Source organism: Brachionichthys hirsutus, chromosome 2, assembly GCF_040956055.1.
Source record: "Brachionichthys hirsutus isolate HB-005 chromosome 2, CSIRO-AGI_Bhir_v1, whole genome shotgun sequence".
NCBI lineage: Eukaryota > Metazoa > Chordata > Actinopteri > Lophiiformes > Brachionichthyidae > Brachionichthys > Brachionichthys hirsutus.
In genome coordinates, this window is record NC_090898.1 from 3,579,080 (window position 1) to 3,640,027 (window position 60,948).

At 43.7% G+C, this 60,948-nt stretch overlaps 6 protein-coding genes across 8 annotated transcripts in view; 2 read left to right on the forward strand and 4 right to left on the reverse strand.

Moving 5' to 3' along the window:
* Positions 1-5,034, reverse strand: part of csde1 (cold shock domain containing E1, RNA-binding) — a 13,776-nt gene extending 8,742 nt beyond the window's left edge. For all 3 annotated transcript variants that reach the window (XM_068746882.1, XM_068746874.1, XM_068746866.1), the window contains exons 1-2: positions 4,977-5,034; positions 1,737-2,380 (exon numbers count right to left, since the gene is read on the reverse strand). The gene's annotated coding sequence lies outside the window, so the exon portion shown is untranslated. The remainder of the gene's footprint in view (positions 1-1,736; positions 2,381-4,976) is intronic.
* Positions 5,035-7,281: 2,247 nt separating this feature from the next.
* Positions 7,282-10,123, forward strand: dffb (DNA fragmentation factor, beta polypeptide (caspase-activated DNase)). Its single transcript, XM_068750634.1, has 7 exons — positions 7,282-7,404; positions 7,747-7,876; positions 7,987-8,172; positions 9,071-9,150; positions 9,231-9,404; positions 9,489-9,589; positions 9,901-10,123. The coding sequence occupies exons 1-7, from the start codon at positions 7,282-7,284 to the stop codon at positions 10,121-10,123; spliced, it is 1,017 nt and encodes a 338-aa protein (XP_068606735.1).
* Positions 10,124-12,351: 2,228 nt separating this feature from the next.
* On the forward strand, positions 12,352-16,985 carry htr6 (5-hydroxytryptamine (serotonin) receptor 6). The gene is made up of 3 exons (XM_068749691.1): positions 12,352-13,290; positions 14,938-15,072; positions 16,632-16,985. Exons 1-3 carry the CDS (start codon positions 12,352-12,354, stop codon positions 16,983-16,985), a joined length of 1,428 nt encoding a protein of 475 aa, XP_068605792.1.
* Positions 16,986-17,361: 376 nt separating this feature from the next.
* Positions 17,362-24,537, reverse strand: tmco4 (transmembrane and coiled-coil domains 4). Its single transcript, XM_068746320.1, has 14 exons — positions 24,483-24,537; positions 23,808-23,958; positions 23,112-23,286; positions 22,850-22,877; positions 22,627-22,756; positions 22,446-22,543; positions 22,147-22,290; positions 21,898-22,017; positions 21,588-21,752; positions 21,366-21,502; positions 20,952-21,036; positions 20,669-20,786; positions 20,418-20,535; positions 17,362-18,042 (listed from the first exon to the last, which is right to left on the reverse strand). Exons 1-14 carry the CDS (start codon positions 24,523-24,525, stop codon positions 17,518-17,520), a joined length of 2,037 nt encoding a protein of 678 aa, XP_068602421.1. The 5' UTR covers positions 24,526-24,537; the 3' UTR covers positions 17,362-17,517.
* A 4,348-nt stretch (positions 24,538-28,885) lies between these two features.
* Positions 28,886-52,783, reverse strand: mgll (monoglyceride lipase). Its single transcript, XM_068749713.1, has 7 exons — positions 52,545-52,783; positions 42,150-42,256; positions 38,389-38,525; positions 32,564-32,674; positions 32,137-32,226; positions 30,319-30,534; positions 28,886-29,017 (listed from the first exon to the last, which is right to left on the reverse strand). Exons 1-7 carry the CDS (start codon positions 52,781-52,783, stop codon positions 28,886-28,888), a joined length of 1,032 nt encoding a protein of 343 aa, XP_068605814.1.
* A 1,642-nt stretch (positions 52,784-54,425) lies between these two features.
* On the reverse strand, positions 54,426-60,269 carry slc26a6 (solute carrier family 26 member 6; the record flags this gene model as incomplete). The annotated part of the gene is made up of 5 exons (XM_068750667.1): positions 54,426-54,606; positions 58,468-58,558; positions 59,462-59,516; positions 59,850-59,993; positions 60,156-60,269. Coding segments are annotated over 5 exons (585 nt in total), but the record flags the coding sequence as incomplete, so codon positions are not given.
* Positions 60,270-60,948: the final 679 nt, after the last annotated feature.

Consider the following 60,948-nt stretch of genomic DNA (forward strand, 5'->3'; position numbering starts at 1 on the left):
TGCTAATTTGGACATATTTCACATCCAGCAACACAAACAGCAATCTCCTTCATCTTCTGCATTTAATGATCCACCCCCCAACGCCCCCTTTTAAATCCGTCACAGCCACCAGCAATACTCAAACATGAGAAAATCCCGACGGTGCATAAACACCGAAGCTCCTCAGCACCAACGGCTCAGGTACGGTGACATCACATCAAAGCATCAAGATCATCATTACCACGTGGTTCAGAATAGGTATGGATGCACAGAGAAGTCAAACTAAAAATGGAGAAGACTAACCAACTTATTGGTGCAGCCTATTGAGGGATGTGGCTCAGGTGCAGAGTCGCAGAATGTTACTCGAGGTTGAGCGAAACAAAACTACAGAAGATGCAACCAGAAAATGCAAATGATGGGTCAAACAGCAATCCATTTACAGTGGAATGATGGGTTATGGGTTGTGAGGGAGTCCCAGAGAAGCCTCTTTTGTTCGACCTTATCCCAATCAACAACTCCGCATTGATACGCGATCACAATTCAAGCGTTTACCCTGTAGTTGCATTGCCTTGATTTTGATGCCATCAATTACTGGAATTAATGTGAACCAATATATTAAGTTATGGACACCTCTTCAAGACTTGTGCTGATGCCAAATGTCTATTTTAATGCGCAGAACGTCCCTCATCCATCAACGATAAACTGAGTAGAGGCTAGTCTCAGGAGCCCGGGAAAGAATGAAAGAGGGTAGGTAGGCCATTCACAGCAAGAGATGCAGGGCAAAGTGGGTGATCGATGGGGTGGGGCACGTAGAAGAGGAGGTGGGAAGGTGGAACTTACGGATCGGCCATATGGAGACAGGCTGAGTCCGACAGGGGAGGTGCTGCTCAGGTCAGCGCTAACAAACGCAGTGGGTGGCGACGCAGGCAAGGTAAACTCAACAAAGCCTTTCCAGGGACTGCCCATATTTTCCCATAAACTGCGACCGAATTTGCTTGAGTACTTTTTTTACTTGTCAGAATTTTGTGCTTGAATGTTAAGTACTAGTTGTATGTAACCAGCCAAAAGACACACCGCCGGATGTCTGCAAGGGTGAAGAGAGGAACAGACATAATGGGTAAAGGCAGAGAGGTCAGCCAGTGTCACATAACGAGGGAAACGGCCGTGGGCTACGATTCCCCAGAGAAAAGGTCAAAAATCAGGCAGGGTGCAATTTTAACAACGCTAGAACCAGAGAAAAAGGGTGTAGGCCGAGTGTGGACAGGCATCTGAGTTATCACCAAACAGAAAACTACAAGTGTGACCATTACTGGCTAAAGAAGAGTCACCTTTATCAGACGATACACGCAGAGGTCACTGACATGACATCACTTGAAATGCTAGTTCTCCTTTCAGAGGTGTTTTTTTTACAGTTCAAGGCATCAGTGAAATGGTCCACAGCAAACCAGCACTAAGATACAACCATTTATACGATGCTGAACCGATGAGGCCACAAACCCAGATCAAATATCAATTAGAGCCATTTCAAGAGCAGTGTTTGTACATCTTTGTGTTCTTATATGGAACAGAGAATTTACAATTCAAGTTCTGAATTCATGCCTGTGTAGGTTTCTCTCCCATCACAAAGAGTGATTTACCATCAGTGTCTGAATTCAGACTTAACTTTCATCCTTTTTGGGAAGTACATTTATTCAGACACGACACAAGGACTTAAGCCAATACGAAGACTCTCGGGCAGTGCAGCGACTGAGACCCACCTTTTCTCTTATCTTGAATCTTTTGAGTTCTCAGGATGTCGGTGACAGGGCAGGTCCTGCAGATCTTTTCATTCACACAAGTTGAACACGCTTGTTACAAATTTCTGGCACAAGTTCTAGACGGTTGCATGAAGCATAAAAACGGGGACAGATCTAGGCTTAAGAAAAGGCAAACGCAGGTGCAAATCCACTGCTTAGGAAAAAAATAGATACAATGAGAACAGCATGAAGAGGAGAGACAGGAACTATGGGAGAAAAAAAAAGCAGACAGCAGCCTCCTCCAGACCCCGGTGAGGTGAGGTGAGGATGAGGAGGGCTAGGAGCAGCGTTGGGACACGTGCTTTGTCAAAGCTGTTGAGTAGGCACAAACTTCTGGCTTCAGATCAATTATCGTCTTCACAGAATACGCTCCGCGTTGGATTGCTTCTGTTCTGCAATTTCAGGGAGGTGTGTGATCTTTGGTCGTTTCAGGATTTGGTTACTTCTTTTCCGTTTTAAAACCTTGAATTGATCCTTTTTTCGCCTTGCATCTTCAAAATTGCAACGTTGCTTGTTTTGGAAGTGTAATCTTCAGTTTCTTTGCAATGATCTGAACTTGAAGCAGTTGCGGTTGGTACAAAAATTCTGTTCCGTTTCACTTCATACTGTTGGGGGAGGGAAAGAGATCTGGTTAGCCGAGGAGAACTTCTGACTCAGACTTCCCTTTGTTAACAAACCCCCTGAACATGCCAATGATTTGGTGAACACAAAAATCAAAACAGTCAAAGGCCTGCAAGCAGCAGAGAAAGTTACATTACAGCATATGTGTCAAACTCAAGGCCCGGGGGCCAGTGTGGCCCACCACGTCATTTTTTGTGGCCCGCAAGAGTTTTGTGCAGAAGTAAAAGTGAATCAGAGTTGATGTGTATTTGTAACCGATTTTTAATCTGTAAATGGGGTTTTAATGTTAAAATTAAACATTTGTTGCTGACTCCATTCTGGATCCGACCCAGATGATATTCAGTGGTGAGGTAGAGCCCCCCCCGCCCCACATGACTGTTAAATTCCCTAAATATCGGTCAATAATCAATGGAGATATTGAAGGGCAAATTACAGAGAGACGCCGGCGATTACATAACCTCGGCGGATATTTTTACAGCAGTAAGGTATCGATATATTTTTAGAACTATGCAATTGCATATGTAATATTTATAATTTAATCAAGTATGTAGTAGTAAATACAGCTATTTAGCAGCATGTTAAGGAGTAGGTACATTTTATTTACATTTACACGATGTTACATTTACAACCGGCCCTTTGAGGGCAACCATAATGCTGATGTGGCCCTCGGAGAAAATGAGTTTGACACCCCTGCATTACAGTGTCAGCTAACAACCTCACATTCTCTCTTGCATAAAGTAACAGCCCCGAGGACCAGCGCGGTTCATTTCTTTTCAGACCTCTAGATTTGTCGCCTGCAGACTCGCATGTTCAAAAATAGGCTTTGCTCAGACGTCTCTGGGATCCAGCCCACAATGTCAGGCAGCTAACCGGCATGCAAGCGCTGTGCGGATCAACAAGTCCTTCTGCACGTCCTCAGTCGGGCCGTGATACGCACTCTCAAAATGAGTTAGAAACGGATACATCAGTAGGCGAGAGCAGGGGGTCGCTGACCTAAATACACAGGTTTGTAAACAAGCTGCGATGAGCCAACGCCGGACACACGATACCCCTCCGGCTGCGGCGGCCATCAGACGCGCTTCTTGGAAATGTTTGTATTGCATTAAGTACTTGCGTGTACTGGGGGTGTCCATTCTATATTCATCTAAGAAGGTACTTTAGTTAGCAGGGATGTCCGGCCTCGCGATTGAATGAGAGGTTATGAGCAGAGAGGGCTTCCGTGAATAACCTCGGAGATGTTGCCACATTTATCAGCTTCAGTGACGCAGACAGAGCCAAGTCCACTGACAGAAGCAGCCACGTGACCTCCCGTCGGACAGCTGAGGTGGCCAGAACATTGCCTGATCCGACACGTTTGTGGTCTCCAACGCGTTTAAAGTCGCATATCAAGGCGAGCCAGCTCATTTTTAACATTACGCGCGGGCCTCGGGTTAGCCTCGTCACTTTACACCGTACAACCACAGTTAAATATAAATCAATGACCCTTTTTTTAAAAAAAAAAACTTTATTAACAAAACTCACCAGTACAAACTCACTGAAAAGATCTTGTACAAAACATTAGCATTTTCCGAGGTCAACATAGAAGGAAATCTAACTGAGTAATCACAACGACCTTGTGTGGACAACACAAGATTAGCATCGAGCTAACGATAAAGTGGCACCAAGCTAATGGCCCCGGGGCGTTTGAAGTGATTCCCGTGAAAGTTGTTTCAACGAGACGACGTTAGTACTGAAAGTTTATTATTTAGTTTGCGTCTTTCCTTCGTCGAAAAAGTTTCGTCTGAAGAACACACCGAAAACGCCCCCCCAACACGGGAGAGCACGCCGAGCGACGCGGAGGAAACTCCCTCCGTCCGCGGCTCAATCCAAAATGGAAACTTACAACAACACGGCGGAGCATCCCCACACTAGAACACACCGGGAAGCCTGTCGACGAGCGGCCCAGTTCAACAAACCCACATTCGTAGGACTTTTTAAACACCACAACAGACTTTTCGGTGGAATATTACATGTGGCAGAACGCAGTTTTTTGAAATTGCTGATATCAAATGACCCGTCGGCGAAACACCAGCGACCCTCAGACCCTCGACACAAGGCAAGCTTCCAACTACCTTTGAACAACTCGAGTCCAAAGCAAATGGCGAAAACCCGAACGCTGTTCTTCACACTCAACCGAAAGATAATCGGAGCTGACGGCGCGGACGGGACAACAAAGAAGCTACCGGGGGTCGGGCTAGGGCTCGCCTCCCGTCGGTGTTTAACCACCACGAGCTGTCCCCGAATACTTCAGAAAACCCTTATTTATTTGGAGCGTTAGTGACAATGGGCCACGGACAATCCAACGCGGCTAATGACGGCGGAAGAGCGCTAGCACGTTCCCGAACCGCTAGCTGCTGATTTACAGCGATGAGAAACACGGCTGCCCCCACCCAGGCCCGAGCCCAGCGTCGGGCTCGGATCAAGAGAAAGCGACCACTCTCTGAGACTCTTTGACTAAAGATAGACCACGGCTCACTAAAACATCCCAAACTAACGTTTGAATGGTGAAATAAAAGGGAATAATCAATAAAAACAACTCACCCCAACAGCTTTTAGCACTGTCACCAGCGCCGCTAGAAGCAGCACGGCACATTACGTAGTGACTGGGAAGACAGCTATCGCGATATTTGACAGCGCGAGGATAACCAAAGAGCCGAAAGCAAGAGCAACCACTTCCGCCGTGTGCCGGAAGTTCAGTATGACAGTGGAGCGTGGAGAACTGCGCGCACACTGCTGCGTTATTGCTAGCAATTTCATTTCATTTATTCATATGCACAATAATAAACATAAACAAAACATTACAAAGGCAAATAATAGTGCAGGAGAGGAAAATAAGCCGAAAGGGCTTATATAAAAATCCTCCCCTCAAGTTCAAATTAACTAAACAAAGTCAATCAATATATATATAAAACAAAAAAAAGGAGATTAAATAAAAGCTAAAAAGGAAAAGATACACGGAAAAACCCAGCAATCAAACTGAGTAAAAGAAAGAAAGAAAATAGAGAGAATAAAATAAAGTAAAATAAAAACAATATTTAACTTTATTTAACTTTCTATCTGTGAAATATTTTTAAACGAAAATGTATACTAATCATTCGAGACCCTGAAGGCAACACGTGACTGGCCTGGTTGATGCCTTTCTCTTCCTGTAGTTGCGTTTCTGAAGGTATAGACGGAGCGTCAGTGTAGCCGCAGGGGGTCAATAAAGCGACTGTGGGGTAAAGGTTGTTGTACAATTATTAGCTCTTAACTCATTAATCATCGTATCTGCAGACTGTTGAAATGCTGATAATACTTAAAGCTATTAAATATGTGTATTAGAGAATTAACACCTCAACTGATGCACGCAGGGTCAGAGTCAGCAGAGTTTTTAAGAGTCTAATCTGAGATGTTCTTTGTTCTTCTACAGAGAGGGTAAAACCGCAGCTGGTAGCCTCCTCGACTCATTTATATAACTTGATTTACTGTAATAAACAACTCTATTTTTATAATATGAAACTATTTATTGAATATCCACCCACATAGCAATAAAGAGGAACCAAATAGAACCTAACATGATCCCAGCTTAGACAGACAACCACTCACGCACACACACACACATACACACACTCTACCGACAATTTGGATTAAATAAATTCAATTAAATTGCATGTTTTTGGAGGTTTTTAGGAAGCTGGAGAAAACCCACGCAGACACGTGGAGAACATAAAAACATAAAAAATTGAACCCGGTCCTCTAGCTGTGAGGGAACGGAACAACCCACGAAGCCATTTATTAATTAGAATATGTAAAACTGAAGACAAGCTGCATCTGCAAATATGGACATATATAAATGATAGAATCTTGGTGCATGGATTTTTTTTTCTCATTTAAGCATAACATAAACCAGTGCGTTGTGAGAAGCATAAATATGGTCAGAAAAAACATGACAAGATAGGATAAAGAAAGAAAATCTTTTTTTCCCCCAAAGAATTAATTATCAATTTTTCATTTATCTGTTCTTATATTCAAGCCTATATGCTTGAATAAATAAAGATCATAGATACAAATATTTTTTGTAGTATTATTGTATATCCGGGAGCACAACAATGCACAGTTAACATAGAAAAGACCCCATTGATACGAGCGAGAGAGAGAGAGAGACACTGACATGTTTAAAAAATATATCTCGTATAGACACTTTCCATTATTAACAATGATCAGTGTCGGTGAAGTAGGAATTTATGGTAACCACAACACGCCGACGTCCTTTATTCAAATCATATTTAACCCGCCAACAATCAAGAAGAGCAAAAACGCAGAATCAACTGGACTTGTATCTGTTTGGTTGAAGATGTTACAGCCCTCATCCAAGACGCTTCTTCAGTAAATGACGAGTCCAGGTACTTGTGATACTCTTGTTGGAGTTTTTTTCTGCTCCACTAAGTATCTGGACTTTACCAGACTGATTGTTGACTTCTCAGTCTAACGGTTGTTCTTTCCAACATTATGTCAACATTATTTAATTGTAAAAGTCATCCTATGTACGATAGTTTCGGTGACAAAACGTCGAAACATTTTGACATGCACAGCTTACACTGAATTTAATTAGTGAACAGTTTTAGGATATATTTGCAAGTGAGCTATGGTGTTGTGGTGAACTTTAAGACTGTTTCGCCAAATGGTCTGTGAGTTTTTGAGAATGTAATGTATCTGAGTCAAGAAATGAGCAAAGCTGTACTGTACACAGCGGCTTCTGCAGTACCAGCGGGCGAGCAGCAGGGGACAGCATCATTCCACAGCTGCATGTCGACAGCCCCAAGAAGAAGACGAAGACGGAAGCGGTAGGTACAAACTTGAAACAACAATGTTTGGAGTCTTCAGGAAAAATAAACCTGTTAAAATCAGGAGCTGCAGTGGAAACAGAAAGTTCGGCGTGGCAGCAAAGAATGTGAACGAGCTGCTTCACAAAGGCTGCAGCTTCTTCCAGGTAAGTCCGTCCTTCGTTTGTTCTTCTCTGTCTCACCGTTACGAGATAGAGATCCATAATCCCAGAGAGGCAGGCTTGTGCTGCGCTCGGAACATGTCTGTAGAGGTTTTCACACTGATCCCAGTGTTCCATGAAAATACATTTTACTGGGTTTATTAAGAAAAAATTAAAATTATGTGAGATAAAAAGTAAATGATCTGTTTGGCACATGCCACCATTGTTTTCTCGTGTAGCTGTGATTGTGTGCTGCTTTGTGTGTTTTGGTTAGGAAAGTAATTTCCCTTTAGGGGTAATAATCAAACACAATTGCAGTTATTGCCCCTGTTGTTTTGTCATTTCCAGCTGCCACTGTCTGGTGCATTTCTTTGTCTGTATGCTGATGGGACAAGAGTGACAGAAGAATACTTCCAGACTCTCCCAGACAACACTGAGCTCGTTCTTCTTTCCAGAGATCAGACATGGAGCGGAGGAGGTGACTAAAATGAGCCTAAAAACGCCATCAAATCTTTGTGTTTTTCTATTGGCTTCACGCGTCGCGTGCTACAAATTCTAATCCTGATACTGCTCCGCTTCTAATTTCAGTTGTGTACGACATTGGTCAGTTGCTGAACACAGGCTTGCACGGCGATGAGCTTAGTCAGGCAGCAAAGAGGCTCCTGTCCGACGAGCAGAGCCCCAAGAGGAGGAAAATCCTGACGGACCTGCTGCTGAACCTGGAGGAGCGATCGGAGCTGGAGAGCAGAAAGGAGGATGAAGGCTGGTTCAAAGGTACGACCGTCCGGATTTATCTGCACTGCAGTTGTTTTGTTTATGAGTCCCCCCTCGTCATCGGTCACGCTGCGTCGCCACGAACGTTGCAGCCTGCTTCGGCTTCTGGATGCTCGGCGCTGCGGTCTGAACCCTGTGAAAGTGTGTCGTGCTTTGTTTTTTTTTTGCATGAAGACACGAAGCTCTGCTTTCAGCGCCTTATCATGTGCACAGGATAATAAGCCGCTGTTGTAATAACGCTGTCGTGAAAGCGAGGAGCAGCCGAAGTGCAAGGCAAACGAGATGACAAACTTTTATTGTTCCCGGGGGGAAAAAATGGCGATCTGACAGCTTCGGAAGCCGCCGCACCAAAACGTCCTGATGGCAAAGCTTCCTGTCACTCCTCAAAGTGATCGATCAGCTGTGTGGAGGTTTGATGGGTTCCAGTTATTTACACCTTTTCATTCGGAGCATGGACAACACTTCACTTTTCCGATGTTCACCGTTTTCTAACTTCTTTCTCTGTGGGTGTTCAGAGCAACTTGAGCAGCTTCTTCTCTTTCTAGCCGGCTCGAGCTCTTACTGGATCATCGAGGAGAGTTCACACTCTGCCCGACTTCCTCCTTTGGTTTCTGCTTGGAGTGGAAACACGGACTGCCGGCGATTTGTTGATTTGATTACAAGAAAGTTCTTCTTGTAATCAAGAAGAGGGGGGGGGGGGGGGGGGGGGGGGGTGGACACCAAGTCCGTTGAACGTCCGTACTTTTGATGAGCTTATGTGAAGTCAGAATAAAATTAGATATTACCACCGTGTTATTTTCTATGAATATTAAAGATGCCATTCATCAGTTCATTTCTTTAGAATGATTCGCCACACAGTCGACGTGATTCCAGATTGAGTAGTTGAGTTTAATTCCAGGCATTGATGCTCGATTCAAGACAAAGTCCTCCTACATGAAGTTCAACTGTGAAGGCAGGATGCGGGGCTGCATGAGAGAGGTGGAACTCTTTATTCCATTCTAACATCTTCAAGCATGTTGCCTTTGTGTAAAACAGTCGGGTCGTCCGTTTGTTCTCAGGTTCTCGACGCCACCAGAACCGTAGCGAGTGAAAACGCAAGGGCCGAGTGTCTGAAAGCATCAGAGCGTCTGGTGGAAATGCTGAAGAGTGCGCGGTACAACGGCTGCTACTTCGACAGGATGGAGAACGGGCCGGATCGCCTCTGCACTCGGGAAGGATGGTTCACCTGTCAGGTATTACAGGAAGGAAATGTCTTTATAGGTCTGCTAAAAACCCAGAATCCCGTGTGAGCCACCTCTCCTCTGCTGCCTCCTCAGGGGTCCTTTGACCGGGACAAGTGCCTTTCTCTTCACTCCATCAACCCCTACGGCAGCAGAGAAAGCCGGGTTGTCTTCAGCACATGGAATCTGGACCACAGGTACGACCGCATTCATTCACGTTGCCTGGGTCACGTGTGATCATTCAGAAAATAAAGTAGCTTGTACAGTCGCCGTACTGGTTGCTAAAGGACCGACAGGAAGTTGTAGTAGTTTGACTGCACGTTGTCCAATCAGCCCCAAACTTGCCGTGTTTCGTCACAGTCTAGTCCAGAGGACAAATACATGTCTGACATTCATGGATCGCAAACCATATCCGAGTGTCTCGGGGCAGCGTTCAGTAGACGCTCATCTTGTAGAGGCATCTGTTCATGGAACAAACTGTCAAACTACCGCTTGGCGTTGTGTCCAGGATCGAAAAGAAGCGGGCCGTCATTCCTACTCTGATGGACGCTCTGCAGAATCGCGAGAGCACCGACATCAACCTGACCTACTTCTACCGCCTGCTGTTCACCAGAGAGAACCTGAAGCTGGTTCACATCGTTTGTCACAAGAAAGGAGCTCACAACCTGACGTGTGACGACGAGCAGGTGTTTATAAAAAAGGACGGAGGGAAGAGGAGGCGCCGGCAGTGAATCTCGTTTTCATGACAATGTTTTTAATGTATCGTATACTTTATCGCAGTGAACTGCTCTGAGTTAGTACCGGTACCTCAGGGCCACGGCAGAATGACCGGATCACCAACCAGATGATCAACGCATTATTTAAAAGTGCATTTTGCTATTTCTGAGCCAATGCAGCCTGCAGTGGTTTGTTGGACACTAACTCTGAAGCAATCCTTGGAATCATGAAACATTTATTTATTCATTATGTTGACATGCAAGCTGTGAAATGATTACAATGAGCTCAACGTGCGAGACATTCAGAAGGTTTTAGTATAACGGCAATAAAGATATAGAATGATTGACTGGAACGCTCGGCTATCAACTCGACGTGAACAGCACGAGGGCAATTATTGCTAAACTCAAAGTTTGACATTAGGAACTCCATTTGGTGATGATTTTAAGAATGTAAACGGTAATAAACAAGAGCAGAAATGCATCCGTACGTTGGATCCAGCAGCACATCGATGACATTGATGGCAAAACGACCACATCTTGAGTTCTCCCATCGATTTGATCTCCATTTTCATCCAGGGATCACTTTAAGAAGTACAAAAGCTCAAGACGAATGTAATGACGTAATTAGCAAATGTGCTTCATGCACTCCAAGCAGTAATGGTGGTTCTAGAGGAAGAACGAGGAGTTCATTCAGCTACGAAAAGGTGAGTTTTCAGCTTATTTCTGGACGCGAGTGGGAGTGAAGTTCTGAAATGTTTCGCTGAGGAAAGATGGGGCTGCGAAGCAAACACCATCCCATAAGGTGGTGGGCTTGGTGTGGGTGAGAGGAGGTCAGAAGGTTGGCAGCAGTTTGATCTGATGACAGGAGAAGTGATGGAGATTAGTCATTTCTGAGGGGGCATGGAATTCAAGAGCTGTGCATGTTGCGTTTAGTATGTGAAGAGGACTTAGCCCCCCCAATTTAGGCTGGTTAGATTTGATATTCAAGTGTTGCTGCCTCAAAATGAATAATTATCACGGCACCTTGTTTCCATTAAAAAATTATATATATGAGAGAAAGTGACTCAATGGTTTCCTTGACGGTTGCTGGAACAAGGAACTTGTTCAACAATAATAAACGAGCATGAGTCACCGAAAGATATCTCATGACCCAAATCTGCCAGGATGAATTTGGCACCATGTTTTATGTGACATGTAATGACCAATTCATATATGGCTCATGCAGAAATGTTCACCTTTAATCGCTTTTGAACACTCAACCACAGGGATGGGGGGGGGCAATTTGCTTTGTGTCTGATAACAAGGGAAAAGCTCAGCAAATATATAAATGAATTGAGTATAAAATAGAAGTATTTGTAAGAGTTCACAGTTTGTGCTCTTCTAATCCAGTTGTGACAATTATTTTGAGGCGGCATGACCCTTTACCTTACAAAGATGCCCTGATAGTTTCATCTCAGTGGTGGAAGCACCGCCCACGCCTGCTCCCATGCGTTAGGATGAGCCTTTCTCGCCTGTGATTGTGCATGGTTATGCTTTGGCACGCTCCTTCCCTGAGGCTGGGAGGCGCGATGGAGTGGCCGACACAGGGATTAGCAGGAGCCACGGATGTAAAGGCAGCGGCACAAGGACCGTGTGGCGCCCGCAGACCACTTGGAAACTGTGCCTCACTTCCGAATGGCTGTTGCACATTTGTGTTTCTGCTCCCTTGCGTTCTTTCCCGGAATAAAAGGACTTTTCGGAAGCCGTGCAGATCCACTTCTGTGAAAGGAGGTGGGATGATGAGAATGGGTCCTTAGTCTCCTCTTCTTCAGCGGTCCTTTTCCCTGGCACTGCTCTCGTGCTGCTTGGTGCTGCTCATCTCTTTGTCCTCCTACAGAGGCTGTCACCATTATTGGGACATGCTGCTTGGAAGCCCTCTGTGGGCCACCTGACGGCTCATTCCGGCTCTTCGCTGTGGATGAGGAAGGGCCGTTGCAGTCGGGATGGCGAGAGGAGTGAAACTAGGATCTCGATCGACGCGCTGCTGCTGGCAGTGGAAGTGATTCCAGGTAAACTGGATGTTTTCCTGCCAGAGGGAGATGGAGATTTTTACCCATGGAGTACAGTCCTGGTAACTTTCACAGCAACAGGGCTGGGGGGGGGGCTTCGTATTCAAAGTGGAAATGTCCAAACTGGATATGGGCATTTGTTGTGCCTGAAGAGTAAACCAGGAGCTGAGGCATTGATTGTTGCCGCCCTTCACCATGGCTGACTCGTTGGTTTCTCGGTCCGTAGGGAGCTCCAGCAGCAGCAGCAGCTCTCCGGCCACCGATGCTTGGAACGGCACCGGCACCGGCACCGGCACCGGTAGCGCGCCGTGGCTGCTGGCCTCCATGCTGACCGTGATCATCCTGGTGACGGTCTGTGGCAACGTGTTGCTCATCGCTTTGGTTTTCTCCCATCGCTCTTTGCGATGCACCTCCAACTGCTTCCTGGTGTCTCTGTTCCTGTCTGACCTGATGGTGGCGCTGGTGGTCATGCCCCCAGCCATGCTCAATGTGCTCTGCGGGGCGTGGGTGCTGTGGCCGGCCTTTTGCCCCATTTGGCTGTGCTTTGACGTCATGTGCTGCAGCGCGTCCATCCTCAACCTGTGCGTGATCAGCCTCGACCGTTACGTCTTCATCATCTCACCGCTGCGCTACAAGCAGAGGATGACCTCGCCCCGGGCCTTGCTCCTGGTCGGAGCTGCTTGGGGGTTGGCGGCACTGGCCTCCTTCCTTCCCATTGAGATGAAATGGCACAGCTTGGGCCACTGGGGGGGGGACGCGCTGGCTCCTGGGGCCGGCAGCAGCAACGCCAGCGCTTACTCTGACACATTGCACCCAGGGTCCTACTTCCAGCCGTCGCCACCAGGGGGGCTGTCCTTCCAGTGCCGCCTGCGGGTCACCCTGCCCTTTGCCTTGGTGGCATCTGTACTCACGTTCTTTTTGCCCTCCATTGCCATTTGCTTCACCTACTGCCGGATCCTTCTGGCTGCACGGAGGCAGGCAAAGCGGGTGGCAGCACTGGGCCACCCGCCGCACCCACACCCGTCTCTCGGGGATCCGTCCCGGCCTCCTTCACCCGGGGTTGCGGCAGGACAAGCTCAGCAGGATGCTGACGACTGCAGTCACCAGGAGCAACCGGTGTCACAAAATGTACTGGTAAGGATGAAAGACAAGTAGAAAGGCAGATACTGGAAGCACTTGAGATACTGCATATTGTGTACATTTGAGGGTTTCTATGTTGGTTTGAGGGTTTCTATGAGGGTTTGGCTGGCTTGGTAGAGCGTGTAGTTCGTTCACTGTGGCTACAGTCTCTAGAGCAGGGGTCCCCAATCTACGGCCCGCCTCCACATTTGGTCCGGCCCCCTGAACAATACCAGAGACCCCAAAAAATAAATTTATATTCCTTTCCATTCAACAGGAGTAGCCGGTGGGGGATCAATAATGGTATGGGGTGCATTTAAGAGCGGTCATTAATTCAATCTTTTGTTTCCTAAAAATAATATTGATAGTGGAGAATATATTAATATTATGAAGAAAAGCATTCTTCCTTTCATTTGGGACAATATTAATGATGATCACATACGACCAGAAAGTTAATGTTCCATTGACTTTTTTCTGTGACAAACCCGGAGCGGGTTATTTGGTTATGAATTATTTTATTAATAGTGTTATTATTTATTTCCTGACTCTTTATTATTTGTGAAGAAAGGGTTATTTGGTGGCCGTCTGGAAAACAAATGTTTAGGCACCCCTGCCATCATCACACTTTTCCTGTGCTGCATGGACTCGCCTAAATTTTAGATGGAGTTATCTAATGAGAGACTTTTTCGGCACAATTGCTTCCCTCATATTAAGCCTATAATATAAAGATCGTGGGTTGGGAATTGGAGGGTCACTTAAAATAACGTTGACGTTTCAAGCAGAAAAGGGCGGAGCCATGTTTTGTTTTAAACAGAAGTTGCTGCATCTTCCACTTCTACTATTTCCGGTATATTTGGTATAAATTGCGCATGTCAAAATATTTTTTTCCGATCGAAAGAGTGATGCATGAATACGCAAGTCCTAATTGGATCAACATGTTTAGGGTCCATGGCACTGCCGAGGCGCTTCTGAGCAAGGCGTGAAGACCACACCCGCACCTTCAGTTTAAGAAGCTCAGTACAATAGATATTAGAAGTGTTGTCCCAAATATAACACAAAACATGACGGTAAATGTTAAAATTGTGAGCCACACTTCACAAACGAAACTTTATCTGGAAGAGGAAGATGAGGCTGATGCTGTAAAGAACATTCTCCCTCCAGTGAACCTTGGTGGATCAGTGATGCTCTGAGGCTGCGCTGCTTCTTCAGAGACCTCAGACCTGCAGCATGCAAAGGGCCAGATGGACGGCGCTGACTTATCACAAAATTCTGGAAGAAAACCTCTTTATCTGTGAGGAAACTCACGGCTGATCCCAAACAGATCTCAAAGTTCGCTAAGGCTCGATTTCTGGATCCTTGTGGCTGTCAGTCACCGGACTTGAGTCCCAAAGAAGATTGCTGGAAGCAATTGGGGTGCAGCGTTTAAACCCATGAGTATTCCAGAACGGAACAGCGGGGGGCATAGCAGTAAAAAGTACTTGTCATCTAGAAGTTGAATCTTTGTCAGCCTGCAGCGGATCTCGACGCAAACCAGTTATTATATTGTACAAAGAGAAATGAAGAGATTTCAATTTTGCTTGTAGCTGAACGTGCACACCAATGTGCACGTTGTAGCTCTATCTGCATCATTAAGTATGTCTGTTTCTGCTCTGCTTCCCAAAGCCGTCAGTGAACAGCGAGCGCCGTCGGGCTCACAGGCAGGGCCGCAGGGCTCTGAAGGCCAGCCTGACACTGGGCGTCCTCCTCGGACTCTTCTTCAGTGCCTGGCTGCCCTTCTTCATCACCAACATGGCTCAGGTCAGTGTGTGTGTGTGTGTGTGTGTTTGTGTGTGTGGGGGGGGTTAGGGTGTGTCTAAATCGCCCTCCATTATATGCACATGAAGTTATTTTGTTTTGTTTTTTGTTTACAATGATTTCAAATTCCCCGAGTTTTGAAAATCTGAGGTTGTATTATCGTTATCGGAGAGCTCTTTTATTCCATATATCTGTGACTCAAAGACTTTTCTATTTTGTCTCCGTCTTTTTACGTGTGGCACAGAAACTGTGTGAAATAAACGCAATCGACAGAACGAACAAAGACAAAAACACTTGGGTGTCGGTCTCTTTGTGCATTGCCAGCCTCGGCATCACAGTTCTGCCACGATATCCAATGAGGAAACAGATTGGCATGTCAGCCCGGTGGGGGCTGACTCATTCCAAAAAGCAACACACGGCACACCAGAGTAATATTTGTAGCCTAATTTACATTCTGGTTAAGTTGTTTTTGATTTACGTCCCTACTCAGACTGTTGCCGGCGCAACCCCGGCCGCAAATAAGTGGAAGAAGATGGATGGACGGATTTAAATCGAGCACGCTCGTTACTCAAGGACATCAATAGCAGAGAAAATGAATATCAAAAGAACATGTTAATCTAACTCGGTAATGACACTTGTCCTGTTTTCCAAGCTTTCAATGAGCCAGTCATTGTGATTTCCCATCGGCGCCCTCTCACTTCTCCCTTGCAAAGCGCAGACACTTGACTGTGCCTGCACTCTCCGTCCTTTTCACACTCAATGTGGTGTGTGAAATGCCCCCCCCCCCCTTCCCTCCATCTTATTCCCGCCGCCTCCCCATCTCATCTTCATAGTATTGCAAGCTCTCCTCTAACAGCTGTCTCCTCCTTCAATGTCCTCCTTGGACTCTATTGTGGCTTTAACAGACGCACGTTTTCAGAGAAATGTACACATCTGTGACGATAACAGCGAGACGCAAAATATAGATTATATTTTCATAAAATATATGTAAAAAAAAATGTTTTAAGGAGTAGTTTTCATTTCCTTATTTTTTGTGCTTGCACCGAAATCTATTGACTTTCCATGAATACATTAAATGCTAAGAGAGAGACGGCTTTCAAAAAGTAAATAAAGATAAAAATATTTGTTTGCAATTTAAGATAAACACAATCATGTACGCATTTAAATGGGAATAAATGTCACAGACACATGTATTAATGGGCACTAGTTTCCTACATATTTATTTGATGGATTTTCCATAATTAGTTCTGATTTAAATACATTTTAGGTCTGGATGTATGAGGCAATCATTAATTAAGCCTAACATAATATATGCATATAATTAAATACCTGCTCAGCCAGTGAATATCTGGGAATTTAATGGTGCACTTCAGATTGCTTGTTGGCAGGAATGTGTTCCGTGTCACCCACAATTGTGCACAATTCTGCATCCATTCACGCAACGCAAAAATATAAGGTGGTGCAAATCTCTCCTACATTATTTTTAACCTTTCCTAACTTCTGAGTACGTAATTATTTCCCCATGCATTAACCAGCTGCCCCTCTGCTGACTCTGCATTCAGGCGGTATGCGAGTGCGTCCCTCTTGCCCTCTTCGATGCCATTACCTGGTTGGGCTACTGCAACAGCACGATGAACCCCATCATCTACCCGCTGTTCATGAGAGACTTCAAGCGAGCTCTGGGGAAGCTGCTGCCTTGCTGCTCCTCTCAATCAACCAGAAGGTCCTCACCGGCGCTCTCTCTCTCTCTCCGCAACTCGGGGGAGCAGAACCTCGCCAGCAGCCTCTCTCCCCTCGCCTCGGGCCCCACCCAACCAGCGGCCACCGCCACCGACGCCGTCAACCTGCTGGACGCTGAGCACGCTGGCACGGCGTGGCCTCTGCTTCTGCCCAACCAGGTCGACACGCTGGACTGAGGTTATGTCGGTGCTTGTGAAGGACTTGCACAAGGCCACGATCTACTGCCGAGGGGTGAAATCTTTAGGCTCAGGCAAGGTGAAAGAGGTCAATCACATAAAAATGCCTGCGGCCAGACGTTCAGCATCAAAGCCAGTATTCAATGAAACTTAACTAGCTCCATAGAAGGCAGCACTTCACATTGGTTAAGGGAGGAAAAGACTAAAGGTAAGCCTTGAAGAAGAATAGAACCGATGCCTTGTGAGAACGAAACTGCGGCGCTAATATCCACAGCAACCGAACCAACAGAGCGGAGAGAACAACATGACATGTTTGCATCCTGACAATTTATTTTTTATTTTATCTCGCAGTCAGTTCACGAAATAACGTACATCATTCACAGTTTGTTTCACAGTTTCACAGTTTAATAAACACAAAGAATCGACTTCATTTCCAAAATTCTAAATGAATATGAAAGAATGGAAGATTCTAAAACACCCTTTCATGGCTCAATAAACTGGCTGATTCCAGTTCATTCGAGGCGCTGCCGAGTCACAGCGGAGAAGCAGCTGGTCCCGTGACATTCTCTTCACAAGTTCGGCTGCCTTTGTTTGTGTGCTCTACAGTCCAGTGTGTGTCATCCCAGCGCCATGATATCCGTTCATCACCGGGGTCACCAGGGCCAGCCGGGGCTTTGCTGTTATCAGTGGCGTCCTCCTCAGGCGCAGCGGGCGAATTGCTCCTGGCCGTGATCCGACTCGCTGATTCCGAATCATCCGCTGAGTCCAGCAGGTCAGAAATATCCGGGATGTCCCAACCGTCACCCGTATCCTCCATCTTTGCCACGTCCTTCACGTCTCCACCTTCCTTTTTGCAAACCTCAGCCTCTTCGGCTTGGTTGTGCGTCTCAGTCGCTTGTTGCTTCTCAGCTGTTTGGTCGGAGACGTCCACGGTTCCCTGTGTAATTGTTACTGACTGAGGAGGAGCAAAGGACGCTCCTGGGACTTCTCTGGTGGGAACGCCTACTGCCACTAAGATGGTGTCCATCTGACGCATGTAGTCCAAGTGTCCGTTTACCTGAGAGAGACAGAGGGGACCCTTTCATTCCTTACACTGTACAAAACTCTTCTTTTCATATTTCTTTTTTTCTATAAAGCAAATATTCCCCCTCACATTACATGAACAGATATATCGTGTGTTGTGCTTGAGACGTTTCAAATATGTTTTTACTGTCTTTAAATGTTCAGCTGCGTAAAATAGGGCAGAAAGGCGGAGGCCTTATTCTTTTCCCCGTCTTTTAATTCTATAAAGTCAAAACAAATGTCTCCTTAAAAAGAAAATGCTAATAAAACTCTGTAATAAGATTACAGTACCTAAAACACACCTCCTGACATTTTGTTCGTAGTTGTTAGGAAATATTTGTGTTTATAAACTCTGCAAAGGAGGTTACATTTACAGCTATGTTTGTTTATTTGGTTCTTCAGACAGAATAGATCCCTTCAGATTGTGGTTTTAATCTGGATAAATGACTGGTGGTGCACAAACTGGTGTATGCATGGCGCTGGTCCCAAATTCAGATTAACTCTGAGTGCCATTGAGGTCTAAAGATGTTTTTGAAACGCAAACATTCACTGCCAACCCTGACATAGGAAATCTGCCTCTTTTCAACGGCCAGTAACTGCAGAAAGAAAAAATGGTAGGAACACACTTTTCTGTTTCTAATGAAAGAAGAGACTTTAATCTTTCATTTGGTGTGTTCGCTGTTTGCATAGTCATATCAAAGAATATTCTGTGGGGCTTGGAAAATCAGGACAAATATGCAAAAGCTGGGGCACTCAGCATATAGCTGAGCTGGAAATGGCTGGAATTGAGTGATGCATGAAGAAGACAGCGTAGGACTAGTCTCAGCTCAACAAGGATTGTGTGGTTGGGCTCAGCTTAACAATGGCCGGTACCGGTACTTGTTGGCCATCAGGGTTCCAGTGGAAACAAAACGTTTGTCGTTGAAAACAAAGTGAGATTTTTGGGAATGCTTTTATTGTTAACACTGCATAAGGTGTCTTCAGGTGTTCATAAACTAAGATATAAAAACATGAAATTATTGGCATCAGACCTGAGAAGTAGATCATTATTTATAATTGGCTGTTAATAAAATATATATACTCCCTTATGAGACGCACATTTCACTTCGTTGATTCTACTGACATTCTTTTCTGTCCAGCTCGTAGCTGGGGATGGTTCAAACAAAATGTTGCAAATATCCTGGATGCATTCCTTAAATCAGGCCAGACATTTTTGTCTTATCATCAGACAACTAGAAAACGACAATCAGAGATTGCAGACCCTCGCCTCCAATAGACTATTCGATCTTGTGAGACAGTAAACAGGGCTTCCGGATCAGAGGGGCCAAACCTGCTCTAGCTTGCTGCTCCGGAATGTACTACAAGACTCCTTCTGGACTCTTTTTCCCATCATGCCATTCGTGTCCCTCCCTCTTAAAGTGGCAGTTTACACTAATGTAAAAATAATTCTAGAATCTGGATCCAGATCCGGATCAACGCCATTCTCGGGGAGGACCGAGCCACGGACAGAACCTTGCTTGTGTAAAATTTTCAAGTTGATTGGGTTACTAGTTTTTGAGTTATGCGCTCGGACAGACAAACAAACAGACAGATAAAAAAACGCACCCAATTGCAATACCCTCGCCTCCTCTTCGGCGAGGGTAAAGATCAAGTAAATCTGATATAAGAATGAAATGAAGAAAAATATTGTGTTTGGCTGGCCTTGTCTCACTGAGCATGACATCAGCACTCTGAGCGGCGCCCTCTTCTTCTAACTCCTACATATTATACGTAGAGATCTTCCAAGTTATCAGGTTGCTATGGCACCATTCTTATATTATTTCAGGGGATGAACATCTGGGTTGTTCTTCCTGGGAAGGTGGAAACCTTGTGATTGAATAATTTATTATAATTAATTTATGTACAGCTGGTCCTCACTTAACTAGAGTTACGTTCCGAAGACCCCGTCGCTGAACAGTTTTGTCGTTAAACAAAACCTCCGCTGTTTGACAACTTGGCCAACATTTTGTGTGGTCAAAAAAAGTTTTCCCCGTGGTCCGCCGGCGACACTTCCAGTTTACATCCCGCCTCTCGCCCATAGATAAGCTGGGATAGGCTCGAGCAACAACCGTGACCCGGAAGCAGACATGAAAATGAATCATTGAATGAAATGATTTTTAATATTTGCATACGTATAATCCATTTGTACTGTACTTATGTACACACTCACTCACAACTCACTAAACACGTACTTTGAAATTTCAGAAAGCCCGTCGTAATGCCGGGTCGTCGTTAAATGAGTACGTCGGGAAGTGAGGACCGTCTGTACTTGGAAGAGTAACATTTCAGGAAACCTTTGCGGGGAGAATGTAAATATGAGCTTCGACTCACCACTGAGGACAGATCAACATTAACAATACGCCGGCCGTGGATGTTGATTGGTTGTAGCCCAGCAACAGAGAGCTGTGCTGCTGAACTTCTGTACAAGAACCCCAGGAGCCAGTCCCCCCTGACAGGTGGAGAGTTCAGAGTTAATTTTTCATGTAACACGTTCACCTCAAATACACAGTACAATAAGGATATCAAAGCAACAGGGAGTATTAACAGAAGTAATGTCGTGACATTCAGGACAGGTAGTTTACCTGCAGTAGCCGTTCACTATTTTTCCCGCCACGACCCTGCTCATCCTCCCCCAGGCCTTTTCAGAGCCATCCACAGGGGCCCCCAGGAGGACGACATCCTCCACTACGCCTTCACTTCCTGATGAGACAACAACAACACACCACACAGAGTGCTTTTCATTTGGGGCCTTCATCCCACCAGCTCTGTGCCGCCTCACATGTACAAAGTTTCACCCAGATAGTCTGTGAAAACTAAACTGGGTTTCGCGTCTTCGTGTTTAAGTCGGATGGGTGCGACTGATACCTCGGTCCTTAGCTAGCTCCTGCAGACAGTAGTAGATCACTCTGGCCCCGAGGCTGAAACCGATGAGACTGACGGGACGCTTCCCCTTTAAAAGAGATGACGATGATGAAGGAGCTTTCATTTCCCTTGTGTTTACAGAACATAAAATACAATCATTTTTTCATTAACATACCGGTACTGTAATATACTGTTGAGAAATGTAGCACTAGCACAAAAATTGCATCAATTTATTTACCTATTTAACATGACTATACTATATAACATAAAGTGCAGCAACATCATGGTCGAAGGTTCACTGACGCGGTTAATAATGTGAGCACTAAATATGCAACCGACCCTTTTGGACGAAGGCCTCATGCAGTCTAAGTGACGAACCGCAGCAAAGCAATGCAGTGATATTAGTGGGGACAATACCTGCTGCCTGCTTCTTAAAACCTGCGCCAAGTGTTTCCCCACCTCCGCTGAGCGGTTCAGACAAACACACCAGGGGTTGTCGATGACGCCGGCTGCTGCCAGCAAAGATGCCGGCCACGTCAGAGCCGCCACGATGCCTGTACAGTGCAGGGGATGCGAAAACGGGACGGACCCACTGAATAGAACGGGCTTCCCACATGACCCTAACCCTAACCCATGTACCTGAGAGCACCGTGTACTTGAGTGCTTCCTGGGCCACAATGCTGACCAGCCCATCCAGCAGAAAGGCCATGGCTGAGCCCAGATCCCTGAGGAACCGTGACTCCCACGCCAGACAGTACTGCTCCCCGCACTCTCCCAAGCTGCACCACGGCGCCTGGAACGAACCTGCAAGACACCGGTATGTGTCAGCACGTAGCCATTGTATGTGAAGAGGGTGCCTTTATCGTCATAAAACTGAATTTTAATTTAGATCAAAACCATATATACCATGAGGAGGTGGTGGTGGTGAGACAACGGAGGCCATACGTACTGTATTTACCACTGCAGAGCCAACCAGTCACAGCAATGGTCAGGTGAAGATGTTTCCCAGAGCTCAGTGGCAAGAATTCAAATTCCTCGATAGCCCCAACGCACTTTTTCATCTTATAGCCTGTAGAGACATCAAATAAAAAAAATTAAACAGCGATAGAAAAGCAAAAATCATACAGCACACCCTAAAAACGCAAGCATTTCTCAGCTGCAATCATTTATTTTTCTGGACACAGTCCAAAGTTCTTGCCAGTCAGTCCGGCTCCTGCTGCTCCAAAAAGGGAAGCCATGATTGCGATGCCTGTGGCTGAGCCCAGAGCAGCAGCCCCCCCGGCCCCCAGCACCGCCGTGGCCCCCGCTGCCACTAAAGGGGCTGCCAGCCCACCTGTCACACCTGGAACAGGGAACAGCACATCGGAAAAATAAAATGAAGAAGATCCTCATGATTTATCCCGAGCGCTGGGGGATTTATTTATCGCTCGTCAACTGATTAAATGATACACTATCATTCTGAAGCGCTCAAAATCAAGTTGGAGCGGACATAATCACCAATCACAGTTCCTCCCCCGACAGTGGCTAGTCCAATGAGAAGGTAGCGGCGCCACCTCCGCCTCCTTTCGCTCCTCAGCCGCCGAGAGGACTCCTCTCTGAAATGAGACAGAGCAGCGGAATTATTGGCTCTAAAGATCTAAATATCAGATCAACTCCCTGGAGCAAGACCATGACTTACTCACTCTCCTCTCCTCCGCCCCCCAGCTTCTCCACCAGGGTTCCCTCAAACTCCTGCAGCTGCTGCGGGAGGACTCGCAGCAGGCAGCTGATGTGGCGGACGAGAACCCTCGCTCTGGCATCATACTGGCCTGAGAACACGACACGCAGTCAAAGCTGCAGGATGCTAGCAAGTAGCGCCAACGTAAAATAGGCCAGCGTGAGGTTCATCAGAAGATCGTTACCGTCTCTGACAGAGAACGAAACCAAATCCTGTAACACAAAGAGACACAAACAAATATTACCGTAGTCAAATATGTTAAAATACTCACCATAGACGCCGTTTATATTTATAAACATGTAACTGTGCCTATTTAATCAACAGAAATCATGTTTGAGCGGGTTTATAATTGTCATTCTCTGTTCTTTCTGCTGTGATTCTTACCTTTCTACCTAATGTGTACATTTCCTGCACTAATCGGGTTGTACGACTTTAGATTTGAACACCTGTATGATGGGGGTGGCCCCAGTGGCCAGCAGTGGTTCGGCCAGCAGGATGGAGAGGAAGGTGTCGGAGCCCTCGAAGCCCAGTCCAGACAGGAAAGCCTCCATGACGGGCATCACGGACTCATCCAGGCCCAGCCAGCGAACCAAGCCCTGCAGATACTGTTCCCTGAACGCACTGAAGAACACGTAAAGCAGTCAGTCCAGGCATGCGCGTGTTTATCCGCCAGTGGAAGCCGCTGGTGAGACTTCTCAACGCCCGCGGGATAAAATATTGATCAGATACCGATGCTGGGCAGAGCAATTATCCAAACACGCAACATCCAAGTGTCCTCTCAATGCAACACGACAGCCCCAGAACCCAACTCCCACTGCTGAAGACACAAAAGTGACCTCAAATCTGCATCCATACCCAAATCCGCCCCAACATTTGATCTACTCCTCCAGCCAATGATCTGAGATCTGTTCATTACTTCTTGAGTAACAGGAAAACCCATTTACCGATAAAGCAGAACCTCCCGGGAGCAGGTAATCTGAAGCTCTAAAGGTTGTTGTGTGGTTTGTTTTGTTGTTGTTGTTGAAATACTGTGCAGCTGATAATCAAGCTGATGAAAATGTCTTATCTAATCAATCATCAGTGATTAATCTTTAGTGATATCACAGGAAAATCTTGTAGACACAAGCAGAATATTGCCTCACCTGTTTTCCGATCCGGTAAACAGCCGGCTCAGACAGACGCCGCACAGCGCCGCGCACGCGAAGCGACCCTGCTCTGTGAGCCGTCTGCTGATTGTTTCCTCCGGGCTCCCATCACCTGGGCCATCTTGTCTGGGTTCTGCTCCTCCTGGGTCTGAGGAGATAAACGGAGATAGTTATTCTCATCTATAAGAAATGCATCATAAGCACAAAGAACATATTAGAACCTTTTAAGGACAGAGTTTGTGTTTTTATTTATGATACTAACACACTGATGTTACATTACAATGGTTGAATTTCTGGTTTTGCAAAGGAACACGACTGAAGTCGACCATTAATGTTAACATTACCTATTAGACACGCTGCATCAGAGTTAACTCTGAGAATAATTCTGCACTTCAGTTGAACCGATCTGATTTCAAAAGACACCTAAAAATGTCTGCAACACATGTGACGTTTCGACATCCCTGTTAACTACATTTAAAGCGAGTGGACCTTAAATGAATCCACTCATCAATGTTGTTGTTAGCGTTAGCGTTAGCTGCGAAACAGCTGTTTGTGACAGCCGTGGCAACGCCCGGTGGCGAACTCGCGGCTTGGGGAGTCGGTGTTTACGTTTCAAACCTTACTCTATTAACACTGCGGGGATTATTCTCAAAAGTAAGTTACGTATTCTACCCAGAGCAAAGCTGTTGCCCGCGCGGCTCCGTTTTTCGTCCATTGCTTTTGATGTCCCAAGTCTGCGCTGTGAACTTTTGGTGCGTTCACGTGTTCACCCCGAGCTCGAAAAACCTTCACTCCTTCAAAACCATGCATGCTGGATATTTCTCAGAACGATAGTGTTGTTTTGTTTTTAATGTTTTACTATCAGGCTACGACGCAAACAGAGCCAGTGTGTACTTTATTGATAAATTGGAGAGTATAAGTGCACATTTGAACCATGAACGCAGATTTTTGTCGCTTATATTTGGATAATGTGCTCTAGTTGTCGTATTTAACATCACATAACAGTGTGAATTCCAAAGTGTACTATTCCTTTGTGAAAATAAAAGCGTTCTAAACGTATTTACGTGGTGGCTGAAATATCCGATAATTTGAACGCATCATTCGTTAGCGTTGTTTTTTTTTTTTTTTTGACTGACGTAATTTCCACGTCCTCAAATGCAAAGAGAACAACGCAAGTTATCGGTTATAAAATGTTCAGGAGTCCGGGACAGAAAATCTATTGTTCATTAGTCTATAAGTCTTAGTCTTGAGTATGTTCACATACAAACAAAACAAAAATTGTTCCGTTCTTTGTCAGCGTTTAAAATGTTTAAGCATGCATTATATCCGGCTAAAAACCTGCGTTTGAAATGTGGAGAGCAAGAATGCCCTTCATCTTTTTGTACATACAATGGGTTCAGAAAGCAACTTAACTCTTTCATAAGTACAAAATGTTGTAATGTTATTGAATTTGCTGCAAGTTTTGAAATAAATGTTGTAAAGAACTAAACTTGACCAATTTGTATTTTAACAAACTTTAATTTACACATTTTAAATACTATTTTGTGGTTAACACTTGAGTAGTTAACAATTGGTCCTCTGGGAGAGTTAATTTCTAACACTACAAAAAAGTGTTGAGAAAAACTAACACTGATTGGTGTTGACAAGTGTTGTTCGCGTGATTAGAATTAAACAGATAGAAAATATTCGGGCTGCTACTTGCTTCGTTCTTTGTTTTGTGTGCGCATCATTGAATGAACTATGTGATACAATACCGCCATCTACTGGCTGATATGTGTTCTTTAAGGAGTGCCTTATTATTTTTATCATTATCATTTATGGTGAGCCTGATGTAAAGATATTTTCCTTGTGTATTTTTATATGCTGGGAAGTATTTCGGGCTGCACAGTCATGTATTTTAATCTATAAAGGATTATGGTCATTATAAACATTCTAGTAACATGTAGTTTGACTTTCAATATTTTGTCAATACTTTAAATTGTCAAGAGTAGAAACAGACGTGCGGGCCCTATCTTTATGTATATCCAATACAAAAGCAGTTCTGAAGTCGAATTAATGAATACCTGATATTTCCTGAGACCTGCAACTTAGTTCTCAAATTTATTTTGACCAAATGTTCATTCATTTGAGATGTAACAGAGCGTTTAAAGAATGTATTGAGCCACAAATTAATTGCTCTCTTGTGTCTATTTTAATTTCAAGGTTTAAAAAAGACAGAGATCTGAAAAAGAGATGATTTAAGTGGAAGTTCCTGAAGAGCAAGTCCAAGAAAGAAGTTTTATTTACCCCCAAACTTAACAAACATAACAGTAACACCATGCTTATCAGACCCTGATATGAAACGAGTACATTCTAATGTTAGACAGTTCACATAAAACATATAAACATTCATAGTTCTGTGACAAACTTTAGTGTGTTTTTTTTTTAACACAACACCATTTTAAACAGATAGTATTAAAATACTCTCTATGCAAACCCATATAGAAACATTGTCCTACATTTGTTGAGGTTATGACTGTACATGTATATAATGCCCATTGAGGTTCTATCTCAAAACTTTTATTCTATTCGCATAGCTGAGCGCCAGTGGTACAAATGACAGAATATGACTGTTTATGGTCTAAAAAAGTGCCTCGCCATGAAGTGTAATCAATGTATTGTAACATATAAACATATAACTCCGATAAATTCTCTACACAAGATAAATAAGAATAGGAACTTTTAAAATAAATCACAGTCTTGATTTTTTCAATTTGCATCAAGTGTTGTTAGGAATGATATGATATTATCCAGTACATTACAAAGATGTTCAATAATCATGCAACCTGCCTGGTCAATAGAAATAGAACAAATAAATAAGCACTGCTGGTGAAACCAGGATTTGAACTGACGGTTCTGTAGACTAGAGTTTTCAGGGGATGATATGACAACACATTAAAAACCTCACGTTCTGTGTTTTACTGTGGATGTTTGGGTTAAACTTGCTTTTTTCATGCTTCTACAGCATTTTGGAGATGGCCTCTTAAATCCTTGCTCTACATGAGCACTGAATCTCTTCATGCAAACTGTACACTTGCTCTCTGCAGTGCACCTCAATCTCATAAAAGTCCAGAAAGACGGAACTGTGGCTATTAGTCCGCCATGATATATACAAAAGCTCATTTCTTACAAACAGTCATGAAGTCAAGATTAAAAAAATAAGTACTAAAACAACGGTCCCATGGACAAACCCACAAGCCAAATTAATTTCCCTTCGTTAGATGAGCGACAGCTCATTGGTTTCCTGCCTCCATTATCTGCCTCCAACTGAACAGGGAAACACCTTCCTTCATAATAAAATTTAAAAAAGGATTAACAGTCAACTGGATTATTAGTTCATCTGTGCATGGCTGTCTCATTATGGCAAACCTGCATATAATTCATCCATATAAAGTTTACTGGCATGGACAGATTTACAGTACAAGGTCATAAAGATGCGAGGATTGTTTCGGAGATTACACATACCTGCAAGCGGCTGACATATAAAAGAAAATGTTCATGTCATACAATCTCCCCCCAAAAAATAAAGTATTCTGAGATAAAATGAAAAATAGCACACTTTCAGTACAAACAGCAGAGCAGCTTGAATTAACATCAGTGAGTTTGCGCCGCTCTTATTTTTGACTTGATGATGCTAATTGTTTTTTCTCAATTGTCTGCTCTCCTTCCTTCACTCCATCTCCACCTCTGCCCACCCCCTAGTGAACCATGCCATTAACATGCGCTCACGGAGTCCGACAGGTAGAGCACTTAAAACTCACTGCCACATGAGGGGCTGCCGCTGGGAGTCCGAGTTTAATGGCGACCTGTTTGTGCGATCTGCTCTTCTGCAGTTCGATCAGGAGAACATCGTGTTGTGCTGTGCTTGTGATATAAACCCCTGCAGCTAGCTGGTTTCGAGAGTCTGACTCCCACTGGGACCGATGCACGAATTACATCTCAATATGTGTCTGAACATTTCGATGTACCCTGACGTCAGGTATGGCAAAATGTGTTTTGATGCCTGAGAAATCAGAGATGAGACTGCCCCGACGTCCCCACGATTTACAGGCCTATTCATGTTTGTTATTTATTACAAAGGGTGTTTACATGCTTTTATCATCTGATGATGAATTTCGTCTGCGATACGTTTTATGTCAAGCACTCTGAGCAGGGCTTTGTGAAAGATTGTGCTATAAAGTCTCCAGCTGTCCTCCATCTTTCAGACGAAGCCCATAAAAAGAAGTAGAACATTTGAGATGTGGACAGACTAAACCAGGCATGGGCAAACTACAGCCCGGGGGCCATATACGGCCCTTTGGGCTTTTTAATCCGGCCCGCCGAGCTTGTCCTGTAAAAGGCCAAATCCTTTCATGTCATGGCTTTTAAATGTCATTTATATTAGTTCATTGCCCCCCCCCCCCCCCCAAAAAAAAGTATGTTCCTGTCCAATTATTGCTAATGTTTCTCTGAAAACACATTTAAAGTCAAGTTTGACATCAAGTACAGAAAGCGGCTCCCCTGCTCAGCTGTAGTCCTCCTGTTACAGTATGTGTTTCTGCAGGAGCTGCATGTCTCAGACGTGGTTTTAAATGATAGAACTTCCTGTGGATGTGAAGCAAAGGTGGTTTTGGATGAGGACGGAGCAAAGTACATACTATAACTGTTGATCCCAAACTGACCGAATGTCAGCGCTACCTGTGCAGACCGATAGTGCATCACGCTACTGCTGTTACTGCGTGTGGCGCATAAAGATCTAAAGACATTTTTATTGCACGTCGTACCCCAGCAGAAACATTACAGGAGCTTTCATTTTAGTGAGCTCTAACGAAGATTAAGCGAAGCAAATCCCCGATGACCAGATTTCCCTACATCTCTGCAGTGGTTTCTGAGCATCATCCAAAAATCAAAATCAATGCAACTTGGTTGAAGTTGAAATACGGAATAGTATTCGTCCAGTGGAGAAAATAATAGAAGTCTATATACCCAGAAGTGCCCCCCCCCCCAGACAGTAGTAGTATTGTTATGCCTCTTGGTATCAGCAGGCAGGTTTTTTTTTAGGTGCCTTGCAGCTGCTGTGTTGTCTCTGCTGGGAGGCGCTCTGTGATCCAGTCGGTCACCTCCTTCAACACCGACTCGGCTACCTCTGGAAGGTCGTGGTGAAGGGCGTGGTAGCCTCCCTCATACACCTGAACAGAATCGATATGAGACGGGGTCAGAGAGACAGGACACACCCAACAAGGAGCTTTGTTTGCTGCAGGTTAGAAACAGAAATCTTAGCCGTTACGAGTCTTTGGCCTCGTCGACGGCTCAAGCAGGCCCAGGTTGTCATGACTGGAGGTTGAAACGGCATCATGCATTACTAACAGAGATATTTAAAAGAAACGAATCAGACTTCCTGATAGCGCCAGATCGGATTTGGAACACCACAGTCATTCGCTGCATCAATCTCCTCTTTGATAAGACACGAGCTAAAGTATTCCCTGCGCCTCATTAACACCGCCTAATTAGAAGGGCATCCACAAAGTCGAGGAGGGACGAGGCGCTCCAGTCAGCTTAACTTATGTCTTCTCACCTCTCTCTCCACTAATTTCAGCGGAGCTTTTTACGTCTCATCGGCCCCTCATGTGATTAACCTCGTTATAAAACAGTGTCTGAACTTCCAGCCAAACGGCCTCCAGTCTGTCGTTCAGTGAAGGCATCCTGCTGGAGATGGCTCTGGGTGAGTGTTCGCTCTGCGCTGGAAGATGCCATTAATAGTGCACCGGGAAATGGATTTAAGCAAGGTCACACATCCACACATCACCTGAGCATCCAACGCACTGTTATGACAACGATGACAGGGAATTGTGAAAGATGAGTGTGTCAGGAGGGTTTCGAGGCTTTTATCGCTACTTGAATCAGTGTTTTTTGCTTTTATTTCTGTCTTTCACAAAGCCGTCAATGTTTTTACTTTAAATGGTGACATCCTTGAAACAGGGTTTAAAAAACAGCCAAATAAGTACAATCCTGAAGCGATGTGCTGAAAGAGCCTCCATTTCTCACTTAACTATACCGTGTGTTAGAATTACAGCTTTTCTCTTGTAATTATCAGACTCATTTCTTTGGACTCGTTTCTTTGTGAAATTACAAATGTAGTCTTGTAATAATATTGCTTTTTGTCTTTGTTACTTTATCCTTGTAAAAATCTACATTTCTAATAACTCCAACATATTTTCTGATATTCTCTTTTTTCTTTCTTTCTGAATGTGGCCCTAAAACAGCCAGTTGTATTCAATCATTCATCTTTTGAACCGCTTTGTCCGCGGTTACAGGGTCGCGGGGCGTGCTGGAGCCTATCCCAGCAGTCAACGGGCGAGCGGCGGGGGTTACACCCTGGACATGCCGCCAGTTGATCACGGGGCCAGGCCGTCGTACTGACAGCAGAATATTCCAAACTAAAATTGTTTGACTTAAATAAGAACATTTCCTCTCCACAAACCTTCCCTACCTTGATGTTCTTATCTATGCTGGCAGCATTCTTGTACATCATCATGGAGCCTCCGATATCGGTGAGTTTGTCGGCGTCGCCGTGCAGCAGCAGAAAGGGCCAGCTGATGGATGGCAGCTCTCTCTCGATACGTGCCGTCGCCCCCATCAGCTGCATGGCAAACGACACCCGCATGCCGCCATGGAAATTAAGCTCATCAGCGTCATAGGCCTCCACCTGTCAGGACAGAAAGTGGAGGCAAAGAGATATGAGACAGAGTTTATCTACTGTGATTCTGAACTCAGCCACAAACATATCTCCATAGTCACAAACCCTGCAAGCTTTCCAATTCATTTCTTCATATAAACGCAGCAGCAACTTCCTGTCATTTAACATCTTCTGTCAGACATTTGGAAAGTGGCAGCATAAAACAAAATGTATCGATTAAACATCTATATTTAGCAGCGCCAATTGATTTGAACGACGTACACACGCGGTCCCATCAGTCACACAAAGGAAGTCCCACTCTAATAGAGACGGTATCTCTGCTCCGTTAAATATCCAGTGACAGTAAGATGAGCTGAGACACACGAGACCTCTTACGTAATCACACACAGAATTCCACAGGAAATACATATATAAAATGCACGCTCTTTTTTTTGTTAAAACATTGATTATTCTACACTTGTTCAGACTTTTAACTATCCAACATCATGTTACATACATCATCCAACATACAGAAAATTCCAAATTGAATTCCATATATATATATGTATGAACACATCAGTGAGAATCAAACTTGGGTTACCTCCATGTGTTAATCTCATGTGTGATATAACATAATCAGAATCAAAATACTTTATCGATCTCAGAGGGACATCCAGGCACATGAGCACTAACAGGCTGCTATGCCTCTTTAGGATAGGATAGGATACATTGCAGTTACAAGCACATTTAGTTGTAGAGTTCATGCGTGGAAGATAAGAGCCACAGAACACTCTGACCTGTCCTTGGGTGTAGATGTTATGGCTACAGAGACAGATAATGGGCCAGCTGCATGCTGCACCCTCTCTGGGGGGGGAGTCCGGTGAGATTTTAGCTTGATCCAATTTGGCAGGTGGTTCCCAGTTAATTTGTATTTTGAGTACCAAGGAGAGACTCAAAAAGCCTCAAAAAGCATTTTTAGATCGATGAAAAATTGATCAAATTCTTTGGAAGCTGCTGTCTTGGAGACTCCGGTACACCAGGGTGACTCCCATCCCAATTAGCAGATGACCCCCCCCACCAGTAAGCCAATGTCTAGTTTGTTTGTCACGTTGTTCATGTAGGTTTTTTCATGGTTTTCTTATTTTGAAGGGTGATTTTACTGTATTTACTAACTCTGTGTTACTCGAGTTTATTCCTACTTAGCTTCGCTCTGTCTGATCATCTAAGAGTATTTTTGTCATCTCTGCTAGTTTGTTGTTATTTTGTTGAGCACCATCCCTCCTTGTGTTTTCATCTCTTTTTCATGTTAGTGAGCTCTCCAGCATTAGTTTTTGGTCTCGCCTCAGTCTAAGCAGGGATTTGGATTTTGGATGGATTCTCTTTGTATTTCTCGACCTTGGACCCAAGACAAAAAACGACTTGATGGATTTCCATGAAACCCCATTGACATGCAGATGGGATAAACCCAGGTGTGTTATCGTGGTGAAAGAATCCAAATGCAGGTGCTGCATATAAATAGGACTGTAACTTGATGTACGACCTTTAGCGTTCAAAGGTTGCAAACCTGCACCAAGGCTATAATTACAATCCAGCTGTCCCACCGACACCCGCCGACTAACGTTCATTTCTCACCTGCTTCTTGTCCCGTGAGATCCATTTGGATTCCATGGATCCCAGAGTGATGCTGGGTAGCATGTGGTTTAGGACCTTTGCCAAAAAAACCTGCAAACAGCAAACAACACATCAAGACATTGCACTTAATTTTCACACAGCCTTTCTGTGAGGAGTCTGCATGTTCCCTGTTGGTTCTCTCTGGGTTCTCCGGCTTCCTCCCACCACTAAAAACATGCAAATTAGGCAAATTGGTTACACTAAATTGCCCATAGGTGTAATTGTGTGGGTGTAACCCCGCCTCTCGCCTGTAGACTGCTGGAATAGGCTCCAGCACGACCCGCGACCCTGTAACGGACAAAGCGGCTCAAAAGATGAATGAATGAATACAACTGCCTGTTTTAGGGCCACACAAGGTGTCAGTGTTACATCAGTGAAGGTGCGGTACCTTGAATGGTGTGGCTGACTCTGGGTTCATCTGGACCATTGGAGCAATCAGAACCACTCCAGCAAAATCCCCAGGCCTCTCACAGGCCATCAGGATGGAGATAGCGCCACCCTGAGAGGGGGAAAAAAAAGAGATATTTTGAAAAGCAGCTACAAATACAATCCATGCAAATTGGATACATTTTCCATGGGTGTTGTGTGAGTTCTGGGACAATGATGGAGACCAAATCACACAGAAATAGTTATGGACACAAGTCTTTAGATAAAAGCGCACATTTTAATGCATTTTCTTTTTTCCAGTGAGGGTTCAACGACATCTAACAGAGGAAACGAGAGAAGACTTTTCTCCTAACATGGCTGGCAAGATTTCAGGGAAGTAGGTGAAAGGTTCTGATGGGAGGACCAGTCGGAATACATCTCAGAGGTCAAGAGGAACATGAAACAATGGCTCTTTTGATTGGACAGGCACGCCCTGCTTTTTTGTTGCTCTTGTTCTGTAGAGACCGGAGAAGGCATGCGACCGTGAACTATGTACCCATCTGCTATGTTAATAACAGCTCTAGCAGCCCTGTGGCGGCCATGACGCCACCTTCCTGCTAGTGCAACAATGCAAGTGTCACACACACACACACACACACACACACAATCAAACCCCTTGGTTCTGGACACAAGTTGGCTAGAATTTTGTTTGTGTGGAGGCCCTTTGTAACTTGTGTGAATATTCATCAGGCTCAGGTCATGAAAGAGGCACTAATAGACAAAACATTCCCCACTAGAGAATCTCACTTTCTAAAGCTCACGCTCGTCACTGCCTGCATGCATAAACCCACACGGAATTAGAGAGCGACGCTTCTCCGTTTACGCCAGCACCTGCACAAACGCAAGCTAGAAGTACGGACACTATGAGACATCTACTGACAAACGAAAGGCAAAACAATTCTACACATGCACACATTTGTTCAGTGGGCTCCAATTTTAGACAGACCAAATGTGAATAGTGACGAGAGGAAGAGGACAGAGGAAGTCTTTAAGAAGCACTGGAGACGTTTTCCTCTCTGAACTGGTGGAGAGGATGAATGCTCATATTGTCTGCTGTCTGACAGTGGGTGGAACTGTTTAACAGTCTGAGGAGCTTGCAAACCGACATTATATCTGACACCATATGGGTCAAACAGCTTCCCTGCGGACGTTGCAGGGTGTCAGTAGTGAATACACTGACATTACATGCAGGGAATTCCTACTGCACTGATATCATACGAGCAGGATCCTGTTCCATAAAGGGATCAAACTCTAACATCTGTCAGTTGAGACAAAGGTGCTTTCCTTCACGGTCAACTCAAATGGATCCAGGACAAGCCGTAAACAGGTTCAGCTAGTGTCTGTCAACGACGCTCACACAGCAACAGATCCACCGCAGCAGCAGCAGCAGGGGTCACTGAGTAGAGCTGATGACTAGATATTCAACATGAAGGATCCAATGACACAGGCAGGCAGAATTTGATTGGGACCACACCGAAATGCACTCATAAGGACGATTCATTATTTGCTATGGGTGTGGTACGATGGCGATACATCATAAGTTACTTTAAATGGACACAAGCACTTGCTGGTAAACACACACACAAAAAAGAAAAGGCAGGGCAGCACAATGGTGCAGTGGGTAGTGCTGTTACCTCATGGAAAGAAAGTACAGGTACTATCCGAGTGTCCCCGAGTCTGCATGGGTTTTCTCCGGTTTCCCTCCACCAAGCTAAATTGTCCGTATCGGTACGAGTGTGGGCATGAGTGGGTGTCTGTCTGTGTGGCCTTGTGTTGAACTGGTGACTTGTCGCACAAAAGTCGCACAATGCTAACCACGTGCATTTACAGCAGTGCTCAGGAGCTTTGTGAAGGAATGGCTACTGGCAGTGCGGAAGGTGATGCATCCGGAGTGGGACATCTTTATTCCTAAGGCGTGTCTGGACACTGCTAACCTCTCCACAGTCTGCTCAGGATGTTATCTTTGGAGCAGCGCGTCTGTAAATACAGTAGGATCCACGGGAGGCTTCCATTGTTTTGCAGAACGTGCGTCATCTCTGGCCCTTAAAACAGAGATTCAAACCAATGCCGAAGCGTGGGACCAAAAAAAAAAAAAGAAACAGGATGAACAATCACTACAAAGAGGAACCAGGGAAATGAGGCCTGTAAAAACACACCAAGAACATTTCATCTGGCTCCCAAACTTTAGGTCTGGGATTGTATTTATGTTGAAGGAAAGAAGGGCAGCGGGAACCAGATTAAAAGGAAGCAGGTCTCTGCAAGCAAAAGCAAGGCAGAGGATAAATGAGGTACACAGAAGAAAGAGCAACTCCATCGGAAGCCGACAGACCTTTAATTAAATTACAGAGTAATCTGAAGCCACAGAACTCTAGTTGGTCTTCTTTATTCAGTGCTTCCATTTTTTGGACAACTCATTTATAAGGTTTCATGAAAACCTGTCATGACATGCAGAGGTGTGACTGACGTAAAGATCCCCTAACAAAGACAAATCAACAACAACAACAACAGCAGCAAACACTAGAAACATCAACGGAGAAGGAAAGAAAGGTGAGGGGATATAAGACTTCATTAATACACACTGCAGCGTCTGATGTCAGCCTCTGCCTGGAGGTTCACAGATTAATGTGGACAAAGCTGTTTGCACCTTCACGCCTACCAACGTGGCTTGTTTCAAATGTACTTTCAGTCTTTATGTAAGCACAATCTTTCCCAGTAAAGCGCGAGCAAAAGCAGAATTAAATGGGCTATTGTTTTAAAGCATCTCATGGTGCTGAATAGGAGCTAATTTAGCTCTAGCAATAATAGCCGGATGGGATAAACAAGGCTGAAGACGGCAAGAACTCCACAGAATTGATGTTTATGTGAGCAAAATAGATCCTGTGATAACAAATGCATTGCAGCAAATCATTAAGCATTGTGGCAGCTCCAACAAGCACTTTGTCTGAAACCATAATTTCTGCAGATACAGAGTCATTCATTGAATCTAATGGGTTTCTCATTTACGAGCCATTAGGTCTTAAACGATCAGTCAAGTTCTTTCCCTCTATAAGACACCACAGGAGGAAGAGACTGATATTTATTTCATTTTGGTGAAGTGAGACTCGTTGTTTCAGTTTTTACTGGGGGTTTAAAAAAAAAATAAAGCACCTAAAACACTCATGATGACAAGATGATGAATTCCTGCAGTGACAAGTGCTTAGAAAATAAATCTCGTTCCAGATGCTTTGCGCGTCCATGTAAGTATAAATAAAAACAAATCAATTTGCCCACTACTAATTCCTGGCAGAGGACAGCAAAAACTGAACCTCCTATAAGAGAGATATTGTTGAAAGTGTCCAAAAACAAAATTGTTTTGTTGTGAAAATTCACCCCGATTTCCTCAGGAATTAAAGATAGAACAAATCCGTTGACCTGCTCCGATGTGGAATTGACTCAGCTATAAGACGAGGCTTTTTACGAATCAAAATGTAAGTGCACTCTCGTTTTTCAAAAAAGTCTCGATAATACCTGCGATCCGGATCCAATCCGGATTAAATTCATTAGTGAGATAGAGGCCCCCACACTACATGTGTTAAATTTCATAAACTTCAGTCAATAATCAACCGAGACATTGAGAGACACATTTATAAGCTCTATTTACTGAAATGTTCATGAACATTTCAAAGTGACCCAGAATTCAGGATCTCTTCTGGATCATCTCCAACATCCCCCCAAAATTAGTTCCTGGTAAAATTCCCAACATTTCCTGAAAATGTCATCAAGATCCCACTTTTTGAGTTACGCTGCTAACAGATAAACAAACAGATAAACGTTGGAAAAAACGTAACCTCTTTGATGGAGGTTAAATAAAGAGAGAAGAGGTGGTGTTATAAAGAATTAGAGGAACAAAGAGACATTTCTCCTTCTCGCTCAGGATTTATTACTCTGGTAAAACACTTGCCACTCTATTAACGCGAATAAAGACACCAGTTAATATAAAAAGCTTTTTGCTCTTTAAAGTTGACTCCATGCATATTGAAATGATTCAGTCCGTGTTCTTACTTCTGATGCATGTTTGCTGCCAGCTCTTCTTTAACAAGCTCAAATAGAGATCTGTCTATTTCCAAGCAAGCCGGATCACTGAGATGTTCATATCTGCTGTGGAACCTTTTTCCCTGTTGAATCTCATAAAGCCGCCGGGTCTCCGCTGTGCTGCGTGATAACAAGGCTCCACGCTTCTCATCATGGAGAAGCCCTCTGAAGTTCTGCCATTACACTGCATTTATTCCCCGTCCTCTGCCCTGTAAACTGTTTTCAAGCTGTGAGCTAGATGTTTAACTCTTTGAGTGCCGTTCACGTCTAAAGGCGTTTTATGAAACCCAAACATTCACCGCCAACCCTGACATTGAAATCTGCCTCTCTTCAACGACCAATAACTCCGGAACGAAAAATGGTAGGAACACAATTTTTTTTCTGATGAAAGAAGAGACGTTAATCTTTCATTTAGTCAGAAAATTATGTTGGGCTTGGAAAATCGGGAAAAATGCGCAAAAACTGGGCCACTCAGCATATAGCTGAGTTGAAAATGGCTGGCACACAATGAGTTAAAAACGTTATGTTTTGGGCTGCCTCACTCTGTGACCGTCATGCAAGCTTTTTTTCCCTTATCAGAAGCAGATAAAGCCACAGAAACGTTTGCTTTCATTCAGAGTAAAGACTTTTAGGAGCTTCCCTCAGAAACACGCTCGTGGGGGCGAAGCTGCTTCATGTCCACTGATGTCAGATGTTACATTTAAAAACAAAATGTGAAACATACTCAACCACAAGATTCATTAAAGGAAAACAATATGGACAACACAGAATATAAATAATACTGAATAATTACGGGGCACAAAAATGGCAAAGGCATAAAGGCTTGTGTGAAAGAAATGTTATTTACCAAAATGCCAAACGACATATGACTAAAATATGAATGCATATATTTGAAAATAATCAATGGAATTCTGAGAAAAAAAAAAAGATATATATATATATATCAATCTCACTAAAGAAATGTTTACAAAGACTTGGCTTGTATAACACATCGACATCGACAATATGATGTTATAAATCTCTGGACCCGCTGAGAAGAAGAACAAAGTGTTCTGCACCTGCGGTTTGCTCATTTGTGTTTCCATGGACCACATTCTCTCTCCTCTCACGCCATTCAGGTGCGGCTGAAAGCGAACCAGCAGGATTCCAACGAGCCCATCATCAACAGCCGCTCCTTAGAACCTGCTCTCCCGCGTCGCTTCCAGGCTTCGTTGGTTCGTTTCCAGAGCATGTTGCCGTTACTCTTTGCTTGCTGAACATTGTTCGTTCTAGGCTGTGTATTTATGTTTTTTGTATCTTGGACTCCAGCCCGGTTCCTTCCTTTAGTATCGTGCTTTTCACTTTTTTAGGCAGTGTTTTTTTTGTGACGCCTGCCCGTCCGGTTTTCCTTAGTTTTGTGTTTTATTTTATTCCATTAAAGTTTCATTAAAACCTTTCCTTTGGTCTACGTCTCTGTATTTTGAGGCCCACTCTCGGGTAAGCCATTACACAAACTCTCCTTTCCTTCAACATGCAGCTACAATGACCTCGGGAAGGTCTGATTAGTCCCATCACATCATCTGCTGCAGGTTTTCATCAACCAGCGGCAGCCTCAGTAGAATCTCTGTCACTGTGTAAAAGGTATAAGCGAGGGTTTAACGGAGGACCCGACCTGTTGCAGTTTGAAATACAACAATATAAATAAACTCAACCCGGAGTCGCTCTATTGAGGCTTACCATGGAGTGGCCGACGATGAAGACGGGAAGGTCAGGATGGCGCGACTTCATCAGGTCAACGTGCTGCAGGGAGTCTCGGATGTAAACCTGGAAGTCTTTGACATTCATCCTGTCTCCTTCACTCTGACCGTGACCAACTGCGGAGGGGCGAGGAAAAAGAAGAGACTGGCCGTGAGGAAACTGGCATCGTTCAATTTTTAATGCAATGATTTTAAAGTCCTGAAAAGAAAAACGTCTGCATCGAAACGAGCAAAGACGAAAAATTATTTCAGGCTTTCCTTCCACCAGCCACCATTTATTACGCGATTAAACATCAGAACATTTTCTCAACCGAGCAAATTAAGCAAAACAGCAGATTCAAGTATATCAACCATAGAAGGACATTGTTTATGGCAGTTTAATATCAGCGTTAGACGTTTTACATCCTTAAGGGACCCACTGAGCCGAATGCACCATTTCAGTATTTGTCTTTTCCTCTGTAAAGACAAAGTCTATAAACTTAATTCAGTTATTTTACGACTCACGCAGAAGGATTTTCATCTCATATAATAGGATTGGGTTGAAACGGCATTCTTATCATTGCAATTAAAAGAATGATTTACACATTTATTCTGCATTTAAAGGCCACGTCTTTAGAAATCTTGGAGAGTTTCTGATGAATGACTGACTGAAAAAAAACAAAAACAATTGTTTAAGGTTCTCTTGTCCATCACATCAACAGCTCAGCTTTTTGTCCTCCATCTCTGTCTGGACAGCGATGCATTGGTTGAAAAGAAGACGGATTCATGGAGAGGACATTAACCATCTGAAAGCGAGCACATACGTACACGTGTTTGTATATATTCTGCGTGCGTTTTCCCTGAGCTTTTTTTTTTTGCAGCGGTGGCTGAAAGGTGAGCTGGGTTGCCATGGCGACCGTTGAACCAATAATGCCGTTGAGCTCCGTAAAAAAAAAAAAAAAAAACGCAGCTCACGCATTCTCACCTCGCATGCTAACCTTGTCACGTGCTCTGTATGTTCTTGTGCTTGTGTCAATCAATGTTTAATTAAAGCAGCTGCAAGCAAGGGTGCAGTAAGACACGATCAAGACACACTCTATGGCACATCAGATCAATAACCGCACACTCCACGGAATCCACACAGTCAGACAATAACGCTGGAACCACTGAGATAAACTGCTTTCTCACACAGTGAGTATCTGATTGGAGCAGCATCAGTCGTGTGTGTCAAAATACAAGTGTGCTATAGAAGGTACATCAATGATTAAACTGGCAGCATAATCAATAGGAGGAGGTTCACAACACAAAACGTGCATTGCCAAATGGAATCATTTACCCATAACGCATTTCTTCTAATACACCAAATTGAAGTAGATGTTTTTGTTGTTGTTTTTCTGTAGCTCGAATTGATTGCTTAAGTAATTGCTACGCACAGAATATATATTTTAATCTAAACCGAGTGCCGACACACTTCAGCGTTCCATTCTTCTGGTTGTCTGTCATGTAGATATAAATAAGGAATCAAATGACATCTGTTTAACGCTGTGTGTAATTAAAATGTTTAACGTTTGCTGATTTCTTAATTCTGAAATGAACTCAAACAAACCAACAGCAGAAATGCGTATGTCTTAATGTCCTCCTGGATTCAAAATGGTTAAAGTAATGGACCAAGGCGAAACAATGACAAAACCAAACTGATGAATTCCAGCATGGATTTGAGCTATGATGTCATTTTTTTTTTTTTTAAGGCTTTGCCCTCCACCAAACAGCAACAGGATGCTTGTGCCTGCCCTTCTGTGTCACTCATGCAATCCATTCTGAATATTCCACCGCTGCCTGATAATAAAACATCTCTGCTACTACTTTATGTAGTATTAAATTATTTATACAACTGATTTCCATATACTTTGTCTACCTCCAGAATTTTTTTTCATATGCTTCAGTTTGGGATTACTTAGCTGTTGAAGTTTTAGTTTGTTTACCAGCCAAAATAGCCAAATTTGGAGATCTCTGGTAAATAGTTGCACCACCAGCGCCAGCTGAAAGAATCCTCCAGTAACTTTAAAAGGTTTTAATGTCCTATAAATAGGGAGAAACACACAAGAGACAGAAGGAATTGTGACAGAGGAATTAAAAGTGAAAGATCTTAGTGGCTGATCTCTGTCTGGCAGCAGCGTCCGTGTGTGTGTGTGTGTGTGTGTGTGTGTGTGTGTGTGTGAAAGACGAAGAACACATGTCCAGAAGGACGTGTTCCAGTTCACCGAGTCGCTGAGCAAACTGTCTGCGACAACTCGGTCGTCTTCATCATTGGAAATATTTACAACCTGTGCTGAAACTTGGCTTCTTCTTCTCCTCCTTCATGTCTCCAAGGTCGCACATTTGTGCTCCATCATCTCCCTATTGCTCGATCAGTACTTACCATTCAGCTAATCGATATGAGCACTGTGGCAGTTGTGTGAGTTTTGTTAATTGTATAAATTGAAGAGAAGCTGACTGAACAGTGAGAAGGGATTTATGACCACGCTATGAATCGGTGCTCAGGTGGAGAAATCACTTTTGAGCTAAAAGCTAAAAATGTGCTGGTAAATTCTGACATGCTCTTTTTTCCTTTGACTTATCATTTCATTTTCATTTCCTTTCTTGTGTATTTTTGCCCTTGCATTCCTTGAATTATCTACGTTGTGCATCCTTTTTGTGTGTGTCCTGTTTCCTCTCATCTCTTGATTCATCAAGTTTCCTCTGCTTTCTCTCCACTCGGAGCGTCTGATTGTTTCCACTTGTCTCCGATTGAGTCATTACCCTGCGTATTTAACTGTGTTTTTGTTTTGCCACATATCTTTCTGCACATGTTTACTTTGTTCTTCAATTGCCTTTTAGATTTACTCCTACGTGTTGTCGGATTTTTCTGTTCCTTGGATTGGTGTTGTTTCCTGTTTTTTAGGGAGGAGTTTTGTTTGCCTATTTCAGTCAGAATTTAGTCATTAAACCATTAAAAGTGTCTTTGGCTGGTGTCTGCATGTGGGCCCCCACATTTCCTACTGAAATTGAAATATATCTTTATGAAAAATTTGACCATCCTACGGTTTGTTCTGTACAAACCTGCATTGCATCCATCGAACCCGGTTTATCTGCATCCCAGCCGTTTCAGTTTGAGGTACATTCATAATGATTTTTGCTCTGGTTTCTTTGGCTGTGACATACAATGAAGCTGCTTTATTAGGACTCAAACTCTCAAAGAAGGTCTGAATGGAGGGAGTGGCATTTTCTGACCGGCTTGTCTGGTTCTCCAGTGAATGAAGATCAGCTTGAATCCAGTGGAGGCCTGAACACATGTTGCCAAACAACACTTAAGTTTCCTTTCACAGTGTATTTGAACTGCCTACACACACTGTGTGCGTGTGTGTGTGTGTGCAGTGATCCATTGTCTATCCATTTGAGGGCCTTTCCCAGCTGACACTGGGTGAAAGACAGCAAACAACAGTCCGTTGATGGGCAGTCACACACAGAAAGACAAAAAACATTCACACCTACTGACAATTTAGATTCGCTAAACACCCATGTTACACGTTTTTAGACTGAGAAGCGTGCAGCCACAGAAAAGCCAAGTGGACTCACAGAGAACGTGCATGGAGCAGCAGACAGACTTTCTTTGGGGCTATGCTATGTGATGTTTGAACCACTGATGAAGAGGAGGGTAACAGAAGGTTGTAACGCAAGCACCTGCCTGCGTTAAGGCAACGCGTGCTTAGTTTGATGACTCACCGTGGTCGTGCGCAAACACCAGCAGGGACAGATCCCTCAGTCTCTGCGCAATCTCATCGTACGACCCACAATGCTCCCCGGCCCCATGGACAATCAGCACCAGGGCCCTGAAGGGTGGAGAGGAGAGAGAATGTTTCTTCAGCTGTCCAAAAACACAAAGCTAAAACTTAGCCTCCTTTTCCGTCTCCGCCATGGAGGTCATCTATCAAACTGTTTCCGGCTGAAGACTTCTGATGATGGAAGGGGGGGGGGGGGGATTTTTAATGTGGAAAAGCTGGATATTAAGCAGCAGGATGACAGGGGAAAAAAACGAGAATGCTTTCAGAGACAGCAGCAATCCTCCATCTGTCCTCCTATCTGCCTCAATACAGCTAAAAAAAAGTGCCTCATCATGTATTCTCGAAGCACTTCCCCAAGTTCTCCTGCAGGTTTTGCCTGAACCTTTTTTTGCTCATGGGCAAATTGTGCCGTTCCTTGTCCTGGGATTTAATTTCTCCCGTGAATAATAGTGCCGAAGCATCTTTTCTATTTGCACGCATCGAGGTCGCGTCTTGAGTTCAGGCCACATCTTCTTCGTCCTGACTCTGCTGAAGGAGACGAATAATAAATACCAACAAATACAGCGGCTATATTTTCATAGTACCAATGATGACAATGGGAAACATTAGAACAATGCAACAGGAGCTAATATTGGTGATGAAGGCTTACGAAGCACCACCGCCCAAAGCTGCAGCTGTGTTCGGCTTTATGGAGTCTTGCATTGAGTTTAGCGCCTATTTCAACCTCTCAGCACTAAAGACTCGGTGCGCGTTGAGCAGCGCAGCGGTGCTGAGATTCCTGTGAGTTGCTTCAATCAGCAGCAGCAGACGATTATCGCAAACGTTTTCAGTGTCAGAGGAAAAGGAAATACGGTGCGATGGGAAGAAAGCGAGTGAGTGGGAATGGAAGGGTGGAATGAGAGGAGCTGTTCATCAGTCTTCATTAGCAAATTGCTCCATTGCTTTTTCTGTCATCCCCTGAAGCTCAGACTTCCTCTCAACTCGGTGACTCGGAGCAAATGTGTGTTTGTGTGTGTGTGAATGGGCGTGTGAATGAATGTCATTGTGCGGGCTATGTTATTTAACATGTGAGCTGAGGAGCTGCTGAGGATTAATGGGGCTAATCTGAGTTCACTGTATTGACGACTGTCCAGTGGAAAAACGCCACTCACTCCACCGGACACAGAGCTGCGATGTGACATTTGTCTTTTCTACACTCGCTAAATATCACTTTGGTCTTTGTTTCTGAAATTCCTTGATCCTTGCTTCCTCTTGTCAGTTTCCCTTCCAAAAACCAATGTGAGAGAGGGACACTAAAGTCGCTTTCACACCAGAGCTGTTTGGTCCGCTTTACATGGACCAGAGTTCGCTTCCTCGCATAGCACGCTTCGTTCGGGCAGGTGTGAAAGCTCATCCGAACTCAGGTGCCGATCAAACAAGCGAACTCTGGTCCGCCTGAAAACGTGAGTCTTGGTTCGCTCCCAAGTGAACCCTGGTTCGGTTCGTATGCGGTGTGAAAGCTCACAGGAGCAATCACAGGACCAAATGTACGGAGAACGCTAGGGTAGAAGAAGTACAGCGCGCACTACAAACCGAAACAAACATGGGAGAGGGAGGGATTTCCCCTCCTACTTTGTCCAATCAACGAGCGCCACTTTCAACCACGTGATGCTGCTCAGAAAGTTCGGTTTGCTTTGGAAATCACAGTGTGAAAGCAGAACCGATACAAGTGAGGAATGCAACAATGATGGGACTTTCAGCTCCCCAATGGAACCGAGTCCGCTTGGTCAGGTGTGAAAACGATTACCTATAAAAAGACATTTAATGATCCAGAAACGGATCCTGAACAGAGACCGGCTTTCATTCCGCTACAGGCATCTGCAGACGGGTGACAATATTCAGCTGTCATCAGTAGCTGTGCAAAGCTGCCTCCTATTTCTACTTTGCTAAAAGCAGTCTGGTGAAGCTCAAGAGGCATCTGCTGGGAACGAGTGTTGCTTCAACAGGCTGTGACATTTCAGCGCCTTAGTCAGAAGTCAACCTGAACCACCCCCCCGGCCCGGGTGGGCAGATGCACCTCGCTGTGGGCTCTCATCCGTCCGAGCCAAGACTACCTACGGCACTGGAAAAAGACTCACTCCAAAGTGTCGGAAGGCTGTAAGTGACACGATCATCTGCACCACAAGCATCTCATCTTTCCTCATGGAGTCGTCAGAACGGCGTTGAGAGTTCCAACCAAATGGTTTCTGCCTGAGACTCGAGATGCTGGAACATGTGAGCTAACAGAAGGGATGGGTGTCACCCCCCCGCAATGACTCACGTACAAAAACTAATCAATTTTGACTTGTCTTCACCATTTCATTGGACATTTTGCATAAATATAAATTAATATAATCTGCTGACGGCCATAAAATGTATGATAATTTTATTACTGATGCATCTTTCAACTACTTATATAAATAAGGTGAACATAATAAAAAATGCATGTAGAAATAAATATACATTTTGTATTGAGACACAACAGCTGCCTATTACACCTTCCCAGTTGCCATGGTGATGTTTTAAATGTACTTTTTTTTTTTTTTTTATCTGACCAACAGTCACAGAAAATACATAACTTATCAAATGCGCTCATTAATTTTGTGATGATAAAATAATTTATGAGGTGAAAGCTACTTTCAGCACTCGGCGAGAGTGTCGGGATCGCACAGTTTCACAGGTGGACGTTTCTGCCTTGAAAGTGGAGCATCGACACGGCAACACTAAATCCTATCCTGTGTCACCCTCAGAGGCTCGCAGTGCCTTGTAAAAGATGCATTGGTCATTTTGTGCGACGTCGAAACCACTTTAATCTTCCAGTAATGAGAAAACATTCTTCTTCCTTCTCACACCTCCTCTCCCTCTCTCATCCCTCATGGGAACCGGAGACCCACTTGTCTCCCACAGTTTCTGTTGCCGGAACAACATGGCTTCTAACCAGCCTCGCGGAGAGGGAAAGAGAGAGTTTTGTCCCTCTCTTTTTCCTGTTCTCAGAGCTCCTCCAAATAACCACGGGCCATAACCGAGCCGGGACCCGAATCCTTTTAATGCAACGCTGACCCGCCGCTCCAAGATTATTCAGGAAGTCACAAACTTCCCAACTGTGCCACATTCTGCAGCGTTCCTTTAATCCACATGGCATGCAAAAATGCTTTTTAGGCATGTGATGCCAGTTACCAAGCCAATAACAGATCTACTTACCTTCTTTATTTCACTCACTCCATAGGAAACGAGTGGTAATTTTCACCTTTTAGCTGAGATAGCTTTAGATTTTTTTTCACATTTTCAACTACAGTCTGTAATTAATACTGTAATTATGACAAACGACGAAAGCTGTGATTGTTCTCCTCAACACTATGTTATTTCACATTAAATAAATGATGGCCGTTACACATTCCTCGGGGAGTTAGGGTCATTAGCATTTGTAGATGTTGCCTTACATAAACCCACTGCAGTGTTGTATTAACACTTTAGACTCTGTTGATCTGGGTGACGAGAGGAGCCAGAGCAAGCCCAGACATGCTAATATGATTAATGAAGCACTTGTGTGAGTAAAATGATGAGCACCACATATAGCTACAGTGTGTGTGTGTGTATGCGGGTTGTTGGCCACATCAGTCCCTGGATGCACATTTAGGAGGGGTGGAAAGATTAAAGGAAAAGACATGAGAGGACCAATGAAATGAAGCTTTACGGAAGGCAAGAAACAGGAAATCAGTTGCAGAAGGATGAGCGAAGCTCTTAGAAGCTTCTTAGCCCCGAGCTAAAGTTAACTGAATAGTCTCCAAGGGCATGTGGCAACACTTGATAAAAGTGATGTCATATTATTGACCAGAACACACCAACACTCAATGGTTCCATTAAATCAGTTCATTCATATCAGTTCCCACAGAGGATTCCCTCAGGAGGGAAAAGCAAATCTATTTTTCCATGTCAAATCTACCTTGATGGATTGTTGACAGTTCTGTTTTAAGTTCTGTTCTGTTCTGTAAGCAACACTTTGCTTTCCTGATCAGACACTGGGAAAAGGAAAACTTGAAATTACTCACATAATTATTCATTCATTCATTCATTACCTTATCTAAATCAGGGTCCCGTATTTATGCCGGAGCTGATCCCAGTTGACTACGGGCGGAGGCCGGGTGCACCCTGGATAAGACTGAGGGTTCCCTCTGGGTTCTCCAACTTCCACCCACCACCAAAATCATAATTACAGAAGAATTGGCGACTCCAAATTCGCAAATGATTGTTTGTCTTTGTCTTTCAAACTCTTTTCGTCTCCGTTGGTGAACAATGGCGAGGCGGTCTCTGATGCTGCACTGAAGGCAGGAGTCATTAGTTAGTGCTTATAATATTAATGAAATCATTAAGTCGCTTCATGATATGAGCAACAGTGGAATGACAATTGAAAGCCGACTCCGAAGTAATTCTCTTCCTTCATCGTCTCATATTAATTCAGAACAGGCACTTGGGATTAGCTACCTCGTGAATTTTATTGGACTACAATAGGCCCTAAAATTTATGCCCTCCATTACTCAGCCAAAACGTGTTCCCAAGCCCAAACATGGAGGCAATTGTGTCTACAAGTGCAGCGTAATGATCTCCAGCTCTCAGAGGGAAGAGCGGCCGAGAAGTCAGTCAAGCACATGAACCAAAACAGGAAAGGAATCCAGACACTATCAGCAAAACCGCAGACAGGACCTGTCAGATGGGTGTGCGCGCGTGTGTGTGTGTGTGTGTGTGTGAGTGTTTATGCACAGCCTGCACGTCTGTCAATCATTGTAGCTGGCCCTCCCCTTTCACCTACTTTTCCTGGTTCCGAGTAAAATAATATAATAAAAACAATTTCAGAAAGGTCATGTTTTGTATGTCTTTATCTTTGTTGATGTCAGCCATCGGGCCCAGAAGGACAATTACACTCATGAGAACAGTCAATATTTGTACTAATGACACACCTATGTGCTGCTTGATAACATTCATTTACCAACCGTTACCCTCATTGTCGAAGGGTAAACTTTGGCCTTCATAACCCACTCCAGGAGGACTGACCGATGGTTAGATATCTGTTACAAGTACAACAAAATGTCATCTATTTTACTATCCGTCCGTGGGATCCTGTGGCAGACGATGCTTTCATACCCCGACATTCGAGCGCTTTCACATACGAGTGTTCAGAGATACGAGCAATATTTTGCTTTTGAGATGCGGCCATCTCAAATTGTGCGTCTGCGAGTATTCCTTGTAAGTAATGGGTCCAAAGAAAGAGAGTGGTAAGGATGGCACTGACAAGAAAAATACACATGATGATGATGATGGAGATGAAGCATGAAATGATCAATTTCATGCTTCACTGCATTAGTGATCTGGCACGCCAGTACGGGGGAGTACATCGACAATATGTACAATCCTCAAACAGAAGGATGCTATCAAGAACACTAAGCCTTCCAAAGGCAGAACTAGTATGTCTGAGTTGATGTAATTGTACGTGTAAAGGTACAATTACTGTATAAAGTGTTACGTACCGTCCCCCTCCCTCCTCCCTGTTAGCGCTATCGTCTGTTTTAAAGGTAAAACTCATAATAAAACCACATTTTATATTACAGTAATACTGTATATCATTTATTATATGACTGTGTGTGTATCTATATAGAGATTTAAAACGTTTTTCCCCAATTGTTAAGTCCGTTGATTTTGCTGTTTTTAAACTTATTTAAATTGATTTGACATATGAGAGATTTGAGTTACGAGCTCGGTAATGACATATACTCGTATGTCCAGGTAGTACTGTACTTTTGACTTTTTAAGTGAACATTCTTCACTTTCAGCTGGGGCTGGGTGACCTTCAACAAAATAAGATAGCATGCAGGCTACTAGCGCCCTTTAACTGATACTAATATGGAATTGAAACAAATGCTGCCATTACACTCCCCTGTCCATTTTAAAAATAAAAGTTCCTTTGGGTATGGAAAGCGTCTATGGGTTATAACACTACAAATGTTATTAGAGCAATTGAATATTAAATCCTTTACCTTTGCTAAGCCTCTGGTCTGGTGCATATATATATACACACTACAGGACAGATTATTGGCGTCCTCACACGGCACAAAATGGTGAAATCATCAGCTATTACTATCGACTCTGAGAAGGAGGTAATCATCAGTTATTGTGTCGGGTGAACGAAATACATTAACACGCATCCCTAATCAGATTGATTCATAAAAAGCTTTAAATGTGAAGGTAATTATTGGAAGCAGTCAAAATCATTTTGCTTTCGAGTTCTCGCAACCCACGTGACAGACATGGCCAATAAGAGGATATGATCCAGTGACATTATATTATCTCGCATTACCGTTATCATGCACAGACTCAGTTAATCATGATCACTGTGATGAGTACCCCCCACCAGAGCGCCGTCTTAAATAAACTGAGACGTGTCTTTTCTCGGTTATTTATTGGATCAAACCTCAGCGCCACACCGGCTCCTGATAGGACACTGATCCTGTCAGTGAAAAATAATATATTTATATAAATGTCATTATTCCATTAATGAAAGTAACATAGAACAGCTGGAAGCACACACTTTGAATGCCTCAGTAATTAATTAGTTTCTAATGTCATTTCATCTTCATACCAAAGGTCTTTTATGCACAATGCTTAATAATGGTACTAATAGTGTGAGCTTCTAGCTGTGCTGCTTCTACAGAGCCTTGCAGCATCACAGTGTGTTCAATCCCTAATCTGAGTGATGCAGTAAGTCTGGAGGCCGCAAACAATCAGACCGCTGAGAACTTGTTGATTGGGAGACTGCAGGGAGCTGAGCCAGTGTGAGTTCAGACAAGGAGTGTGCGTTTCGTGGCGAGTGTGAGTTCAGACAAGGAGTGTGTGTTTCGTGGTGAGTGTGAGTTCAGAAACGGAGTGTGCGTTTCGTGGTGGCGTGTAGACTATGTGAGAGCCAACAGACTGGAGAGAGAGTGATTTGTGACGCTTGCTCAGCACTCTGGGGATCCGTGATGGGCTGGTAGATAAAAAAAAAAAATCAAGGTCATCTCCCTGCAGCAGAAAGCTGTAACAGCCATCATCAGTACAACACTGCATGGTAGTCTGGACAGCTCACAAGATAAATAACTCTGGATCTGGATCTGGATCCAACCATAACCTTTTTTCAGATTCATTGTTTAGATTTAAAATACGTGGTGAAAACAAGTCTCTTTTGCTTTGGGGAGCACAGCCGGGCAAATGTAACGCTCTTAAGGCTCTGTATAGATTAACTGCAGTTGGCATTAGCGATTTCTGTTCGGGTTATCTCTATTAATATCTTCTTTGTTGCATTCGTTCCACATGTTTTCCTCTCCTCCACCTGTTTCGGTTTGTGTCTAGACCCCGCCCCGGCCTGCAGCAGGCAGGATTGGCTGGATGTTCCGGACACACCTGATCCTCATTCCTTCCTCATCAACCGAGCTCCATTACGTCTCCTCTCTACCCTCGTCAGATTATCCCTTCAGCGAGCTTCATGTCCGTTTCTTCCGCAATCCTGCACATCTGGCCTCCCGGCTCCCAAACTCACCTGCTTGCAGGCCGTCATTTTATTCTTTATTCTTTTAGCTGTGCTCATTCATTTTGTCTTTAGTTAGTGACGCCAGCCCGTCGATGCATAGGTTTGTTTTTATATAGCTCTTGCTACCATCATTATTTATACGGCTCTGATTTTTAGTTGATTGCACTTCGGACGCCCGCCTGTCCTGGCCCTCCCTGTATTTGTTTTTATATTCATTTGTGTGGGAGTAAAAGCCTTTCTTTAAAATTTGAATCCGTGCCCGAGTTGCATTTTTGAGTCCACTCTCAAACTGACACAATTTCCTTGTTAAACTGATGCTTACTGTCTCCTGGTTTATTCTACAAATTTACAGACTCTGGCTTATTTACTTTTTTACTTTACTTTAATCCCATCCATATAAAACACTGCTCCGGGGACATCTTCAGATTTATCCAACCCTGTGCTGTTTCCCCCTTTAGAAGTGTGTATGCATTCCAATCCAATTTCATAAAGTGCCCCCCCCCCACCTCAAAAAAAAAAAAACACACACACACACACAAGCATCTCGATGAGTAGAGAGGAGATCACACACACACACACAGTCAGTAGATTGACTCCTGTCACATTGAAGAGATCAACCTTCTCATTCTCCGCTGAACGTCAGGAAACACCCGCGACGTTAAAACGGAACACCAGCAGCAGCAGCAGCACCGTTTGTCCAGGAGCTTTTTATTGCTTCACTGATGAGTTTGGGAAACAGGACCGATGTTTTACGGGTTAGCAGTGTCATGAATCAGCATGAAAGGAGCAGAGAGGCTTGGCGCTGGACTTTACTTTCACCTGATGATGCATGTAGATGTCTGCTGGGGCCTTGCGTGAGCAGCAGCATATTATAGTAGATAGACCAATAAAGCAGCGTGGGATCGACTGGTCAGGGCGCAGCCGCATCGAACAATAAGCGCGGTTCACACAGCTTTAAGGAGGTGCTGAATCATGGGAAATATTTTCACCCGTCTGGGAATCAGTGAAGAATTTATACATCCTTCTGGAAGTCACACATCAGTCAAGATACATAATATCTGCCATCAGCAACATCCCTCCACAGATAGCACATCATCAGCTAACAAAAAAACACGCAACAATGGCGGATGGATTAAAACATAATTACATCGCAAATACTTGGCAAGCCTCTCTGTGGCATGGCTGTATCCATTTTTAGCACGGCCACTGGCCGGCCTCCAGTGAGAGAGCTCTTATGTAAGCCATTTAGAGCTCTGGCTCTGAAACAGGTATGATTGCAGAGAGCTCTGCAGCGATCCTGCGCCGGCACCGAGTCGGCGTTCTGCTTCCAAAACAACTCGATTTACTGGTGAAAAGTAAATATATAGAAGGACAAATAGTTGTCCCACTGCCTCTTCGGAGGTCTGTGTATATATATATGTGTGTCATCACAAGTGAAGTACAGAAGTTCAATCCAAAGCCACGCAGAAGGCTAAACACGGGCTCGTACAAATACACATGAAATCACATTAAGCATGCGGTTCCCGATGAGCCGCGGTTCACGGAGAAGTTACAGTACACACCAGTACACAGCAGTCTGTGTGTGTGTGTGTGTGTGTGCGACCAGTCATATCTTGAATGCTAGTGATCTGTGGGCTTCCTGTTCCGCCTGTGCTTCCACACAATGTGCAACTGTGTGTGGCTTCTTAGCAAATGTGTGACATCTGCATTGGGTTTCATGCATCAGGCTTCAGGCTACATGTGTGCATCAGGCTGCGGGCCAAACTAGTAGAAAGTAGGGATTTCAGAATAAAGTGCTGGTTTATTTTACTGGTAATAAGGTTTATTTTTTTGCATTTACACATCCTTATGAGGGGAATATTGATTAAACTATGTATTGACTAAACAACAATGGCAACATCAGTGTTTAGAATGCTTCCCTGTGAGCCTCTTTTCCTGGTCTGCCACCATGGCGCAAAATCTCCAGGGACAATGGAGGCTACAAGCCTGGCAGCATTTTATGATCTGCTTTCACGTCTCCAATATGGACTGAAGGCGGGACAATGTGTCCCGCGTTGATGAAAGATGCCACTCAAAGGAAAATACAAATCAATCCGGTTTGTCTTCGTGAGAGCGGCGTCGGCCAGAAGAATACCAGATGTGAATTCTGTGGAAGGGGATGCTGGCTATTTCCACTTTAATCCATTTTAAATTGTATTTTTTTTGTCTTGACCTGCATGGTTTTGTGGATCTAATATTGAGAGCCAGTCGCACGCAATTTGACTGGGTTAGCTTCCCTCTCCCCTCTACAGAGGATTCCTCCTCTCATAAAGAGTTCAGATTTGATATAAATCATTCACAGAGAAGTTTCTGGGTCCCCACGTGATTAATTCAACATCTTGCAAAGGCACTTCTTTCTGTTATGATAGCTCTGAATAAAGATCCAGGCCAGTGAGAGGCAGTGTGCAGGTTGGACAAGCAGTTCTAACGCCACCAATAGTTGGCGGATTGAATAAGTTCCTCTTTTAAGGTCATGACCGCAATGAATCATGAGTTCTCTGGTAGTAAAAAAAACAGGTTGTGTCATAGACAGAGAGAAAGAGGCAGGGTTTACTTCAGATTACCATCATTGTCCTCAGAATGTAATCTAAGACACGTCAGCTCCTGATCCTGATCACATGACTTCACCATCCTTTCATTCATTCATTCATTTCACCATCACATGGTGATATCACCGACAGAGGCGTTGGAGCAAGGTGTTTCCCCGCACAGTTCTCCTCTGACCTTGGCGGACCGCTGGGCTCCCAGTAGCGGCAGAACAGGTGCAGCCCGTCGGCGTTGACGACGTGCTGGAGGTCGGAGTACGGGACTCCCTGCGGGCTCCGCCGCGGAGCAGCTCCCGCCTCGGGCATGGACGGTTCTGCAACAGAGATGCGGAGCGGCGATAAGAGCACGTCGCTCCCGTAGAAGTAGCAGCTGAAGCCGGCGGCGAGCAGGCAGCCGGCGACGGCGACGGCGCGCATCGTCCTGGCGGCTGGTGCTCCGGGCTCCAGGGACGCAGCGAGAATACGCGGAAAATAATTCCAATTTTTACGCAAACAAACAAACCGGCAGCGCTGTCGCTTGACAGAACGTCCGGAGTGACGTCACCAGACCATATGCTCTCTCCCTCCCTCGCTCTCTCTCTCTCTCTCTCTCTCTCTCTCTCTCTCTCTCTCCGTCTGTCTGTCTGTCAAATTATCTTTGTTTCCCTGATTAGTGCGCACAAGACAGTAATTTAAAGCATCGAAACCTGCAAACTGTTAGAAACAAACCCCACATATATATACTTCAAATACAATGATATATGTATACGTACTATGAATATAGTACTTAGGTATAGATTTAAAAGGCACCCAATATAACATCTTGACAGTTCTATTAACAGTATTCACTGAGGTGCATCAGTCTGAGCTGGCTATAGGTGAGAGGAGGAGTACACCCCGGATGTGGCGCCAGCTCATCGCAAGGCCACGTGATAGAGACAAGCAATCATTCGTGCACCTGCAGACAATTTGGTGCGAGCATTCACCTGAACTGCATGTTCACGGAGGAGGCCGGAGAACCCGGAGAACCCGGAGAACCCAGAGAAAACCCACTCAGACATGGGAAGAACGTCCACACTCTGCACAGAAAGGAATCAAATGCAGGACATTCTTGCTGTGAGGCAACAGCGCTGCCCACTGCACCACCATACCGCCCCCAGTGAGACACAATCGGTACAAAATGTACAAGTGTTCTGATACAGATTAGATTAGAATATATTAACAGATAATATCAGCATTTTAACCTGCGCATAGCAAATAAAATAAATATAATAATCTAATATTTATTTCTTCTCTATCCACTAGTGGCTAACTGGGGCTTCCGATTACCAAACAGTGTCCTGTTTGGTCTCTCCTGGCTTTATCTATATTTAAATATAACATGCTAGAACTATCACAGCATGATTAAAAGAAACAAGCAAGCACTGAGTCTCATTTTTATATTAGTTATTTCTTCAAAGGTCAACTCTAAATTTAGAAAATAGACAATTTTCACAGTCTTTCTTATGTACCTCTGCCAAATCCAAGCACACACACACACACACACACACACACACACACACACACACAAACACACACCTATCCTAATCTTTGGTACTTGAACTTCCTTTAACCTCGCTCCCTTCACACACAAGACTTTCCACGCACCGTCCAGCTAAACACTAACCCATATCTGGATGGTGTCCAATGAAGGGGACAGTATCGTCTGACACATTGCCAGAGATGAAAATAACAACTTGAAGCCGAGGTGATCCGGTGTCATCTTTCAGCTCTGGTGAGCTGACAGCTGGCCAACTCAAAAACAGAAGGTCATCATCGGCTAACTGGTCGATGAAGAGAAGCCGTGGCTGTCTATATGAGCAATATGGAAATGTTGTCTTTGTCAGTTTTCCTATGAACTTCTACAATTAGGATTCATTGTGATAAAAAAAGACTATTATTTTATCTAATGCACTGATTTCTGGTCTATTAAGTCATTTTAGGGGGAAACAACTCATTGCGCAGCCATTATGCAAGGACAATAAAGGTTCTCCGTTCTATTCTATTTCTACATGGCTCGTTTGCGCTGCGCATGACAGGATCATAACAGGTTCCACGAATAACCGTGAAAAGTCTGCATCGTGCACGTGAAAAAGAAATCCTCGTTGCCACTGAACTTGTAGACGACGGATGAGTGGATTATTACTGGCAGCTGTTCCGAGTCCTCCTTTTTGCTTTCATCTCTGCTGCAATCCGTGTCCGTGCGCACGCACGGGGAGATTCTACAACGGGACACGAGGATAATGCGCGCATGCTTGCAGAAAAGGGGAAATGTCTGCTCTGCGCAGCCTCTGATTCACAAATGTAAGCGTTGTAAAAAAACAACAACAAAAAAACCCACACACAACAAGGACGAGCATCGGATGGAACCGCGCATATCGGTGCGCGTAGTCGCCTAGTGGAAGACGCGCAACATCACCAGGAGCCAATGCGGATGTTACTGAATGAATGTGGTGGAAGGGGACAGAAGATGCAGCATGTACGAAAAGATCACTACAATAAGTTACACTGGACCTAATCCGGCTCAGGGCTTGATGTCGGAGATCAAAGAGCCCGGGGGGGGGGGGGGGGGGGGGTCTCCAAAATAAGGTCATTCCTGAGTCCCGCAGACGCGCTGTTTCAAGTAAAATCCGCCGCAAATAAAATGTCATAATAGCATAATTATATGACAAATAGAGAGGGAACCAACCTGTGCAGAAGAGTCTGCAGAGAAGTTTCAGTTTCTTCTTGATCAATTCACTCTCTCTCGCGCTCCCTCTCTTCCTCTCTCTCTCTCTCTCTCTGCCTGTCCTCCTCTTCCTCTTGCCACCCGCCAAGAGAAGAATGCAGTGCGACGGCTAAGAACCTAAACAAGTCCTCTCTCTCTCTCTCTCTCTCTCTCTCACTCACTCTCTCTCACGCACACGCACACACACTTCCGAACCTCATCAAGACTGCTGGAAGAACTGGTTTGACACACAAACTGGAAATTGAAATTCTACAGACACGCGAACCAATGGCTTTATTAATGGTTATCAAAAAACACAGAAACAAGCCAAACAAACACAAACAGCTGGCATCGATAAATGGCAAACAAAAAATGAAGCCAATTACACTTTTGTCCCTAAACACAAAACATTATCCACCTTCATTGTGTGCCGGTTTGACCTTATCCCATTTGACATTGGGTGAAGGGTCGAGGATGGACATTTCATCACAGGGTCAACACACAAACACGCAACAATTAATTTTTGAAAAGGCATGAACATTATGTATGACTAAAGAGGAAAGCCAAAGTCAAAGCCCTTCCTCCAACATGGCATGAGAAACTCGCACATCTTTGAAGGCAACACAAAGCTAAGGGAGAACAGTTCAATAGCGAAACTGGATCTTCTGGAGACCCAACATGTTGCAGGCATTGAAATCATAATGAACTCTGTAATTTTCATTTAGATTGTGCAAATGAATGCTTGTCTTTTCCTTGCCATTGTACATAATGCCCCAGCTTTTTTGTTTTTAAAATGGTATTGATTGTCCATATAGGAGACTTGACTGGATAACATTTCTGGATGATATTGTGATGTTTTGTGTCTGTGAACATTCACCTTCAGAAATGACTCAGAATCAGGTTTTCTCAGTTATTCATACAGTTTGAGAAAGTATTTTGCACACAGTGCACAGGTAAAGTGAGTCCACTTTACAAGTGAGATAGTTTGAATATGTAAAAGGACTGTAATTAATGCAGAAATACTCAAATACAAAACTATTCAATTCAGTTCAATTCATGTGATTTATAAAATGCCAGATCATAACAGAAAGTCTTCTCAAGGCACTTTACAGGTGTAGCAGGGAAAGACAGAACCCAACTTGTCCCACAAGAGCAAGACCTTTTGTGACAAACCACTGAGCTTCCCATGGGCATTGTACAACCAAACTGACAGTTTCGGTTTGAATACCTGTGCGACTTTTAAAGAAAGGCATGAACAGTAGAAGATTTCTAGACTTTCATGAATTAGCCAGTTCCTAAATTATAAATTTCGTTAGTGATACAAGGCAATAAATTTACAGTTGTAAAAATAAAAAATAAAAGAATCGCAGATGACTATTAAAATGTAAATATTTGTTAATAATTCTGTTAATTAAATCAACACCCAGTGAAGATCCATGCCTCCATGTCTGCTTCCTCCATCATTCGGTCAGTCTTTACAATATCTCTGTGATCTCTGATGAGACAGAAGGACAAAAGAGATTAAAAAAGTAACCGGAGAGAAGAGGAGGACAGATACGATGTAGGACAGAGAACAAGAAGAGAAAAACACCAGCCTGGTTTTCCAAACGTGTGCCAGCTTTCTTTCTATTTCCCCTCCTGTGGCATTGAAGTAGAGATGAATGAGGAGGAACAGAGTGGGGTTGTGAACATTTGGCTCTGTATGTCTCAGTCCCAGAAATAATATCAAACTGTTTTAAATGTCATGTTTTCCCTCCGCACCGCGTGGATTACCTGCATTATGTTACATATTGCATGTCTGCTGGGCCTCTGGGGTGAATATAAGGCTAGCAGCTTTCTGATGAGTGAAAACTCTTGTCTCCCCTTTTATTGATGGCCTTTAATGAGTGGAGATAAAAGGGTTTGACATTAAGTGAGTTGGTACCATAGAGACCAGACGAATATCTAACTAGATAACTCACTAACTCTGTTTCTTTAAAACACCACTCACACATTCAGGGCTGCTGAGGGAGCAGAAACATTTCCTTGTGTCTTTCCGGTAAGGGTGTTTTAATTAAGGTTTTTTTTTGTCATTATTTGTCAAGTTAACTGAAATAACTGTGAGGGGAGGTGTAATATATAAAGATATTGTTGATACATTCACAGTTTTACATGCATCAGTTTGCAAAAATGTCCACATAACTTTGTTGCACTTCTATCTTTGCATTTGAATCCAGATGAGGGTGCTGTGTGATGTTCTGAATGTTAATCTTCAATAAAATAGAAATACGAGCTAAATCAGCACTATTTAAACAAGGGGCCTGGCACCCCTAGAAAACTTTTAATATGTTCTTGCACCCCCTAACAAAGTAATATCTCACATGAAGAATGCAATTTATGAAAACCTGAGCAACAAATTTATGCTATTAAAGTGTTGTTAGGTATTAGTAAATAAATATATTTAAATGTCGTCTTAATTAATTAATTAATTAATTTGTTAGTTTCATAATCCAAGGTTTGGCACCCCCTTAAAAGGTGATCCAGCACCCCCGGTTGGGAACCCCTGATTTAAACAATGGCTGTAATGACTGCATAAAGCCTCGAGGGAAAGGGGGTCCCTCTACCAACCACAGTTCTCACCTGACTCCGCAGCGTATCTCACATCTATGGAGCTCTGGCTCCTTTCAATCCTCATCTGTGCCCCAATTTATCTGAGAAATGTCTTAAAGAAGAGAGAGACCAATATTCTCTTTCCATCATAAGAAGGGGAAAAAAGGTAAGGAAGGTACATATAGGACTTTAATTCATTATAACTGTAATAAATGGACATTTTCCCAGACAGTTTCTCCCAGGATCAAAAATTTACACTCCATCTCTTGCTAATGACTGCAAGGAAAATTTTAACAATCTGCTGGATGAAACCTGAACCACCTACAATAGCACAATGGTTACAAAAAATAAGACAAGTATACTCTATGGAACAATTGACTGCACAATTACGGTTACAAACACCTGTCTTTGAAAGAAAATGGGATTTAATCAAGAACTTTCTCAATGTCACAAATCAGCCTTCATTTTAAGTTATTGCAATGGTAATTCATTTATGTTGTGTAATGCCCGGTCTCAGAACACTGTTTGTAGTAGCTAATTTTTTTTATTTTATTTTTTTTTTATTTTTTTTATTTACATTTATTTTTATTTTTTTTAAATTTTTTTTTTTTGTTGTTGTTATTTATTTTTTTATTTATTTTTAAATTTATTATTATTATTATTATTATTATTTGTACTTGTTGTTTCGTTTTGTTTGTTTTTTCTGTGAATAAAGTTAAAAAAAAAAAATAAAAAAAATAACTGTAATAAATGATTCTGTGCCCAGCAGTGTGAGCAGTTATAGTACACCACGGCATCATGGACGGTGGAGAAGAGGCAGGACTTTGTCACTTTTTCCTTAAAGAAGCCTCCAGCATGCAGGCTGTCCATCACCGCGGCTGGAATGACAGGGAGAGAGAGGGCCAGTGACGGACGTGCAGGCTTGATGGGAAGTGTCAGTGAGAGGGGAAATAAGCACAACTTGAGGAGAGCTTTCAAAGAAGAACTCCAGATCGTCCTTGCATGAACTCAACCTCGCTCTTATTCCTGAATGTGGAAATATTCTCGTCCGCTTGCGACTTCAAATCTTTATTGCTTTACTCACCACGGGCAACCTGGTGCAGCAATTAGAGCCGCAGATCCTCTGAAAGGAACTGAGTGAATTCCAGCATTGTGGCTGCAAGATTTATTGTCCTGCAGACTCACATATTATTCCAGACTAGTGTGTGAAAATAAAGCAGAAAGCTGATTCTTTGCTTCAGTAAAAAGCAGCCAAAGTGATTCCTGTCTCCTTTTCTATCCTTTCAACTCACATTCACATGATTCACACATTCTTCTCATATTTGTGTTAAAAACATGGAATGGCGTGTTCTAAAAGGCATAGTGACCACATACTGAACCGCTTCCTCCTACATCAGAATAACATCGGAAAGAGCTCAAAATAACATCCGGTGTTATTGAACAAATTAAAATTGTGTAGCTGAGCGGACCGGAACAAGAATGCAAGAATAAATCCGGGAGTATGTGGGACAAAAATGGGATTTTGGAAGATTTCTCTCAGGGGTTTGCTGACGAAATAAAATTCAGCTCAAAAGGAATAAAATATTATTTCATGACAGAAGGGGAGACAGAGCCACAGAAATTGTTCTGTTGTCACGCTGATACAGAAAGCAGATGTTCAGACACACGAACAGTGACAAAGCTGTTCTGGTGGTGTTCTGATTTTTTTTTTTATTAGTATTTTTTACTTGTTTGGCTGAAATGAAACTTAATTTTTTTCCTATTTGAGTTTCGGGTCTTACTTTGGCAGCTGGCGAGAACAACCTCTACACCAATTTCTCCGTAGTCCTTCCGGATCTGAAAGACACATTTGAGCTCAGTCCAAAGGTCACAGTGAGGAGTATTTCATGAGTCTGACGACTCGGTTTACAGCAACTGAATGCCAGGGAAGGGAAGGGTTAATGGAGGATAAACTGTAGGGAGAGGTGACAAAGTTAAGAGTTGTCTGAACCAGCTTTTGAAGCCGCATTATAAGAGAGGAGAATGTTGAATTCCTCCACAGGAACCTGTTAATTCTACCAAAACTCAACTCAGACAAATAAACTGTTGAACTTGTAAAATCTGCATAAATGTGGATTCAGCATTTCCCTCTCTGCATTCACACACATTTGATTGTTGCCATATTCATACCCGACACAGCGTCTTGACTCCAACAACATCCAGGAAGTTGACAGGGCTGAGGCCGAGTTCAATGGCGCTGGGGAGCGAGGGGTCGGGCTCGCCTTCCATCTCAATGAAGGCCATGTCCTTCTTCTCCTCGTTCTCTGACTCCCCCTCCTGCAGGAGGCGCCATGACACCATAAAAGGACAATATTTCAGATGATAAATCACAATGAAAAGGCATGTCTCAACCAGGAATTTAGGAATGCTGAAGTGGTTCTTTGTTGCTATTTGTTTTTTATTGCTGTGGGAACAGTTCAAGGTTGAGGTCACCACGTTCACTGGACTGGTCCTCTCCAGTTTCTGTGCATTTCTCTTCTCATGCCTCTTCCTTTTTTCCTCCAGTGTCTTCTTTTCTGACAGAATCTTGGTGATGTCAATGTCGGATGACAAAAAAAAAAAAAAGACAGGCACGTTCGTTCACAGTCAAATTCAATTTATTTTTTACAGATATTTTTCTCGTACTGTACTCCTTCCAGTCCATCCAGACTGGGAGAGGCAGACGAATGGAATGCTGTTGTCTTTTCTTTTCACATAACTGTGTGAGATCAAGACCGCTGTAGCAAAGCCTCTCTATGATCAGGAGGCTTGATGTTTTTAAAGTGGGTTCTTGTAAACATGAAATGAGCTATAAAAGTTTTAAAATGAAAGACAGACCCTTTCCTGCAGCAGGAAATCCCCCCCGTTCATATGAGGGATTCCGTCATGATATTTCAATGGAGAAGTTCGGGGGATGAAATCCACAGCTCTCTATCAGCATATATAAAATAATTCCAAACTAACTGAACTATTTCCCTTTGCCGGATTTGTGGATCCTTAACACATGCAGATGTTAGAAAGGAAAATGGCAAAAAAAAGAACACATCTGAAACACTAAAGACAGAAAACCCTGCTATATTTGGATTCTGTTTGGCAAACTGCTGATCAAACCAGAAAGTTATCTCACTTGGAATAAACCACTGTCATGAAACGGACCTCTATATATATAAAAAAGGATGTCAACAGGTTTACCGTACATGTTTTAGGAAATATCATGGAAAATAAGTAATACAAGTGGAGGCTAAATCAG

What these genes read in the sequence shown, in the direction of transcription:
- dffb (XM_068750634.1), top strand. Translation starts at nt 7,282, where the DNA reads ATGTTTGGAGTCTTCAGGAAAAATAAACCTGTTAAAATCAGGAGCTGC. An exon ending in AAGGCTGCAGCTTCTTCCAG is followed by an intron (nt 7,405 to 7,746) that starts GTAAGTCCGTCC and finishes TGTCATTTCCAG; the next exon opens with CTGCCACTGTCTGGTGCATT. An exon ending in GGATGAAGGCTGGTTCAAAG is followed by an intron (nt 8,173 to 9,070) that starts GTACGACCGTCC and finishes GTTTAATTCCAG; the next exon opens with GCATTGATGCTCGATTCAAG.
- htr6 (XM_068749691.1), top strand. Translation starts at nt 12,352, where the DNA reads ATGGCTGACTCGTTGGTTTCTCGGTCCGTAGGGAGCTCCAGCAGCAGC. An exon ending in CGGTGTCACAAAATGTACTG is followed by an intron (nt 13,291 to 14,937) that starts GTAAGGATGAAA and finishes TGCTTCCCAAAG; the next exon opens with CCGTCAGTGAACAGCGAGCG. An exon ending in TCATCACCAACATGGCTCAG is followed by an intron (nt 15,073 to 16,631) that starts GTCAGTGTGTGT and finishes CTCTGCATTCAG; the next exon opens with GCGGTATGCGAGTGCGTCCC.
- tmco4 (XM_068746320.1), bottom strand. Translation starts at nt 24,525, where the DNA reads ATGGACGAAAAACGGAGCCGCGCGGGCAACAGCTTTGCTCTGG. An exon ending in CAAGTACACGGTGCTCTCAG is followed by an intron (nt 21,503 to 21,587) that starts GTACATGGGTTA and finishes TGCACTGTACAG; the next exon opens with GCATCGTGGCGGCTCTGACG. An exon ending in TTTTAAGAAGCAGGCAGCAG is followed by an intron (nt 21,037 to 21,365) that starts GTATTGTCCCCA and finishes TCTCTTTTAAAG; the next exon opens with GGGAAGCGTCCCGTCAGTCT.
- mgll (XM_068749713.1), bottom strand. Translation starts at nt 52,783, where the DNA reads ATGCGCGCCGTCGCCGTCGCCGGCTGCCTGCTCGCCGCCGGCTTCAGC. An exon ending in GAGCCCAGCGGTCCGCCAAG is followed by an intron (nt 42,257 to 52,544) that starts GTCAGAGGAGAA and finishes TCCACCCTTCAG; the next exon opens with GGCCCTGGTGCTGATTGTCC. An exon ending in GGTGTTTGCGCACGACCACG is followed by an intron (nt 38,526 to 42,149) that starts GTGAGTCATCAA and finishes GCCCCTCCGCAG; the next exon opens with TTGGTCACGGTCAGAGTGAA.